The sequence below is a fragment of the Castanea sativa genome, chromosome 1 (assembly GCF_040712315.1).
Source record: "Castanea sativa cultivar Marrone di Chiusa Pesio chromosome 1, ASM4071231v1".
NCBI classification, from domain to species: Eukaryota; Viridiplantae; Streptophyta; class Magnoliopsida; order Fagales; family Fagaceae; genus Castanea; species Castanea sativa.
This window is the reverse complement of record NC_134013.1, coordinates 30346460-30418548: the sequence shown is the minus strand read 5'-3', so window position 1 is coordinate 30418548 and position 72089 is coordinate 30346460. Positions and strand designations below refer to the sequence as shown.

At 35.7% G+C, this 72089-nt stretch overlaps 5 protein-coding genes and 1 long non-coding RNA gene across 6 annotated transcripts; 2 read left to right on the top strand and 4 right to left on the bottom strand.

Moving 5' to 3' along the window:
• Nucleotides 1-3901: 3901 nt before the first annotated feature.
• LOC142641604 (putative GABA transporter 2) lies at nt 3902-9721 on the top strand. The gene is made up of 7 exons (XM_075816064.1): nt 3902-4282; nt 4541-4771; nt 6716-6813; nt 7129-7315; nt 8170-8300; nt 8589-8825; nt 9215-9721. Exons 1-7 carry the CDS (start codon nt 4198-4200, stop codon nt 9602-9604), a joined length of 1359 nt encoding a protein of 452 aa, XP_075672179.1. The 5' UTR covers nt 3902-4197; the 3' UTR covers nt 9605-9721.
• Nucleotides 9722-25716: 15995 nt separating this feature from the next.
• LOC142624692 (uncharacterized) lies at nt 25717-27273 on the bottom strand. Its single transcript, XM_075798404.1, has 2 exons — nt 26380-27273; nt 25717-25944 (listed from the first exon to the last, which is right to left on the bottom strand). The coding sequence occupies exons 1-2, from the start codon at nt 27271-27273 to the stop codon at nt 25717-25719; spliced, it is 1122 nt and encodes a 373-aa protein (XP_075654519.1).
• A 1347-nt stretch (nt 27274-28620) lies between these two features.
• On the bottom strand, nt 28621-29256 carry LOC142624690 (uncharacterized). Its single transcript, XM_075798389.1, has one exon. It carries the CDS (start codon nt 29254-29256, stop codon nt 28621-28623), a length of 636 nt encoding a protein of 211 aa, XP_075654504.1.
• Nucleotides 29257-32886: 3630 nt separating this feature from the next.
• LOC142606761 (uncharacterized) lies at nt 32887-33703 on the top strand. The gene has a single exon (XM_075778097.1). The coding sequence runs from the start codon at nt 33038-33040 to the stop codon at nt 33512-33514; it is 477 nt and encodes a 158-aa protein (XP_075634212.1). The 5' UTR covers nt 32887-33037; the 3' UTR covers nt 33515-33703.
• A 5062-nt stretch (nt 33704-38765) lies between these two features.
• LOC142608911 (uncharacterized) lies at nt 38766-41115 on the bottom strand. The gene is made up of 3 exons (XR_012839558.1): nt 40939-41115; nt 39944-40011; nt 38766-39104 (listed from the first exon to the last, which is right to left on the bottom strand). It is a non-coding gene; the product is annotated as an uncharacterized LOC142608911 (long non-coding RNA).
• A 3510-nt stretch (nt 41116-44625) lies between these two features.
• On the bottom strand, nt 44626-45344 carry LOC142624672 (uncharacterized). Its single transcript, XM_075798351.1, has 2 exons — nt 44792-45344; nt 44626-44690 (listed from the first exon to the last, which is right to left on the bottom strand). The coding sequence occupies exons 1-2, from the start codon at nt 45342-45344 to the stop codon at nt 44626-44628; spliced, it is 618 nt and encodes a 205-aa protein (XP_075654466.1).
• Between the last annotated feature and the right edge of the window lie 26745 nt (nt 45345-72089).

Genomic DNA, 72089 nt, shown 5'->3' with positions numbered 1-72089 from the left:
TTTTTGTAAGAGGTTTTTAAGAGTATTGTTTCTTTGGAGTTTTAGTTTATTTTGAATTAATCATGTTTATTGAGTTATATAAGTTCAGCAAGTTAGTCATGTATCTAAATTCATGTTCCATGGATTTGGGTCGTGACAACATGAGATCTTGACACTGAGGCAAACCTCTTTTCTAATACTTTCCACACTCCCTTAGCAGATTTTTGCCTAACAGTGAGAGCAAGAATAGTAGGTGACAAAGTAGAATTGATAAAAGTGAACATTGCTTGTTCACAATTCTTCTAAGAAATGAAATTAGGGTTAACCTCAGTAGTAAAATTACCAGAAGAGTCCTTCAGATAATGATCTAGAGCTATGATTGAATCATCAAGAATATCAATAATTGAGTAAGTTTCTAGAATTACCTCAATTTAATGCTTCCAAATGATGTAGTTGCCATAGTCAAGCTTGACAGTCATCATTGAAGACATATTGGATAGTAGAAGCAACGAAGCATTTGTAGGTAACGTTGTTTTAGCCACAACATGAATTGAACTTGAAGTAGAAGATGAAGTTATGGAAGCCATTGGTATGGCTCAAATTACAGATAAGCATAGTATTTACAATATATAGTCACTGAGAAGAGAAACTGAAACTGTTACCCTGTGTAATCTACTCTAACAACCTTTCCCACGTGCACACATGCAATAACTAATATAATGACATCATCCTACTTAAGTGGAACGACTGTGTTTCTTATGTACAAGCTTGCACTATTTCTCAAACGGCACTGTATTTGCCTTAGTTACCGTTGGAATAGAATCATCTTCTTTTTCAATTTCCTCAATTCTTGAACTAGTGCTTTTAGGTGAGCAAAATCATTAGAAGCAGATGTATAGGTTGAAATCAATTTTTTCATACTATATGCCAATGGTGAAAACCATGTCAACTCTTGAATTTGTTTTAAAAGTCTCTCTCAAATGCAAACCATGCCATCGGTGAGTTGAGGGATTAAATTTTTATTTATGATGTTCAAGTTTTTCTTAGGGTGGTCAACCACCCATATTAATTTTAAAAAGTTATTTTTTTAAGGTATATGTGTTTTTTTTTTGGTGCCTAGTGTTATCAAAGTTGAGACTTAAAATAATTATGGTTATCCTTAAGATACTTACTATAAGTATATATATGTTTCAAACAAGTAAAATACTCAAATAAAAATAATCAATATATTATCATTATTATATGAAGTTAAAAAAAATTAACCTAAATATAAGATATTCAAACAAGTCGTTTGATTACTTGAAAGTAAGTTGAAAAATAAATTGATTTAAAAGTATCAAAAGTAGTATGATAATACATTTGAAAATATTCTAAATATTCCTTGATTTTTTTAAAAGAGATTGTAAGATGTTTTTATTTTTTAAATTATCTTAGAAGTATCAATGATTATTCTTTTTACCTTAACTTTCATTTCCAACTATTCAAAAGGAGGTTACCAAAAAATTAAAAAATAGAAATTCAAAAGGTGGGTCATTGCAAAAGAAGAAGTATATAGTAATGTAGAGGAATAAAAAATGAAACAACGAGAAGTAAAGTTTATTAGATTGGTAATGGGATATTGTAATAACACACTACCATTTTATAATTCTGAGCTATGCATAGGGGGAATCAGCATCTTAAAACTTTTTAATAAATAATTAATATTTTAAAATTTATTTATTTAAAAATGAACTGTTTTTTACTTTTTAAGACTACTGTAAAGGAGGGAAATTCCCCCTGGCCCTCCTTGGCTTAGCCTTTTATTGTTATACTTGTTATAGTGTGATGTCTGACAAGCATATATACACTGTGCAAGACTAGATTTATATCAAAACTAAAAATTTTAACGTTTCACTAAAATATACAGTAAATTATTTTAGCATTTTTAATATATTTGTAGTGAGTTAAAGTGTTAAAAGACAAATAATTTTAATTGAATAATTTTAGAAACACACCAATCTAGGGACGGAGCCATAATTTAGAATAAGGAGGGGCAGTTTTGTTGTTGGTTGTGTGCAGTGACTTCGGTCTCCGACTCTGTTGTTATTTAGTCGCTTAGTTGCTAGTTGTTTAAAATTTTTTAAAGGGTTAGATTGTTTGTTTTAAGTAAAATTGGTTGATTCGACTCAAACTTTTTTTTTAGTTTTACTATTGATAATTTTTGTTGTTATACTAATTATTTTGTGCTTGTATATTTCTTTTTTAAATTTTAGACTTAAATTTTTTTTTCAATGGTCTTAAAATTAAATGAGGAAATTTTTTTTTGAGAAAATTTCAACCTATGGCGTCCACTCCTGACAATAGCTCTTTATTATCAGATTAAGACACTAGTCAATTTTTGGTGTAGACGGGAATTAAACTCTAGATCTCTTATACAATAATCATAGACTTTATTAGTTGAGCTAACTGGAAGCCACTATCCATATAGATAATAATATTTAAAAAAAAAAAATTTGGGGGGCAATGTCCAACCATGGCATTGTTCATGCACCGATCATATATTCAATTTCACAAATTGCTGACTTGTGTCATATAAACCCATTACTTTTTGTTAATTACTTCCAATTAGAAGTCAACAAATTGTAAAATTAGATGTGGGAATTTTTGTCTGTAGTATTGTTGACTTTTTTTCAGAATGTTATTGATTAATATATTTATATTGACCCGACCTATGAGTATGACATATGATTATGAATTACATATATTGAGCTACCAACATAATCAACATATAAGACTTATTTTTATTAAATACTATATAAGATTTTTTTAGAAAAAAAAACTATATAAGATGATACAGTGTGCTATAATTTTATTTTATTTATTTTTCTTCTTCTCCTGTGTCGTGCGTAGCACTAAAGAAATATACTCCGGAGAGTTACCGTTAAAAAAAAAAAAAAAAAAAAATTGAAGAGACGTTGAGAACTTATTCAACTCCAATGCAGTAGAGCTTAAACAGTTTTGACATGAACAAAAACTTATCTTATCATCAGACGCAAACCACACTTAATTCTCGTGTGTACCTCACTTTTAGCAACCACGCTTAAACAAGTCAAGCATGATTCAGTCATTACTTCCTCATCAAAATAAAAAAAATTAAGCACCACTTTAAACTTATCAACTACTTAAACCATTTTTTTCCTAACGAAAATACTACATCGTCCCTTTTTTTTGGGCATAAAATACTATAATCATCATTTTTTTATATAAAAAGTTTCCCCAAAAAAAAAAAGTACTTTCCTATGTATTTTTTGGAATAATTCACAAATCTCTCCCTTATTTTTGAAATTAATTAATTTTCTCATTATATTTGAAAAAAGAGAAAATATCCCATATTCAATATTTGCGGTCACCCCACAAGTATAAATGCTTATAGAGTGTGGGAGTAAGGGATGAGTTCAAGTCTCTAAGATTAGGTTAGAGTATAAATTTTATCTTGTATAAAAAAAATTCAATTAAATTAAATCAAACAATCATAATGATTACAAATACAATACATAAAAATAATGCAAATCTCAAAAAAAAAATTTTGTAGTGTAGAATTTATACTTTTTTTCAAAAGATCCCGTTAACTTAAATGAAAAAACAATAGACTGAAAGTATTTACTTATTTTCCAAACATAAAGAAGAAATTAGTTTATTTAAAGATAAATGAGAGAATTATGAATTATTATTATTATTTTTTGCCGTTTGGAATCAGGAATTAACCCAAACATAATCGGGAAAGTACCTTTTCCCTAGTTTTTAGAATGTAGTCAACATCAATGGATAATCTCGTAAATTACGGAGAGCGAACTTATTGTCCAGTTGACTAATCTACCTGCCTTTATGTCTCTATGGGATTGGGCAGCTCATTTCTCAAAAGGCAAAAAAGAGAATGTGATGCTCTCTCTCTCTCTCACACGGACAGAAAGCTTCACTTCTGGACTTATTTTATATATATATATATATAGTCGGCAAGGGCGAAGGTACAACAAGGGTATTACTTTCACTCCACCCCGGCGCACTTTACTTCTTAGCTGAGGTTTCGACGCCACCAAGAAACAGCACTTCCCCCCCACCTGTGTTTTCTCCGCATCTCACGCTCCGCCTATAACTAACATGCGCGGCTGAGTCAATCAATCCTTATCCTACGCACACACCCCCATTCTCTCCCCTTAATTTATCTTTCCTCTCATATCAATGGCACAGCCTCCTCGAACGGACCCATTTGCCCAAAACCTTCGAGATCAGGACGCCGGTGCCGCCTTCGTCCTCCAATCAAAAGGTACCACCTCATCCCCAATAATTCTAGTCTTTTTATTTTTAAGAACCAAAACACACCTTACTTTTTTTTTTTCCGCTTTATCAATACGGGATTGAACCCAGATTTCTCATTGCAGTGCAAAAAAAAACTTTATCAGGTTACATAGAAAGCCCCGACACACACCAAACTAGTTATTGTTATGTTTGACTTTTGTGTGTGACTGAATTCAAATTGCATTGAATTGTTCAACACAACATTATTTTTTTTATGATTTTATAGGGGAATGGTGGCATGCGGGGTTTCATTTGACGACAGCGATAGTGGGGCCCACGATACTAACGTTGCCATATGCGTTCAGAGGATTAGGTTGGGGCCTAGGTTGCTTTTGTTTAACGGCGATGGCCATCGTCACCTTCTATTCCTATTGCTTGATGTCTAAGGTGCTGGAACACTGTGAGAAAGCTGGTCGCCGCCACATCAGATTCCGTGAACTCGCCGCTGACGTCTTAGGTATCCACTTGCTTCTGTTTCCGTAAATATCGAAACACACACCATTTCTGTTTTGTTTTTATTTTGTATTTGTTTGTTTCCTCTTTGTTGCGTTCACGACGCAACAACTTTGCGGCCTACTTACGTTGCGTTTGTATATATCTCACGTCATGTAACTTTCATTGGTGTAATTATAGTCCACGTCGAAAGTAAAAAATATTATTGCACCTTTAATAGCGTATATATATTTAGTCTAGAGCTATAATTTTTCAATATAGTTGAGGTGTTCAAGCTGTAAATGGATAATAAAGTGAGGTTTAGATAATAATTAGCAATAATTTACCAATTTAACGGTGGCAAAATTTGTTATAAAAAGTATTGTATAAGTAATATATATGACATTATACATGCTTTTATATTTATACTCCAATATTTAATGAGAATGATTAAGAATGAATTCATTTGAAATAGAAGTAATTTTTTTTTTTTTTTTTGGGGTTGAGTTAGTTTTGATGCGCCGTAAATCTTGAGTTTAAAGTTCAAACACTCGACCGTTTTTGTTCACCTTAAGCTATATATAATCTCTCACTTAGGATGGATTCCTTTTCAAGAAGTTACAAATATGTGCCTCTCTTATTTCCTTTTTTTTTAATTTTAATTTTTTTTAAAAAGTTATATTATAACCAGCGTTACCATATAAGAAAACATTTTTTTTAAAGCATCAAATTAGAGCTATCATTGGGATTGTTTGTGATTTGGGAATTTTGAACAGTTATGTGAATTGATGACTTGTGATGAACGTAGTTTTTTTTATTGATTTGAAAGAATGAGAAGAGATCAAAATCTTAGCGAAGATTCCTAAATGTGGACATGATTCCTTAATACAGATATTAGTCCAATCAAACTACTTCTACCTACAAAATAAGTGCGCCACTAAGTTTGTAATATAAAAGGTTTTCTTTTGTTTGATTGGAATCATTAAAGAATTGAAAGCAGCTATATATAGATGTTTATCTTTTTAGGAGAATAATTTTTTGTTAAAAGGTAAATTACAGTTAATGACTTATTGTTTGGACTAATATTAGTTATGTCTCAGATATTTTATTATGCATACTCTTAATGATATTTTTTTATTATTAGACTAAGATATTTTAAAATTGAACAATTTGGTCCCAAATCAGTAATTACTATGAAAAAGAGTAGAAAAATGGTAAATGTTTAGGGACCAAGTTGGTTAATTTTGAATTGTCTTGGACTTGACTAACATCAGCCTAAATCTCATGAGTGTTAACTATATTTAACCATTTTTATTAAATTTTTTAATGTTCTCTTGGTGCTTCATTTGCTTAGCTTAGTGTGGGCTTTTTTAAAATTAAAAGAATCATATGAGTTATATGAATGGTGATTTTAGTCTTATAAATTTTACCATGTAAACCTTATAAATTGATGTCTAATTTTTAACCAAAAAAAGTTTATGAAATCTATTTATTATGTAGTTGATGTAATATTAATCACATTCATTATCATGTCATTTTTTTTTTGAGAAACACACACACACACACACACATATGTCAATTGATAAGATTTTTGTAATAAAATTTTGATAGTACCATTAATATTTTAGGTGGGTTCTGGTTAACTCAACTAGTAAAGTCTCTGATGGTTAAATAAGAGATTTGAGGTTCAATCTCCGCTTACACTAAAAACTGATTGGTGTCTTGGTCTGATAATAAAGAGTTTTCATCAGGAGCGGACGCTATAGGTCGAAATTCTCTCAATTATTTTTTTATAAATATTTTAGAGATTATAACTTATAGCAATTTAAATGTCGTTAAGAACTTTGTAACTCAAGTGTCATCTGCCTGTGTTTTTAACATGTGTGTGTCTATATATATATATAATCAGAAATCTATATAGAAAATCTTTTAAAAAATCACTTATTTTGTGCCTTTGTTTTTCTTACAGGGTCGGGATGGATGTTTTATTTTGTGATATTAATCCAAACGGCTATCAACACTGGAATTGGAATAGGAGCAATTTTGCTGGCAGGACAATGCCTTGAGGTATGGTTATTAATCATTATAAAGAAGAAGATGAGTTTCATTTGTAATGTGAAAAGTGGTAGTGCTGCTAACTGCAGTTGGTGGGGGATAGACGAATGCAATCTACATATATAATTTTCAAGGATAAAGATATAACACCAAAATAGATTGCTTGTTTCAGTCATTTGTAAATTTTTTCCCTCAAAAAGAATCAAATGGTCTACAAAATGGACACCTTTATAAAAAAAAAATTGGATTAACATGTTTCTCTTTATTTATTTAATTCCTTAATGACCCTTTGCATTTTTTGCCCTATTTTTCTTTTGGTTGTCAAAGATCCTGTATTCGAATCTTTCCCCCAATGGGCCCTTGAAGTTGTACCACTTCATAGCAATGGTGACACTTGTAATGATAATTCTCTCTCAGTTTCCTACCTTTCATTCTCTCAGACACATCAATTTTGGTTCACTTCTTCTCAGCTTGGGCTACACTTTCCTTGTCGTTGGTGCTTGTATACATGCAGGTACAGAAAATTATAGATCCGTATATGAAGCTTCGTTTATATAAACTAACCATGCATTATATATGTTAGTTGCTAGAGTATCAGGTCTAGGCCCACTTGGGTCCAAGCTCGATGCATTGCTGTACTTATCTACTAGCTACTAGTTGAACACTTGTACTGTCCTAGCTGTTGAGAGTTGTTAAAGATGGCTCCTTTATTCTATAGTTAGAGCAATGCCAATTTACCAACTTCTAAGGCTTTCATAGTATTACACATCTATATTTATTTTCATATTTTAAAGAAAAGTACACCTACTTTTGAGGCGTCTATCATTCTTGTAGTACTTGAAATGCAAGAATCATTATCAAAATGAATAGATGAAGTGGATAATAAGGTGGATGACGCATTTAATCCCAAGGGCTGTTTTAGCGGTTCCAGTCTTATGTGATTATGAGATCACACCAACATCACACCCAAGTTAACAAAAAACCTTTTCCGAACATTTTTGTAGATGTTATCCTCGTCTCCTCAGTTTATGCACCTTGTCCTAAATGCAGAATTACTGAAATAAGATTAAAGTCCTGACGGTGTCCTAAATGCAGAATCACTGGTAACAAAATCAAAGCCCTCATGGTTTCATGACTGCTTATTCATCATTTTCCCAAAACTAGGCCAGGCAAACTTAAGAAAGAAAGTTCTAACACTTGTAGATAGCCCAGAGCTCCTTGAAGATTATAATTGTATTTACCTGTAATTTTTATGACATAATTAACTTGTTTTCCTTGGGGATACAATTCTCTTCTAGAATTGGAATGATTTGTATAATTTACTCTTAATATGCTCTGGTGATTAAACAAGTTCCATCTGTCCTGCAGGTACCTCAAAAAATGCCCCTCCAAGGGACTACTCTTTAGAATCTAAAATGACAACAAAGGTTTTCAGTGCCTTTACTTCTATATCTATATTTGCTTCCATTTTTGGAAATGGGATACTACCTGAAATACAAGTAAAGCTTCTGAATAAATAAAGCTCTATACTTTTCTTTTTCCTTTTTTGAGCTTTCCATTAGTCTTTCTTTTTCCATAGGCTATGTGGCACCTCAGATGAATAAGTGGATAGGAACAACTGTCAACTAGGCCTCTTGATCTGTCCAATTTTACTGAACTGCACAATGACACTTGCTGCCTGATTAGTAATATAGGTTGTTCAGATTATATCAAACGTTAAGGAATTACGGTCAAGCAATGGTTTATCATGGTTCTTGATTTTAAATTTTGCCCTGCCATCAATACAGGCAACTCTTGCTCCACCTGCCACTGGGAAGATGGTAAAAGGGCTTCAGATGTGTTATGCAGTAATTTTTGTTACCTTCTACTCGGCTGCAGTGTCTGGATATTGGGTGTTTGGAAACAAAGCTAATTCAAATATTCTCAATAGCTTATTACCGGATAAAGGTCCTTCTTTGGCTCCAACATGGGTTATTGGCCTTGCTGTGATCTTTGTTCTCCTGCAGCTCTTTGCCATTGGCCTGGTAAGCTTCCAAATGGCAATCAATTCTTCTAGATATCGCATCCCAATGTATGCATTGGCACATCAATTCTACAAGAGAGAATAAGAAAAAATAAGTCTAGAGACACTGCTGATTTGACCTATTGTGATTTGTATATTAAAAGTGGTGTTAATGATGAGTCTAGGTGAAAGTTATGTTGCACCAATCACAATAAGTCATATCAATAGTTTTAAACAATGTTGTGTCATTAGCATTACTGAACAAGAAGAGGGAGATTTTGTCTTTTTTATTTTTATGTATGTTTTGGGAGGGGGGGGGGGGTTGTATAAATGAACGGCCATTCACAGTATATTCCTTCGTTTAAGCTAAATTTCAGGATGCATTTGTTAACTTTCTCTGATATATCACAGGTTTATTCTCAAGTTGCTTATGAGATCATGGAAAAAAAATCAGCTGATGTAAAACAAGGGATGTTTTCTAAAAGGAACCTTATTCCTCGGATAATTCTTCGGACGCTGTATGTGATATTCTGCGGATTTGTTGCAGCAATGCTTCCTTTCTTTGGAGATATTAATGCTGTTGTAGGAGCAATTGGCTTCATCCCTCTGGATTTCGTCCTCCCAATGCTACTCTACAACATGACTTTCAAGCCTCCAAAATCATCTTTCACCTATTGGATCAATATGTCTATTATTGTTGTCTTCACAGGTGCAGGACTCATGGGCTCGTTCTCTTCAATAAGGCAATTGATTCTTGATGCCAGCAAATTTAAGCTCTTTAGCAGTAATGTGGTTGGTTAAGTTCAAAATGAATTACACAGCAATCTTGCCCCCAATTTGGGTTATTCACCACTTGGAATGGTGAATCTGTATCGTTGTGCTCTACGAAGTAATTGAAATACGAGTTTCCATACCGCATCTTTTGTGGCTATAACATAAAAATCACAAACTTGCATGGGGGCCGTGGGGCACTAGCTTTTACCATAGTACAGCGTACTTAGCTAATGATATGAGCTTTGTAAATTGAATTGCATTTGATGACGGTGGAAAGTAAATTGAATTAAAAGTGTACTCGTTTGTCAGACTGATCTTAACTCCTATCATGAGTCTCGGCTCAGATTGAAAATTGATTTTGTTGAACTTAATGCATTCATTGCATTAAGTACTGACTGGTACCATCCTGTCACGCAATAAGAGAGACTGGAGGGGCCATATTTTTCAGTTGGAGAAAAAATCCGAAGTAATTGGATGTATTTGTGAAAAAAAAAATTTAGTAATAGATTCAAATTACAACTAAACAACTAATTATTTATAATTTATTGTGAAAGTGTTGTAAAAATCTTGTAAACATTACACTTCTGTTAGATAGTTAACTGAAAACTAATTGCATTCTCTTCTTGAGAAATGCTATATTTTGTCCTAGGCATGAATAAACCCATCTCCACTATTGATATTGAAAATGATGTCGCGTAAAGGGAGAGATAAATTCTTAAATTATAAGTCTAGTGCTAAAAAAAATCACATCTTTTTCATAACTATGACTAATTAAATAATAGTGGTGGCTTTAGGATTTTTTTCCTAAGGGGTCAATAAAAAAAAAAATTATACAAATTCAGACCAAGACGCCAATTGGTTTAAGAGGATCATTATTATTAAGAGGATCTTATTCAACCATCAGAACTAACTGAAACCCACTTTAAGAATGTCAAGATATTATTATTAAGAGGATCATATTCAGGTTTATTTCAACTGGGCTTAAAAAAAATTTAGGCCGAAGTGTTTAAATTTGTATTTTAGAGGGGCTAAACCTGGCGTCAACCTTGACTGTAAAAAAAACAACATTAGTATTTGCCTCATGTAAAAGTGATGTAACATCAATCCTGGTGTTTGTAAAAGTGATGAAGTGCTAATCAAAGTAATCACTGATCACCTTAGTAAATTGAGAAATTTTTATGTGTAGGCTTTGGATAAATGGGAATGAAGGTACATGGATTTTTATGAGGGCCAAAATGTAATTGGGGAAAGTGACTGGAAAATATATATTAAAAATACAAGCATTTATAGCCTATGGCCCATATTGAAGTTGAATTCTCATATGACAATAATAATAATAATAATAATAATAATAAAATAAATAAAAGAAGGGCTCTTCAGGTCAAGTTGAAGGATTACCAATGCAAACAATGTTTCACTTTTACCATGGCAAAAGATATAAAGGGCTGGCCTTTTTATAGGCTAAGGGAAACTTCCGTTTCAATCGGAATAGATTGGCAATATCTCTTATTAGTCGTCTTATGGCAAAGTGGTCCACTGCTCGGAAATCATGAATGATGGTATTCCATTATTGATTAGATATGTCGCACGGAAAATCGTAGGTTGCTGTTAATGGTATATAGGAGAAAGTGATGTTTGGGATATTATAATTACCCATTTGTTATTAAAAAATATATTTAATAAAATAAATACTCATTCGCAAATTCACTACATAAGTGAGAAAATGTACTAAATTATATTATAAAGTATAATATTATAATGTAAAATTTGTAGGTTTTTTTTAATAGGGCATCAGTTGTTTAAGTGTTTTTTATTTTTATAAATTTTATGTAATGGAACACATAATATATTTTGCATTCAACAATAAATAAATAAATAAATAAATATATATATATATATATATATGAAAAACACAATTTAATAAATAGATTTAAATTATATAATTTTAATATTATTTTATATTAATGGAGAAGATATTATTGTAATGATTTTTTTTAAATATACCATAATTGGTTGGCATATTAAAAAAAAATGTACAACCTCCATTCCATCCAATACATGTAACATGTTATATTAAATTTAAATTATTATTTAAGTTTGGAATTATAACATTTTTTTCCTTTTGAAATCTATATAATAATAATAATAATAATAATAATAATAATAATAATAATAATAATAATAATAATAATAATAATAATAATAGTAGGTGAAACTGAGATAAACTCAAGATAAAATTCTAAATTAAAGTTATAATTTTGCGCCATGTGTTCTAAATTATTTATTCTTAAAGAGTTTTATTTCTTAATTTCATAATTAAATGTGGGACCACATCATAAATATTCATCCAAGTGAGTTATTAAGTATAAAAACCAAAGAGTTTAAAATAAATGAATTGTAAAAGAAAAGTGTTTCACAATAATTTTTTTTTATATACAAGATAGAATTCTACTCTAATCTAATCTAAGTGTATATGTGTGTGAAGCTCCCTCCTAGAGATTTGAACCTTGGCCCTTGCCCCCCACACCCCACAATAATTAAAAAAGAAATAACACGGACAATTTACATATTATACATAATAATATCCTTACAAATTTTTTTAAAGAGTTAACAAAATATAAAGATGACCATCAATAGTATTTAAATTATATTATAGGAATTATATTATGCATCTTATTGTATATCTTTAAGTGTATCCATGCATATGCATTGAGTTACAAGTTAGTCTATATATATAATAATAGGTAAAACTGAGAGAAAATCCAATTAGATTTCAAATTGGAATTCAATTAGAGTCTAATTTTACGCCATGTGTCCCATCTAATCTAAATTTTTAAATTTTTGTGTCAATTGAGTAAATTCAATGTAAAAATTGGATTTTAATTAGAATTTAATTTTGCGACATGTGTCCCATCTAATCTAAGTTTTTAATTTTTGTACCTAATGAATTAATTTAGTGTAAAAAACGAGGAGTTCAATATAAGTAAACCATAAAAACATAATTTTTGAATGACAATATATTTATGAGCCTTTTTTTTTTTGTAAAACTAAAAACAATTCAAGTTAATAAGTCATATATATAAATAGGTAAAACTTATAGAAAACCCAATTAGATTCTACAATTGCAGTCCAATTTTGCGCCATGTGTCCTAAATTATTTATTTTAAGAGAGAGTTTTTTTTCTTAATTTTGGAATTAAATGTGGGACCATATCATAAATATCCATTCAAGTGAGTTATTGTGTACAAAAATCAGTCTATAATTAATGAACATAAAAATATTAAAAAAATGAAAAATTTACATTTTCTACCTAATAACATTCTTACAAGACTTTTTAAAGAGTTAAAAAAGAAAAAAAAGAATGACTATCAATAATATTAAAATTATATATGTAAGAATTATACTATGCATCTTAATGCGTATCTTTTAAGTATATCCATGTATATGCATGGAGTTATAAGCTAGTCTATATAATAATAATAATAATAATAATAATAATAGGTGAAGCTGAGAGAAACTTAAATTAGAATTCCAAATTAGAGTTTCAATTTTGCGCTATGTGTCCTAAATTATTTATTCTTAAAGAGTTTTATTTCTTAATTTTAGAATAAAATGTTGGACCACATTATAAATATTCATCCAAATGAGTTATTAAGTACAAAAAACCAAAGAGTCTAGAATAAATGAATCGTAAAAAAAAAAGTTCTTCACAATAATAAATAAGTAAATAAATAAGGACAATTTACATTTTATACATAATAATATCCTTACAATTTTTTTAAAGAGTTAAAAAAATATAAAAATGACTATCAATAGTATTTAAATTATATATATATATATATATATATAGGAATTATATTATGCATCTTGTTGTATTTCTTTAAGTGTATCCATGCATATGTATGATGTTACAAGCTAGTATATATTAAGAGGTAAAGTTTAGAAAAAATTCAATTAGAATTTAAAATTTGAAACCAATTGTGCGCCATGAGTCTAAATTTATGTGGGGACCACACTATAATTATTCACTTAAGCTTATACCATGTGTCCACTTAAGTTTTTTAATCTTTGTGCCAAGTGAGTTAATGAGTATAATATACTAAGAATCTAATAATATTAATGAATTATAAGTTTTATTTATTTATTTTTAAATCACATATTCTCAATAAAAATCACCATACAACAAAGATCACTACACATTCTATCTTATTAAAAATTAGAAAATAAAAGATCATAAGTAGTATTAAATTTGGGTAAGAATTTTAATATATGACTAATTACATATACTTTAAAAAAAATTTGATTAATTATTTATATTTTTATGATAAAAGTTGTGTTTAATTTTAAATGTATTCATACGTATGCATATGTTATATGCTATTTGTTTTTAATAATTTGATTAATTTTTTATATTTTTATAATAAAAATTGTGTTTAATATTAGATGCATTCATGTATTTGCATGGGTTCCATGCTAGTATAAGTATAATGCATGTATTTTTGAAACTTGAATTTTAAGGTAATTTTTTTGAATATTTATCATTTTCATTGTTTTTTTAGGGCTCATATTTCTAATTTCTAATGTCTTTTTTTTTTTTTGTATTTTTTTATCCCAAATTTAAATAGTTTGGCCAAAATAGAATAAAATTTCATACTTTTTCACTGAAAAAATAAGAAAAAAAATGAATATTTAAGTCCAAAATGGAAAAGGCAACTTACAAAAAGAATTAATTTAAAGCCTAATTAGTTCAAAATAGACCGTATGGAGTCTATGGACTGATGGGACCAAATGGACCAAAGTGGACAAAATTGGATTGAGGTGAATTGATGTGGGCTGAATGGACTAAAGGCTACATTGTTGTGGCTCAAGAGGAGTATAGTAATAGAAAATGATACGTTTCAACTTTAAGAAATTATATATATTTGTAAGACTTATATGTAATAAAATTTGTACTAACGACAATATCACTAAAAAATAAATAGGAATGTGCTTATTATATTATTGATGTGAAACTAACCAATCATGTCACTTTGTAAACTTTTTGAAAAAAAATGATATCATTTAGGTGTTCTTTTTTCCATTAAAAATTTAAATGAGAACATTCATAAGATGCATTATTTAAAAAAAATTTATTGTTTGATTAATATTAATTTAAAAAAAAATGCTTAAATGACTTCATATACTAATAGATTTGGAAAAAAAAAATTAAATTAACTAATTTAGATATTTACAAACAGACCTTATAATTGAAATGAACCGAAGTAGATCAAAATGCTATGCTGATGTGGCTCAACAAAAGCGTAGTAATAATAAATATTACGTTTCGACTTTTAGATATTATATAAATGTATGACTAATTACTAAAAAAGAATGATTCAAATATTTATTTAAAATTTTCTTTATATATATATATATATATATTCTTTATGATTCTAATATAAAAAATCAATAATAAATAACACAAATAAATTGAATCTACACCTTGCAGGTGACTTCATAAAATAGATATACTAATTTCACATTTCATTTGAGTTATTATGTTGTTAAACATTAATCATATTTATTATCATGTCAATTTTTAAGTATTTTGTAATTATAAAGGAGATGAGGTAATACCATTGTTAATGCCTCATTTTTTCTTTTCTTCTTGTGCCTCAAAAGGCCAACCTGAAAATGTTAGGCTAATGGTTTTTTAAGTGTCCACGTGTGTGCCAAATGACTGTAGTTAGTCAATTTAACAGTAGGGTAACGGAAGTATCAATTTGGCACACATGTGAACTTTATGAAGTAAATTAACTAAAATAAAAGTTCAAAGGGTATAATGGTCACTACTTCAAAGTTTAAGAAGTATCATGATATTTTCCTTATATGTAATATATGCAGTAATGTTAAGGCTAACTCAATACATTTTGAAGTTTAAGACAATAATTTTAAATGAGACACTTTTTTTAATATTGAATTAGTAATTTTGCATCTCAATACAACACTTAAATGCTTCTCACTTCTTAAGCTACAAAATAATTAATTAAGTTTTTGTATTTAAATTTTGTTAAGATATCATTTTCAATTGATAATATAATTAATTTATTCTATCTAAAGTATATTTTTATCAATTTTAATTAAAAAAAAATTATTTATGCCAAAACAATTATTGGGATGGGCTTTTTTTTTAATAAAAAAAAAATTAAAATCACTTACAAGATGAGACTTATTTTAGTTTTTAATTAGGATGGGACCTATTTTTTATTAGGATGAGACATTTTTTTTTATTGGCGATAAGGCTTTTATTTTGGGGGCCGGGAGGGTGGGGAGGGGGGGGGGGGGGGGGGGTGGGGTGGGATCTTAAGCTTAGGCCTTGAGGAGCCACTCGGTGCTTTATTTTGAGCTTTTAAGATCTTTTTATTATTTTTATTATTATTATTTATTTTTGGAGAACAATTTGGAATTAAACTAATGTGAGTTAATGCCCCTCAATGAAGTCTAATTGTAGAATTAAACTAGCTAGTTGAAATATTTTTATTATTTTGTTTTTTATTTTATTGTGTTCTCCTCCGGAATACATGACATCTATCTTCTTGTTATGAATGTTTTAATATGCGATATATATTGATGTCCATTCGTCGTGTATAGTGTATACAGTGTCAGCTTTTTTACAATTGTCGTCTTTAAGTAAGGGGCCAATCAAGCGCAACTTCATTTGCGTTGTTCATATATTAGTAACAAACACTGTTAGGCACACATAAATGGGACTTCAGAGAAAGGGGCACACATTAATTGGGAAAGCAATGGAATTGTTCTACAAGAAAAGTAACAAACACTCTAAATCTAATGGGAAATACCAAAAAAAGAAAAAAAAAAAAAAAAGGAGAAGAAAACAGTCAAATCTTGTAGTTATAAGCAAAACAGAAAATCCAGGTTTGGGTTTTAAAAAATTTAGGCACAAACTGCATGGATTTTTATCATTTTTTAATGAGAAATGTTATGTTCACAACATTTTTATAATAAATTTTAAATGACAAATTGTTATTAACTGTTATTGGTGAGTAAAAAAGTTATTTTAATGGTTGGTTCAAATTAAAACTGGTAACAACTTATCATCTTGAAATTATTGTAAAAGTATTGTGAAAATATTCTACACTAAACATGTTTTTATAGGCAGGGGCAAAGTATATTCCCAAGTGTTTTTTCTTCTTCCCTTCATTTTTCACCCCATCACATGAGCCATGTGGAAAAGGAAGTTTGATTAAAATAAAGCATAGTGAAGACCACTACCAGCAAAATGTATAAAAAAAAATTGTATCTCAATTCTCAAGAGAATACAAATCTTCTGTCAAGACTCAAGAGCCGTAGCCATGATATTCTCTTATCAGGTTTGTCTAAACAACAAAAAGATAATTTGGTGCCAGCACTGATCTATATCGTTCAGACTAGTCGCCTGCATAATCAACATGTGATTTACCAAAAGATATTAAAAAGAAATACAGTTCCATCCGCGTATGTAGGGTCAGAGAGAGAGAGTCATTAAATAATTTATTAGTTATTTAACAAATATTTTAGAATCCCATAAAAAAACAACAATTTTTTTCCACAACAACCTACAAAATATGAGTGATAAAGAAAAAATTATATGTCCATATAAAATGACAGATAGTTAGTCACAGTTTGCCAAGTATGATTATTACAGCAAAATTATGACTTTTTTTTTTTAACATTATTTAATAAAGACACCAAGTTCCGTCAAAGGTCATTTATTATTTAATTAAAGATACCAAGTTCCCCTCAAAATGCCTTTAATAAGAAGCAATTGTACACCCCAAAACAGGAACCACCTAATTATTTATGCATTTAAAACAACCGGATCACGATCATATCATTATCATCTTTATTAATTAGTTTATTTATAATTTTTTATTAGAATGTTCCCCTATTATCAGATTTCAATAATTGAGTATAAATCTTAAAGACTTTTTAGTTGGACCGATCAAACGTACGTTAATGGTAGAAATTAATATGCTTTTGGTATAACTCATTAAATACTATGATTTAATTAATAATTTTTTTTGACAAAGTTTAGCTATAAAATCGGTTATAACTTTAAGTTACAACCTTATTCAATATCTTTTTATTAGATGTGAATTTTAACAAATCTACCGCTGGATTACATCTTCTTCTTATATACTTTATGCTTGCAAAATTTTTAGAAAACAAAAGATAAATAGCTATGTCATCATTAAATTGTTTAAATTGCAAGTCCTTATAGTTTAAAATTATGTGTAAAAGATAAGCTTATAGATCATATAATAAATAATATCCGATTGATATAAAATTTGACATGTGTATTAAAAACGTAAAGAACATGCAATTCAACAGTTAAATTTTCAAAATTTGTAGTAATATTTATTTTATTTAGTAAGGTTGTAGTTACAACCAGTTTTGTAACTAAATTTTGTTTGGTTTTGTTTTGTTTTGTTTTGTTTTTTTTTAAGGGGGAATACTCCGATTTAATTAAGGACCCAGAGGATACGCTACATGCACTTTGGCTCTGGCCAGAAATTTTGAGTTGTTGGCAGGGTGGTTGATACTGTACCGGTATCGGTCGTACCAGCCAGTACATACCGTACTGGCCAGTGCACCGGTACCGGTACACTTCTATATTGTACCGAAAAAAATACCAGGCGTACCGGCCATCCGGCTAATTTCGGGCAATACTGGCCGGTACAGAAAAAAGCTTTTTATTTTTATTTTTATTTTTTAGTTTTGTAATTTTTGAATTTTTGTAAAGGCATAATGGTAACTTATTTACATTAACTTATTAGTATTATTTGTTTTCTTAGTATGCAATGAACAACTAAGCTTTCTATTTTTTATATTGTGTTTTTTTTTTCTTTTAATTGATACTAAAGTCTAAAACTATGAATACTTTGTTCTGAATTGAGGTAATGTTTTATGATAAACTTTTATATTTACTATAATATAAGTGAAATATTATATGTTTATAAACATGGTTCTAGAGATTTTGGTGTGTGTGTGTGTGTGTGTGTCTATATATATATATATATATATAAAATAGCGGTAAACCCGAAACGGTACCCCGATATTGACCGGTATCCGAAATATATCGTACCGGTGGCCAAACCGGTACAGCCTCCGGTACGGTATTGACTTCCTTGGTTGTTGGGGATCAGATTCTACTTAGAATTTTCACAATTCAACTTACTTCACAAGATTCTCAGATTTGATGCAATACGTGATAGAGGAGCAGAAAGGTTTGGAAGATTTTGGCATGCTCATTTGGGCTTTATGATTCCATAGAAACAGATTAAGGACTGAAGATAAGCCTTTTCCAGATTGGAGATGTTTGTCCATTGGCGAAACAGATTCTAGCAGTCAAGGGCGGCTCCACTTGGAGCCCAGAGGGTTCAATTGAACCCCTGAACTGCACCCCCCCCCCCCCAATATATATATATATATATATATACACATATAAATTAATTTTTTTTACTGTTTTGACACCCTAAAATAAATATTTGAACACCAATATGATCATAACAATATCTTAGACATTTTAATCATACCAAAAAAAAAAAAAAAAACTCAACAACAAACCAATTTGATCTAAAATTTGGAAAAACAAATTAATATACCCAACAACAAAGTAGAAATTTGTTAATTTTAAACTTTAGAAAAGGCTCATGTAGATCTTAACAAATTTAAAATAAATCAATCAAATGGGAGATCAATGGATGAATAATTGTTTGGCCATGTACATTGAAAGAGATAGAGCTTGTAGGATTGATAATGCAAAATATGAAACATCATGGAAAGCAATTGTAAAAATTTATGTATTTCAATTTTTGTTTTTGTTTTTGTTTTTGTTTTTTTGTTGTGATATTGATATATTTAAGTTCTCTTTTATTTTAAATTTTGTATAATTTATGTTTATTATTGACCACCCTAAACAATAATCCTAGAGCCGCCACGGCTAGCAAATCAGGGGCAGCTTGATGCATTTGGGACTTAAGGTGAAAATTGATTATCTTGTTTTAGATGCAAAATTACTAATAATTAACATGAACTAAGTAAAATTTTTTCTTTCTTTAGAAATTTTATAGACATAAAAAATTTGACAAAACTTTTGCCACTTGTTGATATGGAAGATTGATAGTGATAAGTAAAAGAGTGGTGTTAGTGGTAAACCTAAATGAGAACTACTAAAAATTTGCTAACTCAACTCTTATTATTATTATTATTTGAAGTGTAAAATTCACAAAATTTTTCATAACAAATCCTAGGTTTTAAGTTGCTCCTTGTTTTCTATTTGAAAACACCACTACAATTATTTTTTTGCCATCAATAGCATGTTGTAACAACTTGCTACTAAGCATTTGTTGTTAAAATGTTGTGAAAAATATTGTGGAAATAGCTTTTTTCTCTTTTTTTGTCTTTTTTTTTTAATTTTTTTTTTATCATTTGGTAATTTATTTATTTATTTATTGATTAAATAACCCTATTGCTATTGGTTAAAATTTGCGGACCTTTTTTTTTACTTGGGGCCTTATGCGACAGCATCTATTGCTTCTACCATTCAGCCGGCAGTATAGCAAATTTTATCAAAGCCAATCTCGTGGTTTCTCCACCATCCTTTGCTGTCTAGTGAAGCCAAGTCTAATGGTCTAAGCCAGCCTCTCCTTTGGTTAAAATTCAATGATTGCAGGTGCTTACTGAGAAGGTTCACCTAGGTCCAAGTGGTCCATGTGTATAGGGAAGGCAACAGGTGCCCGGATGCGCTTGCAAGATGGGGCAATACCATGAATGAAGATTTTGTTGTGTTTGATTCCCCACCAAGCCCTGAGATTTTGTGAATTGTTAACATGGACAGTGCTGACATGTATATTGGTAGAATATTTGAACCTGGTCTCACCACTTGTGTGGGATAGTTTGCTGTTTTGTATTTCCCCTTAACCAAAAAAAAAAAAAAAAAATTCAATTTCGATGGTGCAATCTTCAAGGAGCTAGGGATTACAGGTATTGGAGTGGTTTTCCGTGAATCACAGGGGCTGGTTCTAGCATCCATGTCTGAGCAAATTTGTCTTCCTCAATCTGTTGTTGAAGTGGAAGCCATTGCCGCTACGAGAGCTGTTCAATTCGCTCAAGAACTTAGCCTTTCTTTGGTAATTTTAATTTGAAGGTTGTTAGGGATGAAAAATCCACCAGTTGTCACATGGCTCTCACTTGACTTGAAACAACACCTGCACAACAAAAGACAAGACCAAACCAAGGGCACCGGTATGGTACCGGCCAAAAACCCTCCGAAGGTCAAGTTAGAGCTTCTTTTCTTCTTCACAACCCTAAAGTGCTAGAGCTGAAGTGAATTATGCGTACCGTGGTTTATGAGGGTTTTGAGGTATATATAGTAGTGTGGAGCCGAAATAAGCGCCTTGGTGAGGAAGTGCTTTCCTTCTAGGAGAGTAATTTGTGGATTTTACGTATCACCTAGAGCCTTTTTCCTTATAGGAATCTTCTCGACTAAGGCCAAACGTGTAGCGCAAGAACTTTCCTTATACACGCATACGTGGAGGGCAAGATAGGTTATGGATGAAGATTGGCTTTTTCTCTTCAGCTTTTCCTCTTTAGCTTTTCCTTCTTAAGGTCGTCAGCTTACGCATGTCTCCGGAAAGGTCGTCAACTTAGAACCTTCAGCTTTGACTCCGTCAGCTTTCTTCCTTTAGCTTTGATCTCATTAGTTTCCTCCCTTCAGCCTAACACCGTCAGATATGAGGCGGAGCCGCAGATGTCAAAAGGAGATGGTTTAGTGACCAGAGTTGACGGGCTTGCTACTCCCGTCAGCCTTTTTAAGATATTAGTAACTTGTAAAATCACCCTCATCAGTTGCCCCCTACTCCATGACCCCGTCAGCTGTAGCTGACGGGTTATGGAGTTGACATTATTGGGAAACCACTCATGCGTGGTAATTCATGCCATCTTCATTAAATGGTGGGACACATGGCTTGGACTGATTGGCTTCGTGCCTGGACGAGCGTGTCACTTCGTCTTCCGTGCCCTCTTTCGCCTATATATATTTCATTTTCCCTCTTATTTCCAACTTTACACACCTTGCTGATTTCGAGAGAAAGAGAACATCACTGCTGATCTTTTTGCTTCGTCAACCAGATTACCGTCAACTTCTTAGGACCGTCCTTTTACTCGTAAGTTCCCTTCATTTTATCTTCTTTTATTTCTCTAGTAATGCCCTTTAGTGAAGTCGTCAACCCAGGTTCTTAGAATAAAACCCGTCGTTTGTAGGTAGTCAGATGTCTAGGGAGACAACGAGTGATCAATCATCGATTCGCGACGGAGCAGGTTACGATGAGGTCTTCCAATCAGGCCGTGAGCCCGAGGAGGGCCTATCCTGGTCGTCAGAAAGGGAAACGTCAACTCCTTCTTCTGACGAGGAAGTAGGGAGTTCTAGAGAAAGTGAGGCAAGCGAGGACGGTGGGGAGGAGAGGATAGGTGACAGAGACCAGAGGATCAATGAAGAAAAAGGAAGTACTAGTGACGGGGGTGGGAGTGATGGTGAGGAGGAAACCTTAGAGAGTACCTTGGGAGCCTCTGGCGATGACCGTCCCTTCATCCTACCCCCGGAATGGTCCGTCAACAAATTCCTTCCGACGATGTCGGAAAATATTTTCAAAAATTTGCGGTCCCGTTATCAAATACCAGATAATATCCCAATCCGCCTCCCCGAGGAGGGTGAGAGATGTTATTCGGGACGAACCGCGGATGTTGGCATGTATGATGCCATGTTCGCTGCTGGATTAAGACTACCACTGATGGCGTTACATTGTCAACTGGCTAATTTTCTGGGGATATTTGTTAGCTAGATTGCCCTTAACGCCTAGCGAACCTTCATTGGTGCCGAGATCCTGTGGGGTCATCTGAGTGGTGGGAACCGTCAGTTAACCCTGGACGAGTTCTTTTGGTGCTACCGCCCTCAGCATATCTCCTCGTCAAAGGGGGTGTATCATTTCGCAGTAAGGGAGAAAGAGTTAAAGTTGGTATCGGACATGCCTGATTCCAATAGAAAGTGGAAGGGCAGATATTTCTTCGTAGAGGGGACGAACTGGGTATGTTGTCAGGAGGAGTGGGAGTCAATGCCTCATGGTATGTCAGGAACTCAGGTTGATCCCGTCTGTTTTTTTTTACTTCGTCCTTCTGTTTGGTCCTTAACCCCGTCTCCTTTTTGTTTCAACTAACAACCGTCCTCACATTACCGTGGAACAAGAGGATTTCATCCATCGGGTGACGGCTATCCCTTTAGACGAGCGGAAGTGTCGGGACCTAATCACACTAGATACTTTACATTTGTATTGTGGTGGTCTCGAGCCGATGGAGGAGGCTTGAAAATTAAACGCTTATTCTTGTCGGCGTGAGTATCTCCCAATTTCTTTCGTCTACATCCTGACGCTGTTTCTTTTCTAACCCTCTCTATCTTTTGCAGAAATGGAGTCAGCCAAGCAAAGAGTATGGGCTACCGCTGCTGCCAAGAAGAAAGAACAGGAGAAGGCCAGGGGTGAGTCGACATCGCCGCCTGCCCTAAAGTCTGCCGGGAAGGCAAGAGCCAAGAGGAAGACTGACGGCAAGGATGACCGTTCCGGGAAGAAGGTTGCCATGACTCCTGGGGATAGATCTTCAAAGAGGTCGTCACCTCCCAAGTCCGTCCATGGGGCAGGCAAAGGGCCGATGACCTCATCAGGCCCTGTCAGCCAGGGGTCCGTCCGCCGCCTTTTAACCCACAAAGATTATGCCGTAGAGGTGATGGAGTCTATTTTAAAGGATGAAGAGATGGACCCTTATGCTGAGCAAGCAACGGACGAGACAGGGGCATTAGGCCTATTTGATCTTACTCGGGTATGCCTTTCTCTTTATTTTGGTGCTCGACTAGTTTTAATGTTCTGACGTTGTTTCTTCTTTGGCCATGTAGGCTATGGTTCATATGAAGGCTTTGTTAGAGAGGTGCTCTGCCAAGGATGGGGTGATTGCCCGTCTTCATGAGCGTATCAAGTACTTAGCTGAAGGTCAAGCGCAATACAAGGATGCGAACCGTGTCCTGGGTATGGAGCTGAAGGATTTAAAGGAGAAGCTGGTGGAGGAAAGTCGTCGACCAAAGCTGGAAGAAGAAGCCAAGCTGACGGCGGAAAAGGAGCTGAAGTCCATCGTAGTTTACGTGGAAACGGCTAGGAGCGATGCTGTGACGGATTTTAAGGACTCGTCATCCTTCATAGATGCTTGTGCCGCCTACTATGGTGACGGGTTTGAGGATTGCTTGAAACAAGTAAAATTTGTTTATCCTGACTTGGATTGATCCAAGATTTCCATGGATGAGTCTATCCCGTCAACTCCTGCAGGCAACACCGTCAATGAGGAAGGTGACGATGCTAACCAGAGGAATGATAGCGTCGTTCTTGCTCAGCCAGCCGCAGACAAGCCCGTCACTTCAACTCCAGCAAATCCTCATGGCAACGATCTAAATGCCGTCAGCCCTTCTATTCCTGGCGCCTAGCCTTTTATTGCCGAAGGTGACTGAAGGTCTCAAGATCCCCTCCACTTCATGAACTTCAGCATTTCTTTCTTTTTTGTAAAGTGTAGATAAATTTTAATGTTTGACGCTCGATTCTCTGGGCTTTTGTAAAGACATTATTTATGTTAATCTTAATATGTTGTTTTATATTCGAGGCATATTTCTCTCTTTTATTTAAGTTAAAACCACTTGCTCGTGATGAGCCCATCAGCCTATGGGCGACGATGTTGTTTTTCTGCTATTTATTAAAGTAATAACGGCGTCAGCCTTCTTTTAGCTGAGACTTCGAGTCGTTTTTATCAATCCGTCAACCTTATGGGCGACGACGTCGAATCAAAACTTAGTTGTATGCTTGTCAGCTTTTAACGGCATCAGCTTTCTTAGCTGATTCAATACAACTTATTTGTTTGCCATATATCCGTCATTTTTACGAGCAACATTGTCAGCTTTCTTCATTTTACGGGCAACGACGTCAGCTTTCTTTTAGCTGATTAATAACTTATTTTAAGTCGCCGCCATATACTCGTTAGCCTCTAGGGGTAACAGTGTCAACTTTCTCGGCTGACACTTATTTAAAATTTGTCTTTATATACCCGTCACTTTATGTGTGACGGCGTCAGCTTTTTCGGCTGACACTTGTGGGTGATAGGTTTAGCTTTCCTCTTTGTTGATTATTCATCAGCTTCATGGATTTTAGTAAGTTTATTTATTTTGTAGGTTTTATAACGAATTTGCTCTCTTTTTGGACGTTATACTGAACCCGTCTGCTTGTTGTCCTCGTCCACTTTGTGGCCTTGGTAGTGGATTCGTCCACTTTGTGTACTTAGTGATGAGGTCGTCCATTTTGTGGACTTAGCGGTAAGGTCGTCCACTTTGTGGACATAGTGGTAGATTCGTCCATTTTGTGGACTCAACAGATAAGGTCGTCCACTTTGTGGACTTTAGTGGTAAGGTCGTCCACTTTGTGGACTTAGTGGTAGATTCGTCCATTTTGTGGACTCAAAAGACAAGGTCATCCACTTTGTGGACTTTAGTTATAAGGTCGTCCACTTTGTGGATTTAGGTAATGCTGTCTCCTTGAAGACATAACAAATTTACTAGTCGTTTCTGAATAAAACTCCTCTTATTATGATGAATGCATAAGTAGAACATTGTTCCAAAAAGAATAAACTTTTAGCCATTTGGGCTTAGAATGTATTGTAGACAAGAATAAACTAGGACAAATAATTAAAAGACATAAACTGGAAATGAGGAGTAGTGTTCTTCGTGCTATCTTTTACTGGTAGTACTTCCTGAGATGCTCGGCATTCCATGGGTGGCGTAGCCTTTGCCCATCAAGTGTCTCTAAGTGATAGGTGCCCTTTCTTAGCCATGATGTTATCTTGTAAGGTCCTTCCTAGTTTGGGCCAAGCTTTCCTTGTGCGGGATCTCTGGCGGCACCCATCACTTTCCTTAAAACGAGGTTTCCGACTTTGAAGTCTCGGTGTTTGACTTGGGAGTTGTAATGCTTGGCCATGAGGTCCTGGTATCGTGTGAGTCTCTGCTCAGCCATCGCCCTGACCTAGTCAACTAGATCAAGCTGTAGACGTAGTTCTTCGTCATTTCTTCCCTCGTTGTGATTGTCCACCCTGTAACTCGTGAGGCCAATCTCGGCTGGGATGACCTCTTCACTCCCGTATGTTAGCTGGAACGGAGTTTCTCCCGTAGGAGTCCTTACCGTCGTTCTGTATGCCCATAGTACGCTGGGCAGCTCCTCAAGCCATATGCCATTTGCCCCCTCAAGCCAGGTCTTGATGATTAGAAGCAAGGATCGGTTCGTGACTTCAACTTGTCCGTTTGCTTGAGGATGGGCTGGGGAGGAATAGTGGTTCTTGATTCCTAGCTCTAAGAAAAAGGCTCGGAAGGAGTTGTTGTCAAATTGCTTACCGCTGTCCGAGATCAAGACCCTTGGAATTTCGTACTCGTAAATAATGTTTTTCCATACGAAGCTCCGTACATTCTTTCCAGTGATCGTGGCTAAGGCTTCAGTTTCGACCCATTTGGTGAAGTAGTCGATGCTGACAACGAGAAACTTCAGCTGCCTTGCTGCTATTGGGAATGGTCCCATGATATCCAACCCCCACTGGGCGAATGGCCATGGGGCGGTTATTGGGATCAATTCTTCCGCCGGCTGTTTAATGATATTGCTGAACTTTTGACATTTGTCGCAAGCTTTTACATAAACCTGGGTGTCATTTTGCATTGTCGGCCAGTAGTATCCGGCCCGAATCAACTTATGTACCAATGACCGCGACCCTGAGTGGTTGCCGTATATCCCCTCGTGTACTTCTCTCATGACATAGTCTGCTTCTTTGGGGCCTAAACATCTCAAGTACGGTCGAGAGAAGCCCCTCTTATACAGGACGTCCTTCATCACGACAAACCGTGCTGACTGGACCTTCAGCTTTCTTGCGGCCTCCTTCCCGTCAGGCAGCGTGCCATCTTTTAAGTAGGAGATCAAGGGGGTGGTCCAATTGTTTTCGGAACCAATCTCCTGTATATTGACAACGTCTATTAGTGGTGAAGGCTGAATAAAAGAGAGTACCTTGTCGAGGGTGATCATAGACTCTGCAGACGCGGTTTTGGCAAGACGGTCGGCCTGCTCGTTTTCTCCTCTTGGGATTTGGACTATCTTGGTCTCCAGCTCATCTACCCTTCTCTTCGCTTGCTCCCAGTACTTCTTCATCTTTTCGCCCTTGCACTCATACTTGCCGTTCACTTGGCTTGTGATGACCTGGGAGTCGCAGTGAATAACCACGTTCATGGCTTCTACAGCCTTGGCGAGGTCTAAACTTGCTATCAAAGCTTCGTACTCAGCTTCATTATTAGTTGTAGGGAAATTGAGACGAATCATACATTCGATCTCATCGCCTTCTAGAGATATAAGTACAATCCCTACTCCACCAGCCTTCTTATTGGACGACCAATCTGTAAAAATGCTCCATTGGGGATTTTCTGCCCCCTCGTCTTCTGCACTGGCGAACTCTGCAATGAAGTCGACGATCGCTTGTCCCTTGATGGCGGTGCGAGGGTGATACTGTATGTCAAACTCGCTCAACTCTATTGACCATAATGCCATTCGCCCGGCAGCTTCAGGACTGTCCCATTGCTTGTCGTAAAGGTTTGTCAGTTAGGACGACTATCGTATGGGCTTGGAAGTATGGCTTGAGTTTACGGGCCGCCGTGACTAAAGCAAAGGCGAGTTTTTCCATGAGGGGATATCTTTCTTCTGCACCATGTAGGGCCTTGCTGGCGTAACACACGGGCCTTTGGGCCCTGTCGTCTTCTCTAACTAAGGCCACACTGATGGCGGCCGAGGAGACGGCCAGATAGAGGAAGAGTTCTTCTCCTAGTTGTGAGGGACTTAGTAACGGCGGTGAAGAGAGGTAGACCTTCAAGTCTTCGAATGCTTGCTGACATTCGGTCGTCCATTCAAAAGACTTCTTCAGTGTGCGGATGAATGGTAGACACCTATCCGTTGCCCTTGATACGAATCTATTAAGTGCGGCGACCTTGCCATTAAGGCTTTGTACTTCCTTTATATTTTTAGGAGGCGTCATCCCCATTATGGCTCGAATCTTGTTCGGGTTAGCCTCGATACCTCTTTGGGATACCATGTACACTAAGAACTTTCCCGCCGTCACTCCGAAGGCACACTTGCTTGGGTTAAGCTTCATGTTGTAGGAGCGAAGAGTATCGAAGGTTTCTTTGAGATCTTCCAAATGATCTTCTTCCCTTCGACTTTTCACTAGCATGTCATCGACATATACTTGGACGTTTCTCCCAATCTGTCGCGCAAACATCTTGTTCATGAGCCTTTGATAGGTTGCGCTAGCGTTTTTCAAGCCAAAGGGCATGACTTTGTAACAAAAAAGGCCTTGGCTTGTTACGAACGAAGTCTTCTCCTAATCAGCTTCGTCCATTCGGATTTGGTTATATCCGGAAAACATCCATGAAGCTCAGCAGCTAATGTTGGGCCGTAGAGTCCACCAGGATGTCGACCCGTGGGAGGGGGTAGCTATCCTTGGGGCATGTTTTGTTTAGGTTCGTGAAGTCGACACACATCCTCTATTTTTCGTTGTTCTTTTCAACCATCACGACGTTTGCCAACCAATCAGGGTAGTAAACTTCCTTGATAAATCCCGCCTCTTGTAGCTTGCGAAATTCTTCTGCTACCGCCCGATCTCTCTCTTGGGCGAAGATTCTTTTCTTTTGTCGGACGGGCAAGAAAGATGGCGATACATTCAACCTGTGTACCATAATTGACGGGTCAATTCCTGGCATGTCTTCATGGCTCTATGCGAACATGTCCTGATTTTCTTTTAAGAAGGTCGCGAGTTCTTGACGCACTGTCGGGTCTGCAAGGGTGCCGATTTTGGTCGTCCGCTCCGATTGGGATTCGTCAAGAAGTACGTCTTCGAGCCTCTCAACGGGCTTCATCGCCACGTTCCTTTATGTTCATGGCCTGAAGGTGGTCGTCCATCTCCATCATGGCTACGAAACATTCGCGTGCGGCTACTTGATCTCCTCTCAACTCTCCTACTCCATAATCAGTAGGGAATTTTATCATTAAATGGTAGGTTGAGGTTACAGCCTTCCACGAGTTGAGGGTTGGTCCTATGATGGCGTTGTAGGCTGATGAGCAATCGACTACAAGGAATGCTACATTCCTGGTGATCCGTTGTGGGTAGTCTCCAATGGTTATTGCCAAAGTGACGACACCAAGTGGAAATACTCTCGTTCCTCCAAAGCCGACGAGCGGGGTGTTAGTCGGAACTAGTCGCTCCCTTTCAATCCCCATTTGCTGGAAAGCGGGGTAGTAGAGGATGTCTGCTGAACTGCCGTTGTCGACGAGGACTCGGTGTATGTTATAGTCTCCTGCCTGTATGGTGACGACCAGCGCGTCATCATGGGGATGGTGAAGACGCCGTGCATCTTCTTCTAAGAATCCAATGGAGGGATTGTCAATCCGCGACATTTTGGGTGCGGAACTCGTCATCTGGATGTTCTGAACCATTCTGAGGTATGTCTTTCGGGCTTTCTTCGATGATCCGGCGGTCATGGTGCCCCCTACAATCATCCTTATATCTCCTATGGGTTGCCTGGGGCGATCGTTATCTCATCGAGGAGCTTGACTTTGTGGCGGGTCTTCCTTCTCCTTGCTGACGAACCTCTGCAGCCTTCCCCGTCTAATAAGAGCTTCTATTTGCTGCTTCAAGTCGTAGCAATTAGCGGTGTCATGGCCATGATCTTGATGAAAACGGCAGTATTTGTCCCATGGCCTCTTGTTGGGATTTCCCTTCAGCTTGCCGGGAAAAGTCAAAGCTCCTTCATCTTTAATCTGCATTAGTACCTGGTCGATAGGAGCGTTTAGGGGGGTGAAGCTTGTGAATCTCCTTGCGAGTGGTCTAGGGCATCGATCATCCCGTCGTTCTTCAGTTCTAGCCTTCTTTTGCCTCTATCTGAGCGTGCGTCTTCTTGTCTTCCCCTTTTTCTAGGCTTTTCTTCTCTGGCCAGTAACGCATCTTCCGCGTTCATGTACTTGGTTGCCTTGTAAAATACTTCGGACATGGTCTTTGGGTTGTTCTTATACAGAGAAAACAGGAACTTACCCTTCCGTAGCCCGTTTGTGAATGCTGTTACAAGTATCTTGTCATCCGCCTCGCCTATTAAGAGGGTTTCTTTGTTAAAGCGAGCTATGTATGATCTTAGAGTCTCGTCTTCTCGTTGTCTAATGTTCATCAGACACGCGGTAGACTTCTTATGCCGGTGACTTCCGATAAAGTGTGATACGAATTGCGCGCCTAATTCCTTGAAAGTGCCGATGGAATTAGGCGTCAGCCTACTGTACCCGTCCCTCGCCGGACCTTTCAATGTGGTGGGAAAAGCCCTACACATGATCTCATCCGGTACACCCTGGAGATGCATTAGGGTCTTAAAGGATTCCAAGTGATCCAATGGGTCCTTGGATCAGTCGTAATTTTTCACCTAAGGCATGTGAAATTTTGGGGGAAGGGGGCATGAACTTACGAGCGCTGTGAAAGGCGAATCTGTTCTTTGGACTAGGTCATCCAAGTCGCTGGAGATTCGGCCTCTAAGGGCATTCATCATCACATCCATCCGTTCCTTCATCTCCTGCATCTTAGCTGCTATGTGAGGTGGTAGGGTGTCCGAGATGGACGGTCGGTTAGTGTCTTGTTGCTTTGGTCTACTCGGAGCGTTGCTACCCTCCGGCCTTTCCGGGTTTCTCCCATCCGCGCTTACACCTTCCTAGTCTTCCTCTGGTGCGCTAGGGTGTGTATTCCTTTGCCGCAATTTCTCCTCCAGATCATGATTCTGTTTGGTCAAGCGCTCAACCGTCGCCGCAAGTGTTTGGACTTGCCTCTCCAAGACTGTGGTGTGCGGTTCGTCGCCTTGATTGTTGATTGTTGCCATCGATCGAGTGAGTACCATGCAACTTTTGTCTTAAGGATAGAGCAAAGGCTAATGTTTATGAGTTCCCACAGATGGCACCAACTGTTAGGGATGAAATATCCACCAGTTGTCATGTGGCTCTCATTTGACTCGAAACAAAATCTGCACAACAAAAGACAAGACCAAACCAAGGGCATCGGTGTGGTACCGGCCAAAAACCCTCCGAAGGTCAAGTTAGAGCTTCTTTTCTTCTTCACAACCCTAAAGTGCTAGAGCTGAAGTGAATTATGCGTACCATGGTTTATAAGGGTTTTGAGGTATATATAGTAGTGTGGAGCCGAAATAAGCGCCTTGGTGAGGAAGTACTTTCCTTCTAGGAGAGTAATTTGTGGATTTTACGTATCACTTAGAGCCCTTTTCCTTATAGGAATCTTCTCGACTAAGGCCAAACGTGTAGCGCAAGAACTTTCCTTATACACGCATACGTGGAGGGCAAAATAGGTTATGGATGAAGATTGACTTTTCCTCTTCAGCTTTTCCTTCCTAAGGTCGTCAGCTTTCACATGTTTCCGGAAAGGTCGTCAACTTAGAACCTTTAGCTTTGACTTCGTCAGCTTTCTTCCTTTAGCTTTGATCTCATTAGTTTCCTCCCTTCAGCCCAACGCCGTCAGATATGAGGCGGAGCCGCGGATGTCGAAAGGAGATGGTTCAGTGACCAGAGTTGACGGGCTTGCTACTCCTGTCAGCCTTCTTAAGATATTAGTAATTTGTAAAATCACCCTCATCAAAGGTGATTCTAAGATAATCATCAACGGTCTTTATAGTCCAGATGAATCTTTCTTCTCTAGTCACCTTATTACTGAGGCTATAGTTTGTTCGGATTCTTTTATTTTTTGTTGTTGTTTTACTCATATTCATAAACAATGTAATTTTGTTACTCATAACCTTGCGAGACATGCTAAACATATTTGCGGTATCTTTGTGTGGATGGAGGATGTTCTACCACCAATCAAACTCTATTATTGTAGCTGATTTTGGCTAGTTTTTTTCTTTTTCTTTTAATACAACTATACAAGTATCTTCTTCTAAAAAAAGAAAAAAAGAAAAAAAAAGAAAAGAAAAGTAAAGAAGTACCCTGTACTGTCCAATTAGTATAGATTTAAGTATTTTCACTAATATTATAGTTCGCCCTAGCTAGCTAGTCGCATCATATGCCCAACTATTTTTTCTTCTTAATTTATTTATAGATGGCTGCCGTTACCTAGTGTTCTTAAAACACATATTAAAGTATATTTAATATTCCATAAAACGATATTTTATACCTTTTTAAAAAATTGTGTACCGTCCAATTAGTATATATCAAAGTATTTTCATTAATATTATAGCTCGCCCTAACTAGTCGCATCATATGCCCAACTATTTTTTCTTCTTAATTAATTTATAGATGGCTGCTGTTACCTAGGGTTCTTAAAACACATATTAAAGTATATTTAATATTCCATAAAATGATATTTTTATACCTTTTAAAAAAATTGTGTCAAATTGTGCACAAATATAAAAGAAGTTCTGAACCCTTGGGGAACAAGTTTAACTAAACCCTTTATAGTTTCATTTTTTTTAAAGCTTTAAATGATTTGGCTTTCTTTAGTGGTAACTTGCATGATCATTTTATGATTTACATGATCATCTATATTACTATTTAAGTGGACTTCTCTTGTTTGGATTACTCATTTTTATAGTTTTAAAATGTGCCTACATCCTTATGTTTAAGTGGAGACAAAATTAAAGGACAATCTGGTAAAAATGAAACTTTAACTCCTACTAAAATATTGCCTAAAAAATAGGGTCACCCTCTTGTCGATTTTTAAATTGTTTTATTCACTTATAAGTTAGATTTTCAAAATAAAAAATATATATTTAACACGTTTCTTTTTTGCTACAAAATAGGATCACTAATAAAAAAAATCTTATCCCACCCACAATACGCGTGTGATGAGGGTATTATTTGTAAAAATTGTGATCAAGTGGTTAGTTTGTGGAGGTCAAAAAGCTAATCTAAATCCTAATTAATATTTATTCAGCGAAAAAAAAAATCCTAATTAATATTTATTAAAGTAATGAGAGGTAACATCATAGAAGAGTCTTTCGCACAACCTTCTTCCAATGAATATAGGCTTAAGGAATGGACAGCTTCCACATGGCATCACACACAATTTAATGGTTCACATGTGGCGTACGTGAGCACTGCAAGTACCCTATTAGGTATTAAGTCTTAACTAACGCGTTTGAAGTTCCACCAACCATTTGAAAAGGAAAGAGACTTCTCCTCTGTCTCTCTCTCTCTCTCTCTCTCTCTCAAATCTTCTATAGCTCTTATAGAACCCAAACCATATCTTCCTCTTTCTTTTTGTGTGTGTAAACAGTAAGTAATGGAGAAAGCTCAAGAACACAAACAAAATCAATATGAAAAACCCAAGTCCCATGTATGGGATTGTGGTAGCACACTCTATGACTCCTTTGAGCTCAACTCTTTCAAACGCCAGCTTGATTCGGCTATGGCTACAAGAACCTTTTCCATGTCACGAATACCTGATCGTCAAGCACCTCCTCCTCCTCCTCCATCACAAGCTTCCAAGTCCAAAAAGACCTCGAAGCTATCCCGGTCACTTCACAAGTTTCTCAGGTCAGTGTTCAAGCCAAAACCATCTCCTAGTTCTGTGGTTCGAGTTCAAGATCAACCCAAGGATGGATTTTACTTCGTTTACGATAAGTCCGGGGCACTTACCACCATTCCTGAAGCTCCTGAGATTGATTTTAGTAAGCTTTCGCCGGAAGTCGGTTCCTTGGTAAGAAAGTCAGCCTCAGAGCGGTTTACAGCTACTCCTATTGGTATTTCATGTGCTTAGCGTGCGTTTGGATTAGCTTTTTTTATTATTAGTTTATGTAAAGTTCATTAAAAACTTATTTTTCTATGTACAATGGTACTTAGAAGAATATGCGTGATAGATAAACTTATGTGTATAGTATGAGATTTCTTTGTTAAATTAATACTTTAATGTTTATGATGTAGCGAATAGGATGTACTTTTTTGCTAAGGTGTCTACTGTCTAGTTTATCTTTATCTCATACGTTGCTTGAGGTTCTAAACTTTGACAATTTTATGGTGTGAGTTTCAAACTGATCTGGTCAATGTTTTGGTATGTGTAAGCTAAGAAAAGATTCAAAGGTTTGGATTCCTATAAACTCGTTGATCAAGAACTAAGCTTTCAAACGGGGCCAAAAATCTCTGAGCTGTTTAACACCTTGACGCGTTTAGCAATTTCTTGAATTGATTATCGAGAAGTTAATCTGATCGATTATATATATGGACTAATCAGTGTGTTTACACAAGCTAATAAGACCTATTCATACGGCGGGCTTCAATATTTTACGACTTATATTTCAAGTTCTTTCATTTTGACTTTCTAATGATCTTGAAGGATTTTAGCCTATAAGCTAGATTGACTTCATAATGGTTCTACTTTGTTCAACAAGTTAAAATGATCTTACTTGACTATTGAGATTCACCCAATTAAGTACTATTTGAAAATAAATCATAATTTGTTCCAAAAAAGATATAATCCTTAAATGGATTTTAAATGAGGTACTGTGAGAGCTATGAATTTCTAAATTTCTACCATTTCAACTTTCTTGCATAGTGGTTCAAATATTTATAGAAATATGTACTATGTATTTCCATTTTCCAACGAGCTTTAACTCCGCCTTGAGCCTTCCACAAAATTTCGAACAGCCATAAATTTCTTCTAATTTAAATTTGCAGTTTGTGCTGATGGAAGGACCACACATAACATAATATGGGAGAATGTTTTTATGGTGCTGCTCCTCCATATTATAGCTTTTTTCTTGAACACAAATTGCAAAACAATAAGCTTGAGAACGCAACAATTTTTACAATCAATGATATAATTTGTTATAATTGATGCACAATAAAAAATTATATTGCTGGTGATCTTAGATAAAATAATGTTATTCCAATCACAATAAATCATGTCAACATGTTATAAATGAAATTGTGCCTCTAGTCTCTAATGTTACTCCATATTAAATTTTTTTTTTTTTTTTTTTTGGATAGGAAAAGCATTAACTTTTTATTACTAAGAAAATATAAAATTTACATCATGGATGAGGGCTTGCTTGGCAAAGCAAGGATCCTCTTCAACCCATACAATGTCATTAACAATGCTATAAGCATTTTTTGTTACTAAGTGAGCTGGCATGTTCCCTTGCCTCTTGACATGGGAAAATTGGACTTGTCTAAACTCCATACATATCTCATGGACACCCTGAATAACAGAAGCCACAGTTGAGGGAGGAGATGAAGAACCTGCTGCATTTACCATTACCTGCGAATCTCCCTCCAACACCACATCTGTAAAACCATGGCTCAGAGCAAAAAAAATTCCTGCTTCAAATACCTTGAATTCAGCTTCAAGTGGACTGAGAAGAGCTTCCAATTTTCTGCATAAAGCCACTACAACTTGCCCCATGTTGTCTCGAATTACAATCCCAATATCAGTTGATCTTATATCATTAAAAGTGGCAGCATCAACATTTACTTTACACAACCCTAGTGGTGGTGGGGACCAATTCTTCTTCTGGACCACAGTACTTGAATGCTCATCACTATCATTAGCTGCAAGGAACTCACCCTAGTAATGCATTGCACCATACACTAGCTCTTTCCTAGATTTCACCACACCATTAAGGCTGCGTTTGTTTTGGCTGAAAAGCATTTCAGGAAACTATTTTACACCAGGCATTCCTGCTTCAAATACCTTGAATTCAGCTTCAAGTGGACTGAGAAGAGCTTCCAATTTTCTGCATAAAGCCACTACAACTTGCCCCACGTTGTCTCGAATTACAATCCCAATATCAGTTGATCTTATATCATTAAAAGTGGCAGCATCAACATTTACTTTACACAACCCCGGTGGTGGTGGGGACCAATTCTTCTTCTGGACCACAGTACTTGAATGCTCATTACTATCGTTAGCTGCAAGGAACTCAGCCTAGTAATGCATTGCACCATACACTAGCTCTTTCCCAAATTTCATCACACCATTAAGGTTGCGTTTGTTTTGGCTGAAAAGCATTTCAGGAAACTATTTTACACCAAGCTATGTGTTTGGTACGCATAGAAAATTGGGTCAACGAAAATTATTTTACACATTGACTGTAAAATAATCATTTCCACCTGTAAAATTATTTCCGTTCTTATTTTACCTTCAAATCTCATTTTCCAGATTGAAAACAGAGAGAGAGAGAGAGAGAGAGAGAGAGAGAGAGAGAGAGAGAGAGAGCAACCCAGATCGCACCACTGCCCCCAACCCCAGATCGCACTGGTCTCGTCGCACCCCAGCACCGTGATCTTGCGCCATCGAGCTTGAACTGGCGAGATCGAGCCATGAGATCGTGCCAGCGAGATTGCGTTGGCAAGATCGTCCCGTTAAGATCGCACCGTGAGATCGCATCGCCGAAGCCTGCCACCGCTAGACCGGTCTCGTCACCCATGACCCACCGACCACCAATCTCTCTCTTTCTCGATCTACCTCTCCCTTGCTGTCGAGCTTGCGATGACTCTCTCTTCCTCCCCCCTCTCTCAATTTGACCGAAAGATTTATTGTTTTGAGAATGGTGTTGTTTGATTTTTGTTTGTTTAAAAGTTTATATATTGCAATTTTCTATTATAAAATTTGTTTGAGAGCTGAGAAAATGGCTGGGAAAATGTGAGAAACTAGTAGAAAATTTGTATTTTCAAAATGTTACCAAACACTGAAAATTATTTTCTAATATAACTTTTAAAATGCAACCAAACACTAGAAAATATTTTCCTTTCCTGAAAATATTTTCACCTGAAATTATTTTACACTCGAAAAATATTTTACACTGAACCAAACGCAGCTTAAGACGCAATTCATTTCAACTGTACCACAACTTCCATGCTATCATAACCAGCCGAGAAAAGGAATCCAAATTCACATTTTCAGCCAACAACAATTGCCACAAGATATCCATGAAAGAAATATCATCCCTTCTATCTAAGCTTAGGACCAACTTAGAACACTCCCACACCTCTTGTGCTCTCGGACAACTCCACAAAGCATGACCAGCAGTATTGGGCTCCTCTTTACACCACTTGCATGAATCATCTGTTAACACCTTCCTTCTCCTTAGATTTACTTTTGTAGGCACTGCTTCCCTACATGCTCTCCATGCAAAATGCCTAACCTTATGGGGAATAGGAAGCCTCCAAAGACTTCTCCAAAACCTTCTCATCAAGCTAAAATCTAAAGCACTCCCTCTATTTTCAGAAAATAATATTGTCACAGCCAAATGGTAAGCACTTTTGATAGTAAACTTAACATTAGCTGTTTCAGCCCACACCAATTTATCCAAAGGGAAATGGACACTTAAAGGGATACTTTTGATTGCTTTAGCCTCATGTGGCAGAAAAATAGAGTCCACAACCGAAGATTTCCAACACATGGCATCAATATCTATCAACTCTCCAACCTGTGTGTCCTCATGCAAGAACAATCGATGAGAAATCACCACATGAGAGGATGAACTAGGCATCCATCTATCTCCCCACACCTTCACATCCCTCCCATTTCCCACTCTCCACATCATTCCTTCCTTCACCAATTCTTGTGCCACCATGATACTCCTCCATGTATAAGACAGATTATGGCGTAGAGAGGCATGAATAAAGTCACATTTAGGAAAATATTTAGCTTTCAAAACCCGGAACACCAATGAATCTTGGGCTAATTGCAATCTCCACCCTTGTTTGGCAAGTAAAGCCAAGTTAAAACATTTCAAATTTTTAAACCCCATACCACCACAAGCTTTGGGCTCACACATCTTTTCCCGAGACACCTATGAGATTTTCTTCTCCTCGAATTTTTGGCCCCACCAAAAGTTTCTAATCATACTTGTTAGATCATCATATAGTGAATCCGGGATTTTGAAGCAACTCATTGTGTATGTTGGGATTGCCAAAGCGATTGCTTTAATATGGATTTCTTTGCCCGCTTTAGATAACAACTTCTCCTTCCATCCTGCCAGTTTTTTACCAAGCTTCTCCTTGATGTCATTAAAAGTATTCCTCTTGTTTTTCCCCACAAGTGATGGTAAACCAAGATACTTATCATGTTGTTTTATGACTTGAGCCCCAAACCTTCTTTGGATTTCCCCTTGAATATCTCCTGGAGTGTTTTTGCTAAAGAAGAGAGAGGTTTTTGCTCAGTTTAACTGTTGACCCGTGGCTCTCTCATAGACTCCCAACACTCTTTGTAGTTCATCACAATCATCCAACGAAGCTCTACAAAAGATTAGGCTATCATCTGCAAAAAATAGATGGGAGAGTTCAGGCTCCTCTCTGCAAACTGAAATTCCCTTCATAACACCATTAGCCACTGAAGCCTTAATAAGAGATGATAAACCCTCTGCACATAGGAGAAATAAATAAGGCGATAATGGGTTCTCTTGGCAAATACCCCTAGTAGGAGTAATGCATCCCATAGGCATCCCATTGACCCTAATTGCATAGGTAACAGAGTTAATACACTTCATAACAAGACATCTCCATCTTTCAGCAAAGCCTAACTTCTCCATAATTTTTTCCAAACAACACCACTCCACCCTATCATATGCTTTACTCATGTCAAGCTTTAGAGTCATCTCCCCAACTTTCCCCCCCTTCTTTTTTACTAATATGATGCATAGTTTCAAACGCTATCAACACATTATCAATAATAAGTCTACCATGCACAAATGCACTTAGAGAATCACTAATAATTGATGGCAATATTCTTTTAAGTCTATTAGCTATAGCCTTTGAAGCAATCTTATAGATTACATTGCATAAACTAGTAGGCCTAAAATCAATAACATATTTTGGCTCTTTAACTTTAGGAACAAACACCACATGAGTTTTGTCACGACCCAAACCTGTACTTCAGAATTTAGAGCATGACCGGCATGTTAATATCAAGTTTACCTCAATACTAACACGAACCAACCTAAACAGAAGGTGCTTATCAAGAACTGTTTCCTGTACACCTGCTTATTTTCTTGCATAAAAGCCATAATATACAAAAATGTAAAAACCTTGAAAATTCATTTCAATTGAACTTTGCAAGATTGCCACTTGGCTGAAACTTCAGGTATTCGTGCAAATATTACATAGCTAAATGTTTAGCAAAAACTTTTATTTACAAACCTAACCCCAAAGACATACAACTGGGGTTCAAACCAAACTAAAGTTCAAAATTACATCTGTGCTCAAAGGATCAAGTACATCTTGATTCCTTTTATACAACAAAAGAGCTAAACTACTATACAAAAAAAAAAAACTATACAATCTAAACAAAAGAGAATCACAGAATCTTGCTACCTCTAATACTCTCGCTGCTTCCAGGAAGAACCTGTGCACTAAAATATAATAGGGTGAGCTGCGAAGCCCAGTAAGGTTTTTAAGCTCCATGGGCCTTTGATAAGAATGCATGTAAATCAAATACTTTATGGATATGCCAGCTTTGATAAAATAGCCTTCATACTATTCATATTGTTCTTAAATTAACTTATGAACTTTCAAATGAAAATACTTCATTTTCCTTTCATATAATAATAAAAGAACATGATAAGGAACTTAAACATAATTCAACATACTTTTCTTATCGTCATACTTTTCTTATAACTTGCAAATAGCTTAATAGCTCTTTTATAATGCATATTAGTTAGTCCAATTGTAAGTCTGTCACAACTTTGGGAGGCTTCCAGCACTTAGTGCCAGGCATCCAGCATTCCCCACAATGCTAGGTAATTCCGGAATCATATCATAATACTTACTTTCAACCATGGGGGTAGGTTGACATCCTCCACAAGTTGGCGGTTACCAACAAGGGCGGGTACAGCAGAGCCAGTCCCACTTTTAAATGGCCAAACAAAATCTCCATGGAAATACCAGTACTATAACCCCTACTGGCTGAGTTCAGATCATGACAATGGAATAACTAAAAACTATACTTTTACATAACTATTTAATAACAGTAGCATATCCAATTCTTTCTTTAAACATTATGTTCGTGATATGAGTAATAGCATCAATATGCTAAAATTATCATATATATAAGATTCAATAAGTCACGAACATAAATCTTTACTTGAATCATGCTTATATGTAATATCTCTAATTAAAAGGTTTTAATGCGTTATAATTTTTTCTAAATAGTCCTTATGCTTATCAAACGCACATGTCACAAGTCCCTTACCTGAAAACAGATGACGCGAGAGATTTGTACAAGAGGAGCTCAAGTGTCCGTGTTCTCGTTCTCGACACCTAAATGAAAGACCAAAACTTATTACTAACAACTCTTCCTAAAAATAAACTTCTACCTCGAACACAACCTAACTCTCAACTTAGTAAAAAAAAACTTAATTCCCAACACATAGAGTTCCCCTAAAACAAGGTACAATCACCAAACTCATAACATACCAAAACATAGAGAAACCAAGCCATAAAAATTCACATATGATCTAAACATACCAAAAGATAAGCACATTAAATTATAGCTCAAAACATTTACCCTAACTTCAAAATTAAATCTACAAAGTCATAGTTATCCTACACTGTTTACTGATCATTTCAGTAGCAAATTCCCCATTTGTAAAATACGAATGGGCTGTCAAAACATATCCAATTGTCATGAAATTTTACAGAGCTACTCCCCTTTATGTCTAATATATACCGTATAAATTTCAAAGTCAAATAATAAAACCATAATTTATTAAAAATCTTACAAGGAAACGTGCTCAAAACTGTCCTGATAGAAATTTATACAACTTAGAAATTAAACCATTATTTTTGTATTAGTCCAAATGCAGTGAGACCAGTTCCAAAACAACCATATGTGTCTTAGGATTCATAAAAACTACTCCTAGCATCATAATTCACAGCAAATGATTTAATACAGAATTTTCTTGTAGTGAACATCAAATCTGTCACAGTGACAGCTTTAGTGCATATTGATACAAAATTCACCAACTAAATGCAAATGGTCTTCAATTCATTTGGGTATTTTTATACCAATACAATAAACATTAAAATAACTTATTAAGCATCCAATAGACCATAACACCATCAAACTTTCAACTTACAAAAACAGAATCACAAGTTCAGCCCCTAAAATCAGATTTGAGAACAAAGAAGGGAAAACAATTAAACTATCAAAATACTCTAAAATCAAATAAGGTTTTAATTACTTACCCACAAATTTGAAGCTGAAACTTTAGTTTTAGGCTCTTAATTCCTTCTTTAGAGTGAGATTTTGTTTTGGTGAGAGAGGGAGAGAGAGAGCTCTTGCCGTGTGAAAGCAAAGAGAGAAAGAAAAGAAAGAGCAAAAGAAAGGAAGCAAGAAGCTTCTGGTACAGCAAAAGAAAAGATGAGGAATTGACTTTGAGGGGTGTACGTGTATAGCAAAGGAGAAAAAGATCAAGACCAACTTTTTTCCACTTTTTGGCATTTGCACTTTTCACCCCATATAAACTTATATTTCAAGAAATGCCCAATGACAATATAACTTTGCATATATGTGTATGTGTGTGTGTGTATATATATATATATATATACATATATATCCTTATCTTCATAAAATTTATTTTCTACAACATCAAAAGAGCATATGTCTTTTATAATATCACAATAGCAAAGTTTTAATGCACTTAAAATAATTAAGGTAATAACAAACATATAAACTCATAAATTTAATTATGCAATTAGGTTGGGGGTGTTACAAGTTTGATTAAAGCTAACCAAGACCATGGTTCAGGAAATCCAAGACCGTTTTGCAAACCACATGCCCACATGTACTCCAAAAATGTTGATAAAATAAAGGTGGCATACCATTCGGACCTGGTGCCTTCAGATGATACATTTGCTTTAGAGCTTTACAGCTCACCCTCATGAAACTCACGAGCCAAATTAGCATTCATCCCCCCTGAAACCTTTAGCTGAACTGCATGGATAAACTCCTCAAGCTCTACGGGTTGGGAAGAAGAGAATAGACCCATGTAGTACTCCATAAAAATGTTAGCTATCTTGGCCTCCTCCTCATGCCACACCCCATTCACATAAAAATATCATCAATATGATTCTTGCTTTGACGATCTGAAGCTTTTGCATGAAAATACTTCGTGTTCCTATCACCACTTTGAAACCAATTTTTCTTAGTCCTTTGCCTCCACATCTTATCCTCTCTATCCAACCAACAATTAAGTTCAATCCTCGTTTTTTTCTCAATGCATGAATTTGGTTTGAAGAAGCAGGTTGATTCCCCAACAATTCCAACCTTGCTTGTAGTTCGGCCACCTTAGCCCCCACATTACCAAACTCCTCTTTGTTCCATCTCAATAATTCAGATTTGAACCTTTCCAAACAATTTGACATAGCCCAATCCGATCCCACCATTTCCCTTTCCTCCCAAGCCTCCTTAACGACCTCCTCACAACAAGCATTGTTGAGCCACATGGATTCAAATCTAAACAACTTTCTTTTTCTTCTCCTACTAGGCCGGTTCTTAAAGTGTAGGGAGAGAGGTGAATGGTCTGATGGCGAGGAAGAGAGATGATGTAAAGTTTCCATTGGGAAAAGATTCAACCAATCTATATTCCCCAAAGCTCTATCCAATCTCTCTCTAATTTGAAGACCATCTCTTTGTTGAAATAGCCAAGTAAACTTTGGCCCCACAAACCCCAAATCTCTAAGTTCACAATAATTAATCACCTCCATAAACAACTCCATTTGTCTTTTTGGCCTCATATGTCCCCCTTCCTTTTCCGATAACCCAATGATTTCATTGAAATCCCCAATAACCAACCATGGAAGTGAAGATGAATTCTTCAAAAACTTCAGTTTAGCCCAAGACTCCAGTCTCCTTTCCGTTTCTGGACTACCATAAAACCCAGTAAGATGCCACCAACCAATACCCGAACCACCATCAATCCATGCATCCATATGATCATAAGCATAAGATTGCACATCAAGAGTCACCCCATATTTCCAAAATAAAGCCAAACCACCACTATTACCATTGCTCGGAACAAACACCCCATGCTTTAAATTACACATTTCTTTTACGTTATCTATCCAATCCTTCTTATCTACCTTAGTCTCCATAAGAAATACTATGTTAGGCTCTTCTTTATTTACCACCTTTTCCAAGGCACAAATTTTTTGGAGGTTCCCAAGCCCCGGACAATTCCAGCTTATAATACTCATTATGCTCGACAGCGTTGCCTAGCAACCTCCGCCGTTGGAATAAGTTCAGTCATCTTAGTTGTCTTACCACTCTTCCTACCAAATTCACTACCACTAGGCCCCTCCATAAATTGTTTTATGTTTCTGCCCAACATTAATGTCCATTCTAGAGCTCATTGTTTCCTCTAAAGGTCTCCCTTCCTTCCTTTTCCAACTACCTTGTTTAACCTTGCCCATTCATGGACTACTATCCCCCTTCACGTTAGAACCCTTAGCAGCTGACTCACCACCATTTTTTCCTTTGCACGAAATTCTATTGGTCCTCTTTAATTTAATGACATCAATTGAGTCAGACCCTATTTTAAAACCCAACCTAAAAGAGTCCACTTCAAGCCCAACCCTTAAAACCTGAGAAATATTCTCCACATTTAAATTAGGAGTAACCCTAGCTATGAAGCACGGACGCGGCAAAACGCCCGCCGCACCCGCATCCGACGTGGCGACGCGGCTGCCTGCGCGTCGGTGCTGCGCCCAGTTTTTTTTCGTTTCACAACACGGCGCAGACTCGGCCCGACTCGCGCTGACGCGGCTCAGACTTGGCCAGACTAACGTCGATTCGGGCCAAATCGGTTCGTATCGACCGAAATCGCCGAAACACACCGTACCGGCAAAATGAAAACTGAACAAAAAATGGATAAAAACTTGTGATTGACTGTCTTTTGAGCCAGCGAAGATGGAGAGGAAAGTGGATAGTATTATTAGGAGAAGAAGAGAGAGAGTTGGGGAAGAAAAGAAAGTGAGACTCGTCGGAGATGAAAACTTAGAAAAGAAAGTCTCTGTGTCTCTCTGTGTGCTAACTGAAGGCAAAAGGTTTATCCAAACAAAGGTAACTGAGGGCAAAAAGGGAAAGAAAAAAAAAACTATTTTCAAACCCACGTGAAGGGCCAGAGGTTCGTGGGTAAGGCTGACAATTTTGGAGATATTTTTTTAGTCTAGAATTTGGTAGAACCCACGTGAGGTGGCTTTATTAAGTGGGTTATTAAGGATTTAATTTAATTTAATTTAATTTAATTTTGTCTTGAAAAAGGTATTAAGTGGATTGTATTTAATTTATTAACATTATGTTTTAGTTATTATCTACCATTATTTTTAAATTTGGCATATTTTTATATAATGTGAAAAAGATGCATAGTAATATATTAAAAATATAAATATAAATATTTTTAATAATTTTTTAATTGCTGCACCCCGCCGTACCTGCACCCTACTTTTTAAAAAATTGCCGAATTTCGCACCCGCACCAGCACCTGAGTCCAAAAACACACCCGAGTTTCATAGAACCCCAGCATCCTGAACAGCCATATCTATCAAACTTGTGTCACATAATGCTTCTTTAGATTTCGCATTACTTGATTCAAGGATAATATCTCCTACCCCAGCAATTGCCGCATCAATCTCCTCCAAAACGTCCTCAAAATCAGCATCACGCCGTGCCACATGACTATCCCTCTGATCTCTTTCCTTATCCAAACATCCCGTATCCCCTCTAATTGGAATATTCTCTGAAAAAACAGGAAACATGCCACGAAACTCGGAGTTGTTCTGCGCAGCCAGCTCACTCCTACCAACTGCTGCTCTTTGCCCCGTCCTGTTCTGGGAATCAATCATCGTCTCTCCCTCTGCTCTTGGTGGTGATCGCTAACGACCACCCACTACCTTTAACCAATCTCCATACTGAAGTTCCATCGTCGCTCCACTCTTTTCTGCAGCAAAGAAACCAGGACAGTGCTTCAAGTCATGCCCAACAAAGCCACAAAAGTGGCAGAACATCACCAATACTTAAATTTTAACCATGTATGGTTACCTTCAGAGTCTGAAACAAAACACCCCCTTCTTAATGGTTTTGAAACAGAGACAGACACTCTCACTCGCATAAAGAGGCTTTGTAAATCATTGGACCTTCTTTTTTCCACTTCCTCCACCGTACCAATTTGACCACCAATATCTACTGCTACTTGTGGAGAAACCATATCAAAGGGTGCAGAAGCATGATCAAGAACTACATTGGCTGTAGACATCCCTCTCTGCCACCTCCTCAGCAACAACAATTGATTATCAAAAGTCCAGGGACCATCTTTAAGAATCTGAACCATCTGAAATTCAGCCTTAAACTTAAACTGAAACAAATTTGAACCAACTTCCACAATCTGCAACTTAGAGCCCAACACCCAAACCCTCCTTAAAGTACTCAAAGCAGCTCTCTCATTATACGACTTACATGTTAAGAACTTCCCTACCAAACTAAGCACACAACTTTCGATCTCACTAATTCTCCTTTCATCAGCGATCTGAATAACTTCCTCCTCGTCGGACGTAAGTTTTAAGTTTTCTAAAATTTCAGAAACACCCTCAGCCATGATGCACAAAGACACGATTAGAGAGAGAGAGAGAGAGAGAGAGGAAAAAGGAAGGATAAAACTCAGCCCCATAGGTTAACCTAAAGGAGATAAGGACTCATTTTGAAAACGAAAGGGAGAACTTCTACCAGGAGGAGAGAATTTTTATCAATTACTTTTAATCGATCTTCTATATTAAAATGTTTGGTTAATAAAGATAGACGAATTACTCAGTATGTTGGCACAAATTAAAATCTTTTTCTATCTAGTCCGGGCCATCTTAGGACTGATCTTTTTTTTTTTTTTTTTTTTTTTGAGGAGAGGACTGATCATTTTGGCACCAAGATGGTTGTTCTCTATAATACCAACTGTCCTGTCGAAAACAATTAAGGCTGCCTCTTGCCCCATATTCTTCGTCTAGAAACCATCATGCCAGACTGGCAAATTTTTTTGTTTGTGGTTCCCGAACATAGTGTATTTGTTACTATTTAAACTTGAGGCCTATCTGAATCCTACCTCAGGTGATGACTTAAACAAGTGAGCTGTTTTATTAATTATATGACCTACGTGACAGTATCATATGAACAATTTTGCATATATCAAAAGTTCAAAACAAATTTTCACCCAAAAAAAAAAAAAAAAGTTCGAAACAATAATAGAGTTTCCAGTCTCACTACAGGTTAAAAAATCTGGTACCAAAATTAGCGTATGTACTAATTTAGAGTTACCCTTTTTGATAACTAATATGGTATTGAGTACCTCGGATCAAACCTAGAAAGCATTAAACCCACCTACTTGATGCGAATAATATATATATATTTTTATGTGACTTGATGCGAATAATTACTCAATACGTCTTGAAGTATAGCAATGCGGAATGCGGCATCTGTTTGGGGAAGAGATTAGAGCCTGAGATATTTATATTTTTTAAACAAAAAAATTCCACAGCCACACACCTGTTTCTCATCACATGACTTTCTCTTTTTTTTTTTTTTTGGCTAAACAACAACGTTATCATCCAATAAGCAAAACAATGGCTGTCAGCCTTACCAATATTTGCAATTTGACGTGAAAGATGTAAGAAAATTATTATTTAATATTATTTATGTTTACAAGTCAATTGTATTTTTATATTTTAGGTCTTAATAGTTTATTAGGCTATTAGTATTTTAATTTGGAAGCAAGGTTATTTTTGTAATAAGGCAATTAGAGTTTCGTAGCCAATTAGAACTAGGGTTTAACAATCCTTTATAAGCAACTTATTGTACTCTTTGAGGAGATAGTTGATATTTTGATAAATGAAAAAAAATGGCCATTTAGTCTTTCTTTGGTCTGGTGTTGACTCCAGGTTCTACCCTAGGTGCTGACTCCTAGTGGTTTTCCACAGCCACACACCTGTTTCTCATCACATGACTTTCTCTTTTTTTTTTTTTTTTGGCTAAACAACAACGTTATCATCCAATAAGCAAAACAATGGCTGTCAGCCTTACCAATATTTGCAATTTGACGTGAAAGATGCAAGAAAATTATTATTTAATATTATTTATGTTTACAAGTCAATTGTATTTTTATATTTTAGGTCTTAATAGTTTATTAGGCTATTAGTATTTTAATTTGGAAGCAAGGTTATTTTTGTAATAAGACAATTAGAGTTTCGTAGCCAATTAGAACTAGGGTTTAACAATCCTTTATAAGCAACTTATTGTACTCTTTGAGGAGATAGTTGATATTTTGATAAATGAAAAAAATGGCCATTTAGTCTTTCTTTGGTCTGGTGTTGACTCCAGGTCTACCCTAGGTGCTGACTCCTAGTGGTTTTCCCGCTTGGTTCTGACTCCAAGCAAGGTCTAGGTGCTAGCCCTTAGGTCATATCCCTTTTATTTTATTGTTATTTCAAAATTGACAAAAAAAGAAAAGAAAGAAAAAGACAAAAGACATAACTCAATTTCTTTGAAATATCTGATTCTCATTATTAATTGTGGAGCTTATTGGAATTTGACTTTTATTTGGGCTATCTCTCAATATTGGAACACTGTCACTACTTGACTGCAATTTATTCATTTGACTCTTTGATCTAGTCTCTACATGTACTCTTGCTTGACCTTGATTTTATATTGAGAATTGGTTATTTGAATTTCTTGGAGAATCCTCAAGAAACACCAAAGCCTAATGTTGACACAAACGTACATGTCTCGACAAATGTTGCTTTAACATGTGTGCAAGGAAATGAATCTATTGAAGAGTAGCAAGGTGAAGAGATGGTTTCTACATAGAGTATTATGGTAGAGGGTGCACATGATGTGATATTGGAAGCTAATGAATCTGCTTTTGACCAGCCTTCCGTGGTGCATGAAGACAAACAGTTTGCTAAAGTGGAGAAAGTGGATAACATAGTGCTCCCACTGGTTCAAGATAAGATTATATTGATTCCACACATTGATTTTGTTATTCCAGAAGAGTTTGACATGGTGAAATTCAAGGTTTTTCTTTTCTCTATTCTCCCTAAGGTGATTTCAAACTAGAAGCAAGTGTTACTTATCAGCATCCTAATTCTTCAATGCTTTAGAACTCGAGGTCGAGTTTTCTCCAACCAGAGGAGAATGATGCGGAAGATGCAAGAAAATTATTATTTAATATTATTTATGTTTGCAAGTCAATTGTATTTTTATGTTTTAGGTTCTAGTAGTTTATTAGGCTATTAGTAGTTTAATTTGGAAGCAAGGTTGTTTTTGTAATAAGGCAATTAGGGTTTCATAGCCAATTAGAACTAGGGTTTAGCAATCCTTTATAAACAACCTATTATACTCCTTGAGGAGATAGTTGATATTTTGATGAATGAAAAAAAAAATGGCCGTTTGGTCTTTCTTTGATCTGGTGTTGACTCCAGGTCTACCCTAGGTGCTGACTCCTAGTGGTTTTCTCGCTTGGTGCTGACTCCTAGGTCATATCTCTTTTATTTTGTTGTTATTTCAATTTTGTTCTTGTTGTCCTGCATCAATATTGGTATCAAAGCAAACACCGATCTGTTTGAAGTATCATTGCAGTCAGTCCAAAACCAAAAAAAAAAAAGAAAGGAAAAAAAAAAGCTTTCACCGTATATTTTCCACCACCAGAAACCCAGCCACCATACCACCTTCAAAATCCCTTCACAACATCTCTGTCAAACCAACAATAGAAAACCATCTTTCAACACCCACATGTATCAAGCCACCAGAAGACTTTGACCCAAAAACCAACAAACCCCATTTGTCAATCTTGGCCATTGTTGAAAAAAAAAAAAAAAAAAAAACCAGATTTTGAAGCCCACCAGAAACCTCAATCCAAAAACCCATAAAATCTACACCCACCGCCGCAGAACCCAATAGCCACCAGCCGCCGCAAAGCCCAACACCGCACCTAACTCACTAGCCGCCAAAACCCAAAACCCAACACCTCACCCTCGACCACCGCCGCTGAGGACGTTGACCATCGCCGATGCCAAAGCTCGAGACGAGCAACCGCCACTCCTCCATGCCTCGTGCCGCCGCTGTCTCCACATCTTCGCGCCGCCACCAAGTGTCGGTCTCCAACGCCGGTCGAGGACCCTCATCGCAGAGACAGCCTCTGTTTCCAGTTTAAATTCTTTTGAGTTTTGTTAGTCAGTTTTGAGTTTCTGTTCTCTTAGTTTATCGTATTTGACTCTTGTATTTTGTTATTTTCATTAAAAAAAAATCAAAAGGAAGGAAAAGAAAGGAATTATTGTTGCTGTGACAACCCATTGGGCCCTTAAATTATTGTTGCATGTATTGGGCCTTGAATTGTTCTCTACAGGTCCAATCTGTCCAAGTTAGAAATCTATTCCAACGATCTGTCTAGAGAACATCACAGCAACCTAGGTTCTTGTTCCAACTTCCAGCTATTTTAGAGAATCATGGTAATATTAGAAGCACCTTATTTTGATGGTTGTAAAACTAATCCACGGGATTTTGTCAACTGGATGAATGGGATGGAGCAATTCTTTGAGCAAGCAAATTGGGCTAATAACAAAAAGTTTAGGTATGCAAAGTTGAAGTTAAAAGGTGGAGCACAAAGGTTTTGGTAGAAGCTTGAATATTTCCGCTATCTAAACTATGAACCTGCCATTAGTGTGTGGGAAGATACGAAAGAAAAGCTTTGTGATGATTATTTGTCACCATACATTCGAGCTAAGTATCTACCCCAATCTCAGTGTGGTACTTTTCAAGTTGAAGCAAATACGATGAATTCTCATTCCATTTCATATCCCTTTATTTTATTGTTATTTCAATTTTGTTTTGGTTGTCCTACGTCACAATTACTACAGGAAGACTATACATTTTAAACACCAAGCTCTACAAAATCTAATTGCATACTTTGTAGCCACATTGGCAGCATTATTGCAACATCTTCTAACCCAACTAAATTTACAGTTCAAAAAGAAGTTACTAAGATCAAGAATATTACTAATAGTAGTGGCAATGGACCAATGAGGTTGTAGATCAGGTATGGTAAGGGGATCAAAACAGGACTTAGCATCTCCTTCGATGATGATATGCTGCCAATTTTCCTTTTGCACTAGTTGGATTGCCCAATATACAGCTGCAGCTTTAGCTTGCGTTGGCGAGCACCCTTCATGCCTTCTAGACCAAACTTTAAGCACCTCTCCATTTTTGTTTCTAAACACCACCGCCAAAGCAGTAGCATTTTCAGTCACAGCAGCATCCACATTGATTTTAATCCATCCATCCTCTGGAGCTTCCCAACCATTTGCGCTCTTGTCCTTGGATGTGGTCTCTTCCTTCGATAAGGTCTTTGCATATTCCAAAGTTCTCTTCTTTATAAGTTGGGAGGCCTCCATAATGTCAATGTGGCCAACATTGTGCAATAACTGATTCCTCATGAACCAAATTGCTTCTATAGTGATCAATATTCTTAATGAGTCTAGCTCCTTATCCTCTTTATTCCTCATTGCTACCACCCCCAAAAAGCTGTTAGGACTAACTATGAATTTGACTATATCCATATTAGTGGATATCGGTATGGAATCTGATCTCAATCCATCACAGCTAGCAAACCACATAGCCCTAGCAACATTGCACTTAAAAAATAGATGACAGCAATTTTCTATACTTTCACCACATAACACACAGTTAGGATCACCTTCACCAATCCTTAGCACAATATTTTCTTTTGTGGGGATAACATTTTGTCCTATCCTCCACAATAGCATCTTTGTTCTTTCTCGAGCTCTCAGCCTCCACAATTTCTGCCAAGGCACATCATATGGAGCATTGTTTGGAGATTGATCATGGGATGCTCTATGGGCTAACTTAACAGAGAAGTTGCCCTTTCGGTCTAGAACCCAAATAAGCTTGTCTAGTCTTGGGCTCAATGGGATTTGGATTTGGATAATTGCTTGGACAGAAGTTGGGTCAAACAACTCTTGGAGAAGGTTGGTTTTCCAACTACGACAACTTGCATCAATTAATTGTGATACCATCAAAGGGTTCTGGATGATGCTATCATCTTTTGGTTTAGGTTTGAATGCTTGAACCCAAGGGATCCATGGATCTAACCAAGCATTTACAGATATACCATCACCTATCAAATAACAAGCCCCTTTTGCAATAAGTTTCTTAGCCCCTTCTATTGCTTTCCACACCGGTTAAGCTCTCTTAGGAGGATTTTTCCGAAGCCAATCATTTCTAACTTTCTACTTTGCCCTAAGTATTCTCATACATAAACTATCTCTCTTCGTGGCTATCATTCAAGCAAGTTTGGTCAATAGGGCTTGATTCACATCTTTGGCTTTTTTGAAACCCAACCCTCCTTGGCACTTTGGTTGGCACAACTTATCCCAAGCCCTCCAAGCTACGAATCTCCCTTCAACCTTTTTTAGGCTTCACCAAAATCTTCTAGTTGCTGCATCCAGCTTATCACAAATCTTATCAGGTACATTGAAAGTAGACATGGAGTAAGTGGGAATGGCCTGAGCCACAAACTTTATGAGAGTGCTTCTTCTTGCCCAAGATAAACATTTACTACGCCATCCCATCAGCCTTGCTTCAAGTCTGTTTTGCAGAAATTTAAAGTCCTTTGAAGGTGCTTTAGATAGAAACAATGGTGCACCTAAATATATAGTCTTTCTTGAGCTCTTTCATCTGAAGTATTTGTTTAATTTCTCTGCACTTTTGTTTCTGACACTGTTTGGAGAAAAACACACCAGATTTACTTCTATTTAAGCTTTGGCCAGACCAACTATAGTATGTTTCAAGGCAATGATTGATGGTAGCAGCTTCTCTCCTACAAGCCTTTGAAAACAAAACTATGTCATCAGTATATATCACATGAGTAATGGCAGGCCCTCCGACTCTAGCTTTTACACCACTAATGTTATGGCATCTAAACTCTTTCTCCAATAGCCTTGAGAGAATCTCTTGCCCCAATATAAAGATATATGGGGATAACAGATCTCCTTGTCTCAACCCTCTTTCCGGCTTAAAACTTTCTGACTTGCCTCCATTTATCAGGACCTCAAAAGACACTAATGTGATGCATTCCATGATCCAATTGATAAAGATCTCATTAAAACCAAACTTGATCAGCACCACTTTAATGAAACTCCAATTAACTATATCATAGGCTTTCTGAAGATCTAGCTTAATTGCCATTAAACCCTCCTTCATTTTCCTTGCTTTAAAACTATGTAACATCTCTTGGACAATAACCTAGGTCTCAGCGATCCATCTTTTATGAATAAAAGCAGACTGACAAGGGGATATAAGCTTATGTAAAACAATCCTTAACTTAGACACTAACAGTTTAGAGATAATTTTGTAAACAACATTACATAAAATGATTGGTCACATGACTTTCTCTTGTTTTTTTAGATGAATGCCTGCCACATTTCAAACTTTAACGTATCTTTGTTTTGTTTTTATGAAATAAGCTTTTTTCTGTTAAACTATCAGGTTGATTGTTCAGTACTACAATTAGAACTGTTTTTTTTTTATAAATGTTGATTTTAAAATAATTGGGTCTTGCTCTATGTCTATGATTACTTTTCTAGTCTTTTTGTTTTTGTCCTTTCAAAATAAAATAACTGAAGATCCATTTGCTTTTTTTTTTTTTTTTTTGTGTTAATCACTATACTGTTAACTATTTAGTACTAATAATAGACTTGTTTGTTTTTTGTTGATTTTAAAATTATTTGTCATGATTTATGATTTCTTTTCAAGTCTATTTGTTTCTGTCATTTTAGAATTACTAATTTTTTGCTTAATAATTTCTCTTTAAATTTTTCTAGATGGAAAAAGATGATGTAGCATATTGAAACTAAAAATGAAGGTGAAGACATTGACTTAAAAGATAAACCTGAACAACTGGCTGAACTTCCTCCGCCAAAGAAGTCTAAGTCTAATACTAAGACAAATAATAAAGACAACAAAAGGAGGAGGACTTCAAGTGTTTGTCATTTCTTTAAGATGCTTCCTATAAAATATGGAAAAAAGCATATTTGCAAATGCAAAAAGTGTGGAAAAGAATATATTGCTGTTGGAGTATATGGAATTGGAAATTTGAAGCGCCATTTTGAATGTATCTTGAATAAGAATAAGCACAAAGAAGACACCTCTTCAATGGAACCCTCAATCTTTTCTAATACGGTCTCTTAATTTGGATGTCTTTTAGTTTTTGATCTGGAACTTGGATGGTTGGACATAAATTTTGCCATCATGTGCATTTTGATATGTCATGTAATCATTTTGGTTCTTTAATCTTAAACTGTGATTTCTTTTAGGTTTTGATATGACACTTGGATGCCATGTAATAATTTTGTTTATATATATATATATATATTTAATGGAACTTTGACATATTATTGAATTTGATAGAATGGATTGGAACCTTTTGGACTAGTAATTTGATTTTGAAGGAAGAAAAGAATTATTTTCTTTTAATATTATTACTAGATGTTTATTACTTGATTTATGGTAATAATATAATTATAGATATATGAGATTTTTTTTTTTTTTGAGAAAGAGATATATGAGAATTAATAATACGTTATTTGGGTTAGGCATGACCTATTAATCAAACGGGTTATTCAGGTTAGTTATGACCCATTAATTAAACATGTTAATAAATAGGTCATTTGTGTCAACCCTAACATGACCTGCTAATTAAACGGGTTAAACGTGTCGTGTTGGGTTACTCGTTTAATAAACAGGTCATGTTAGGGTTGAGGAATCCTGACCCATTTACTAAATGGGTCAAGTTCGTGTTGACCCAAATAACATAATACTCATAACTCAATCCGACACGAACCTGATATGTGAACATGAATTGCCACCCCTAGGTATGCCCTCCTATCATATAATAGTGTGTCACTAATGGAATTTGACAAGATTTTTAGTGTTGACTAATTATGTGTCAATTTTTTCTTGCATATGCGAATTTCTCCACATTGCATTTCATTTGAGTTGTATTTGCATTGGAGACAAGAGATTCAAATGCTGAAGTTGGAAATGTTGTTGGCAAAATTCGCTCAAGTGAAATATCACTGTTAGGCAAATTTTGAGCAAAATAAAACTTTTAAAATCTATCATGGCATAGAGTTTTGTTAGAAACTTGTCTGAATTTCGGTCAAGCAGTATTTACCTGTTGTTCCTTTCCAATTACCCCTTATATTTCTCATAAAACCAACAAATTGATACCCTAATTTCGTGAGAGAGAGAGAGAGAGAGAGAGAACTACCCATTTCACTAGAGAGAAAACCATAGTAGACTAATTACTTTCACCCTTTCAAATTGCCATACCTTGTGAGATGAGATTAACCAAAACACTCCCAATTACCCTTGTTCATCATGGATTGAGTGATTGGTGTTGGAAATCACAAATCATATCCCAAAAAACCTTCAAGTGGCCTTGGAGTATCCATTACCTTGGATTTGCAATTGGCGTCTCAACTTTTAGATTCAGACTAGGAAGAAAAAGGGTTGATGCAGCCGATTGCTAGTAGGAGCAGAGAGCTTGGATATAAGTATATATATACTATGAGGGTTTGTAAGTGTATTGTATTGCAACTATCTTTCTTGTGGATTCATTTGTTAGGCTACACCCCGAAGAGTTTTTCTTTTCCTCGTTGCAGGTTTTTCTCTGTAAACACATCTTGTGTTTAGGTGTGATATTACTACTTTTTGTGTATTTTCATGCAATATGTAATTGGCTATTTAAGAATTGGACCTAACTGTTCACATGCTTAAAATTAGCAAAAAGTCTATTAGGGGTCAAAACCGTTTAATCCATTAATTTGGAATTTTCAAAATCTATGGTAGAATCTATCATTCATGTGAGAGGAGAGAGTACCACATTATTGTACTCCTTCCATCCCAAATTGTTTGGCCTAGTTAGAAAAACCCAATTATTTAGGAAAACATCATTAACTGTCTTATCTCTTTTAAAAAAAGTTAAAAATTTCCTAAATTACCCTTAAACAAATTTATCAAAAAATTATTTTAAAACATTTTTTATAATTTGAATAAAGATTATAGTGGATTCAAAATTTAGGTTTTTAATTTTTTTTAAATTAAAAAATGCTCCCACAAATAAATTAAGGGCATAAAGGGAAAGTCAACAAATTAATAGTGTTTGACTTTTCAAATAGGACATCATTTTGGGACATCCCAAAATGGAATACAGGCCGAACAATTTGAGAGGAGTATTACTCAATAGTCTTCCACTTGATGTTATATTATATATGTATTTCATAATAGAGTGATGTTGGGTAACTACAAATTTTATTACATATCTATACTATTAATAAATGGATTCCCCTGTTTCATTTTCGATGTTTGGTTTACTAAAATATCCTCATACAAACTCTGAAATAACATAACCTTTAGTTTTTTTTTTTCTTAAAAAAAAAACAAAAAAAAAGGTTAAAACAGTAATACTATCTCACACACAAAAGGAAAAAAAAAAAACGGTTATTCTCACCACCCATTTGTATTCAAATGTTTGATTCTTATCTGTATTTATTATCTATTTGAACTCAAATACTTCAATTATCTTTATAAAAAAAAATTACTTCTTCCAAAAAAGAAAAAAAAAAAAAAAACCACTACCTCATGTAAAAACTTCTCATTCTTATTCTGAAATTTCTATGGTCTTTTTTTTTAGTACTTTAAAACATTCCAAAAATTTTGTTATCCAAATTCTATATAGTTATCACAAATCTCCATCCATCTACACTAATGTATATCATTTTTCTTTTGTTCAAATCTCAAATTTTTTTACTTATCACAATTCTTATTCCAATCAATAAATTCAAATGTCCCATTGGTTTTTCTATCTCATTTTTAAACATTATTCCATGTTACCTTACCTTACCTTCTTCCTTAAAAAAAAAAAAAATACACACGGTTATTTATATATCACTTTGTAGATACTCGATTTTGCACCCATGATTTAATCAAGGAGAATGACTAGAGTGACCATCCATGTACAAAAAAAAAAAAATCATTCTTGCATTACATGCATTATTTGTTCTTGCATTACATACATCATTTTGTCTTTGCATTACATGCATCATGTCATTTATTACATATCATGAAAATGATCTTGAGATTCTAACGGTCATAAATGTGTTTTTATTTTTCAAATCGGACCATCGGATTGAAAGATATCCCATAATTAAGTTTGCACGGTCCATATGCATTGTGTTTAGGAAGAGTCGACCACACACGATTAATTTAAATTAATTCTGATTGGTCAAGCAATTAAAATTAATTAAATAAGTTTGTGATTGGTTGATAATTAGTGTTTAAAATAGAGATGCATGCATAGGAATAAAATGGATGATTGGATAACAATAAAATTGTGGATAATCTGAACTTTATCAAGATCTATTTCAAGGGATTTATTCACAAGATAATGGGTCAAGATAATTGATTCAAGAAGATTTTTTTTTAAAGAGCCTGAATTATCCAAAAAAAAGAGATAAAAAATCATAGACGGAGGATGAAAGCGAGTCTAGGTACAAGGATCGGACAAAAAACCCTAGAAAGAGAGTCCAATTGGCACCCGAACACAAAAGCGTGTTCGGACTCCAATAGCCAATTTGGCACTTTTGGAATGTCGAACGGCTCTTTCAAAGTGCCGAATTTTCCTTGGTTGGGCTTTGGCCCAACGGCCCTCGAGTGATGATAAAGCACACCCTCTTCAACCTTTTCGCAAAAAGATGCGTCCAGATTCAAACTCTAGTCGTCCATACTTATTTTTTAGGGATTTTTGACCTCTATAAATAGAGACTGAACTGCATAATTCAACACCTTTCGGCTACGCTCTGAGAGGCATACTTCCTGATCACTCATATTTCCTGATCCATTCTCTGAGTATTGTTGCCTAAATTAGGGTTTTTAGGTTTCAAAGAGAATTGAACAAATTTTTTTGAACCCTAAAACATCCTTTCAAGAACAAAATGTGCTCATGCAAGAGGTTGTTCTTTAAGCCTTTTTGTTCTTATGTTTCTTTAATTGTGATGATGCATGCTCTCTTATTTTTTTAAACATTCATATGCTTACTTGTTAATGTAAATTGTGAAAATATGATCTTTTTTTTATTGTTGCTATAATTTGTTTCTCAGCTTTAAAGATTTGCATGCAATTAACTCTTTTTCTTCAAAACAAAACAGATCTACATCTTTATAGGATGTAGATCTGAATTTTTCTTCAAAACAAAATAGATCTACATCTTTCTTAGATGTAGATCTAAGTTTTTCTTAAAATAAAAATGGATTTGTGAGAAACCGCACCCCTGGCCCATTTTTATGATGTGTGGGCCAAACCCACGTGAATGGGTGGAGTCATGTTATTGCCTCTCAAAATGGAGGTTCGACTAGTTATATTTTCCCATTTAGATTGAAGGTTTTACAATGGAGTCGCCACTTATTTAATTATTGGGATAAATAAGAAAACCAAAATTGAAAAATTTCCCATTTTATTAATTTTCAATTTAATTTACATTGATCATAGGAAAATTACATGGCTTTGGTCCTAGATACAATCTATGATAAAGTACATAGCTTTATTTCCTAGTAACAATCTAGAAATTGAAAATTACAAGGATAAACAATGGTCTATCAAACCTTGATCTAGGTTCGGAGGTTATGTTACAAAGTGGGAAGGTATTAGGCACCCACCTTGCCTGGTGAAACCGGTCTTCTAGACTATGATGGCCAACATTCATATCACATCATCCAATATGTTATCAATCAATTTGCATGTTGAATTTAAAGTGTGTGAATGTGATAAACCCTAATTCAATTTATTAAGCATTTCATTTGGATTGAAAAATAAATTCTAGTGAATGTGTGTGGATGGTGATAATCTAGATTCAAGGATTTGAAGGAATTATGAAACAAACATGTTTTTCATATTTTTGATGTGGATTTAAGATTAAAACTAGTGTTATGTGTGAACATATGATGAACAACTAAGAACATGTGAAGAAAACATAAGAACATTTAAGAACATTCAAACATATTCAAGGGAATTTAAATAGTTATTATCATGCTTTAATTCTAAATTCTCATTATGACAAAAAAAAAAAAAAGTTAGGGAAATGAATTATATCTTCAAGCAAGATCCATGTGGTGGAGGAGGAGACACTTGGTAGAGGTCTTAAGGGTGGAGAAAAAGAAGAGTTAGGAGAGGAAGAGTGAGTCTCATGAAGACCAAGATATGACAAGACCACTCAACTTCACTAGAACTTCAGAGAGGGGAGGAGAGGGGGTTTTTTTTGTCTTGGAATGAAGGAAAGGGGGGGGGGGGGTTTATATAGGAGTGGTGGAGGAAATATGAATGGAAGACCATTTGATGAGAGTTGACAAAGAATCATCAACCTAGACCTCATTTTAGCCTTGTGGGAAATCTAGTGCATTAAATGTAGAGATTGGTGGGAGTGAGGAGCAAGTCAAATTCGGTTTTCCTGTAGCTGCTGTAATAGCCTGTAGAGCCAATGTTGAAAAATCATATATGACTCAATTTTGATCGTAATTGTCTCGTTCTTGTGCTCAAAGTGAAGCCCCGAATGTCTAGTTTCTAGGAAAATTAACCTCATTTACATATTCAAAATATTCTGAGAGATATTGATGAAATGGTGAGCAGATGTCATTTGTTAGAAAATGGTTTCAGCACAATTAACATTAATAGGTCCAAATTAGCTCCCAATTAACATTAAATGGCTCCAATCACTCCCATTTAAGACTTAATTGGTTCCAAAATTACTCTAATTCAAAGATAGTTGCATAAATTACTCATTGAATAATTAATGTTTAACTATCTAATTAATTAGGTGTGTGCAACCTTACCATAAAATGTAGTCCTAACTAATCAAATTATGACACATCATTAATCTCAAATTGATTGTAATTATAACCAATTAGAATCAATTGTTCATAATCACATATAGTCGGACTCAATTTGTAATAGTGGATCTCGGCCATTAAAATTTGATTTGATGATAACTTTCAATTTGATGGTCCGATTAGGGCTTATGACCAGTCGATTTGATCATGCAGGCAAATTTTTTTTTGAATGAGAACAAGACATGCTTACTTGAGGTCAAGAAAATATGGAGATTCTAGTTATGCATTTCATAGGACCAAAGGTTCTAAATTTTGGCTCATGTTTTCAGAGGACCTAGGATTTTTGGGTTTTGGCTCATGTTTTCAAAGAACCAAAGGTTCGAGATCTTGGCTCATGTTATTAGAGGACCAAGGGTTTTTTGGGCATTGGTTCATGTTTTCAGATGACCAAAGGTTCAAGATCCTAGCTCAAGTTTTCAGAGGACCTAGGATTTTTAGGCTTTGACTCATGTTTTCGGAGGACCAAAGGTTCTGGATCATGGCTTATGTTTTTCAGAGGACCAATAGTTTCTAGATCTTGGCTCATGTTTTTAGAGGACCTAGGATTTTTGGGCTTTGACTCATGTTTTCAGAGGACCAAAGGATCTGGTTTTTGGCTTATGTTTTCAGAGAACCAACGGGTTTTTTTTTTTTTTTTTGGACTTTGGCTCATGTTTTCAGAGGACCAAAGGTTCTAGATATTGGCTCATGTTTTCAGAGGACTTAGGATTTTTGGGCTTTGGCTTATGTTTTTAGAGGACCAAAGGTTCTGGATCTTAGCTTATGTTTTCAAAGGACCAAGGTTTTTTTTTTTTGGGCTTTGGCTCATGTTTTTAGAGGATCAAAGGTTCTGGATAATGGCTCATGTTTTCTAAGACCAAGGGTTTCTGGATCCTAGCTCATGTTTCAGAGGACCTAGGATTTTTGGACTTTGCCTCATGTTTTCAAAGTACCAAAGGTTCTGGATTTTTGCTCATGTTTTCTAAGGGCCAAGGGCTTCTGGATCCTAGCTCATGTTTTAAGAGGACCTAGGATTTTTTGGGCTTTGGCTTATGTTTTCAGAGGACCAAAGGTTGTGGATCTTGGCTTATGTTTTTAGAGGACCAAGGGTTTCTGGATCCAGGATCAAGTTTTTAGAGGACCTAGGATTTTTGGGATTTGGCTCATGTTTTCTAAGGACCAAATGTAGAGATTAGTGGGAGTGAGGAGTAAGCCAAATTCGGTTTTCTCGTTGCTGTTGTAACAGCCTGAAGAGCCAACTTTGAAATATCATATATGACTCAATTTTGATCATAATTGCCTCATTCTTGTGCTCAAAGTGAAACCCCAGATGTCTAGTTTCTAGGAAAATTAACCTCATTTACAGATTCAAAATATTCTATGAGATGTCGATGAAATGGTGAGCAGAAGTCATTTGTTAGAAAATGGTTTCAGTACAATTAACATTATTAGGTCCAAATTAGCTCCCAATTAATATTAAATGGCTCCAATCACTCTCATTTCAAACTTAATTGGGTCCAAAATTACTCTAATTCAAAGATAATTGCACAAATTACTCATTGAATAATTAATATTTAACTATCTAATTAATTACGTGTGTGCAACCTTACCATAAAATGTAGTCCTAACCAATCAAATTATAACACATCATTAATCTCAAATTGATTATAATTATAACCAATTGGAATTAATTGTTCATAATCACATATAGTCGGACTCAATTTGTGACAGTAAATCTCGGTCATTAAAACTTGATTTGATGATAACTTTCAATTTGATGGTCCGATTAGGGCTTATGACCAATCGATTTGATCATTACAACATCAAGATCATTTTGGTGAAATGAGATTAATGATCTAATGATCAGAATCAAGATGCGTATTTTCAAGGCGAAATTACCCTTTTATCCTCCATGTGAGGTTAAATCCGGGTTACAAAATGGGGTGTCAAAAGAATGCCCCTCTTTTGCAGAGCTTGAAAAGTGAATGTCAATGTATGAAAGAGACACCTAACTTTGCAATCAGTATTTAACCATGGTGAATGTATGAGGCATGTAGATAAAAATGCAGACGGTCATGTTGTGGATCAAAATGCGTATCAAATCTCGAGGGAGATTGCCTACATACCTCTTGGTGGGAGTTTTAGGTCTAAACGTAGTTCATGCAGGCAATTTTTTTTTTGAATGAGTACAAGACATGCTTACTTGAGGTCAAGAAAATATGGAGATTCTAGTCATACGTTTCAGAGGACCAAAGGTTCTGGATCCTAGCTCATGTTTTCAAAGGACCTAGGATTTTTGGGCTTTGGCTCATGTTTTCAAAGGACCAAAGGTTTGGGATCTTGGCTCATGTTATTAGAGGACCAAGGGATTTTTTGGCCTTGGCTCACGTTTTCAGATGACCAAAGGTTTAGGATCCTAGCTCATGTTTCCAGATGACTTAGGATTTTTGGGCTTTGGCTCATGTTTTTGGAGGACCAAAGGTTCTAGAATCTTGACTCATGTTTTCAAAACACCAAGGGTTTCTAGATCCTGGCTCATGTTTTCAGAGGATCTAGGATTTTTGGGTTTTGGCTCATGTTATTAGAGGACCAAAGGTTCAGGATCTTAGCTCATGTTTTCAGAGGACCAAGGGTTTTCTGGGCTTTGGCTCATGTTTTCAGAGGACCAAAGGTTTCGGATCTTGCCTCATGTTTTCTGAGGATGAAGGGTTTCTGGATCCTGGCTCATGTTTCTAGAGGATTTAGAATTTTTGGGCTTTGGCTCATGTTTTCAGAGGACCAAGGGTTTCTGGATCCTGGCTCATGTTTTCAGAGGACTTAGGATTTTTGGGCTTTGGCTCATGTTTTCAGAGGACCAAAGGTTTGTGATCTTGGCTCATGTTTTTAGAGGACCAAGGTTTTTTGGGTCTTGTCTCATGTTTTCAGACGACCAATGGTTTAGGATCATGGTTCATGTTTTCAGAGGACCAATGGTTTCTGGATCTTGGCTCATGTTTTCAAAAGACCTAGGATCTAGGATTATTGGGCTTTGGCTCATGTTTTTAGAGGATCAAAGGCTCTAGATCTTGGCTCATGTTTTCAGAGGACCAAGGGTTTCTGGATCCTAGCAAATTTTTTCAGAGGACCTAGAATTTTTGGGTTTTGGATCATGTTTTAAAAGGACCAAAGGTTCTGAATCTTGGCTAATGTTTTCAGAGGACCATGGGTTTTTTTTTTTTTTTTGGGATTTGGCTCATGTTTATAGAGGACCAAAGGTTCTGGATCTTGGCTTATGTTTTTAGAGTACCAAGGGTTTTTGGATCCTGGCTCATGTTTTCAGAAGAGATAGGATTTTTGGGCTTTGGCTCATGTTTTTAAAGGATCAAAGGATCTGATTTTTGGCTCATATTTTCAGAGGACCAAGGGTTTTTTTTTTTTTTGGACTTTGGCTCATGTTTTCAAAGGACCAAAGGTTCTAGATCTGGGCTCATGTTTTCAGAGGACCAAGGGTTTCTGAATCCTGGCTCATGTTTTCAGAGGACTTAGGAATTTGGGCTTTGGCTAATGTTTTCAGAGGACCAAAGGTTCTGGATCTTAGCTCATCTTTTCAAAGGACTAAGGGTTTTTTTTTTTTTTTGGGCTTTGGGTCAAGTTTTCAGAGGACCAAAGGTTATGGATCATGGCTTATGTTTTCTAAGACTGAGGGTTTTCGGATCCTAGCTAATGTTTTTAGAGGACTTAGGGTTTTTGGACTTTGGCTCATGATTTCAAAGTACTAAATGTTCTGAATTTTGGCTCATGTTTTCAGAGGACCTAGGGTTTCTGGATCCTGGCTCATGTTTTAAGAGGACCTAGGATTTTTGGGCTTTGACTCATGTTTTTAGAGGATCAAAGCTTCTAGATCTTGTCTCTTGTTTTTAGAGGACCAATGGTTTCTGGATCCTAGATCATGTTTTCAGAGGATCTAGGATTTTTGGGATTTGGCTCATGTTTTCTGAGGACCAAAGGTTCTGGTTTTTAGCTCTTGTTTTTAGAGGACCAAGGTTTTTTTTTTTTTTTTCTTAGGCTTTGGCTCATGTTTTCAGAGGACCAAATGTTTTAGATCTTGGCTTATGTTTTCAAAGGATCATGGGTTTCTAGATCCCGGCTCATGGTTTCAGAGGACTTAGGATTTTTGGTCTTTGACTCATGTTTTCAGAGGACTAAAGGCTCTGGATCTTGGCTCATGTTTTAAGAGTACCAAGAGTTTTTTTTTTTTTTTGGGCTTTGGCTCATATTTCAGAGGATCAAGGATTTTATTTTATTTTATTTTTTTTATGCTTTGGCTCATGTTTTCAAAGGAACATTGGTTCTGGATCTTGGCTCATGTTTTCAGAGGACCAAGGGTTTCTGGATCCTAGCTAATGTTTTCGGAGGACCTAGGATTTCTTTGGCTCATGTTTTCAGAGAACCAAGAGTTTTTTTTGGGGGGGGGGGGCTTTGGTTAATGTTTTCAGAGGAACAAAGGTTCTATATCTTGACACATATTTTCAGAGGACCAAGGGTTACTGGAGTCGACTAGTTATGTTGTCCCCATTAAATTAAGGGTTTTACAATGGTGTCTTCACTTATTTAATTATTCGAATAAGTAAGAAAACCAAAATTGAAAAATTCCTCATTTTAATAATTTTCAATTGAATTGACATTGATCATAAGAAAATTACATGACTTTGGTCCTAGATACAATCTAAGATAAAGTACATAACTTTGTTTCCCGTTTACAATCTAGAAATTGAAAATTACAAGAATAAACATTGGTCTATCAACCCTTGATCTAAGTTTGGAGGCTATGTTACAAGGTGGGAAGGTGTTAGACACCCACCTTGCCTGGTGAAACTGGTCTTCTAGATTATGGTATCCAACATTCATATTACATCATCCAATATGTTATCAATCAATTTGCATGTTGAATTTAAAGTGTGTGCATGTGATAAACCCTAATTCAATTTATTAAGCATTTCATTTGGATTGAAAAATAAATTCTAATGAATGTGTGTGGATGGTGATAACCTAGATTCATGGATTTGAAAGAATTATGAAACAAACATGTTTTTCATATTTTTGATGTGGATTTAAGATTAAAACTAGTGTTATGTGTGAATATGTGATGAACAACCAAGAACATGTGAAAAAAACATAAGAACATTTAAGAACATTCAAATATATTCAAGGGAATTTAAATAGTTATTATCATGCTTTAATCCTAAATTCTCATTATGACAAAAAAAAAAAAAAGTTAAGGAAATAGATTATACCTTCATGCAAGATCCATATGGGGGAGGAGGACATTCTTAGTAGAGGTCCAAAGGGTGGAGTAAAAGAAGAGTTAGGAGAGGAAGAGTGAGTCTCAGGAAGACCAAGATATGACAATACCACTTAATTTCACTAGAACTTCAGAGAGGGGAAGAGAGGGGATTTTTTGTGTCTTGGAATGAAGGTGAGGGGGGTTTATATAGTAGTGGCGGAAGAAATATGAATGGAATTCCATTTGATGAGGGTTGACAAAGAATCATGAACCTAGACCTCATTTTAGCCTTGGGGGAAATCTAGTGCATTAAATGTAGAGATTGGTGAGAGTGAGGAGTAAGCCAAAATTCGGTTTTTTAGTATCTGCTGTAACAGCCTGTAGAGCCCACTTCGAAAAAACATATTTGACTCAATTCTGATCGGGATTGTCTCATTTTTATGCTCAAATTGAGGCCCCAGATATCTAGTTTCTAGGACAAATAATCTCATTCACAGATTCAAAATATTCTGAGAGATATTAATGAAATGGTGAGCAGAGGTCATTTGTTAGAAAATGGTTTCAGCACAATTAACATTAATAGGTTCTAAATTAACTCCAAATTAACATTAAATGGCTCCAATCACTCCCATTTAAGACTTAATTGGTTCCAAATTTACTCTAATTAAAAGATAATTGCACAAATTACTCATTGAATAATTAATGTTTAACTATCTAATTAATTAGGTGTGTGCAACCTTACCATAAAATGTAGTCTTAACCAATCAAATTATGACACATCATTAATCTCAAATTGATTATAATTATAACCAATTGGAATCAATTGTTCGTAATCACATATAGTCGGACTCAATTTGTGATAGTGCATCTCAGTCATTAAAACTTGATTTGATGATAACTTTCAATCTAATGATCTGATTAGGGCTTATGACCAATCAATTTGATCGTTACAACATCAAGATCATTTTGGTGAAATGAGATTAAACATCTAATGACCAGAATCTAGATACATATTCCCAAGATGAAATTACCATTTTATCCTTCATGTGAGGTTAGATGTAGGTTGCAAAATGGGGTGTCAACAGAACTGTGAGAGACCGCGCCCCCGACCCATTTTTATGATGTGTGAGCCAAACCCACGTGAATGGGTGAAGTCGTGTTATTGCCTCTCAAAATAGAGGTTCGACTAGTTGTATTTTCCACTTTAGATTAGGGGTTTTGCAATGGAGTCGCCACTTATTTAATTATTGGGATAACTAAGAAAACTAAAATTGAAAAATTCCTCATTTTGTTAATTTTCAATTGAATTTACGTTGATCATAGGAAAATTACATGGCTTTGGTCCTAAATACAATCTTAGATAAAGTACATAGCCTTATTTCCTAGTTACAATATAGAAATTGAAAATTACAAGGACAAAAATTAGTCTATCAACCCTTGATCTGAGTTTGGAAGCCATGTTACAAGGTGGGAAGGTGTTAGACACCCACCTTGCTCGGTGAATTTGGTCTTCTAGATTATGGTGGCCAACATTCATATCACATCATCCAATATGTTATCAATCAATTTGCATGTTGAATTTAAAGTATGTACATGTGATAACCCTAATTCAATTTATTAAGCATTTCATTTGGATTGAAAAATAAATTAGTGAATGCGTGTGGATGGTGATAACCTAGATTCAAGGATTTGAAAGAATTATGAAACAAACATGTTTTTCATATTTTTGATGTTGATTTAAGATTAAAACAGTGTTATGTGTAAACATGTGATGAACAACCAAGAAAATATGAAGAAAACATATTTACATTTAAGAACATTCAAACATATTCAAGGGAATTTAAATAGTTACAATCATGCTTTAATCCTAAATTCTCATTATGACAACATAAAAAAAAAAAGTTAGGGAAAGGGATTATATTTTCATGCAAGATGCATATGGTAGAGGAGGAGTCTCTTTGTAGAGGTCATAAGGGTGGAGAAAAAGAAGAGTTAGGAAAGGAAGAGGGGGGGTTTATATAGTATCAGTGGAGGAAATATGAATGGAAGGCCATTTGATGAGTGTTAACAAATGATCATGAACCTAGACCTCATTTTAGCCTTGGGGGAAATCTGGTGCATTAAATGTAAAGATTGGTGGGTGTGAGGAGCAAGTAAAAATTCGGTTTTCCTGTAGCTGCTGTAACAGCCTGTAGAGCCAAACTCGAAAAATCATATCTAACTCAATTTTGATAAGAATTGTCTCGTTCTTGTGCTCGAATTGTCTCGTTCTTGTGTTCATTCACAGATTTTAATTATTATGAGAGATCTTGATGAAATGGTGAGTGGAGGTCATTTGTTAGAAAATGGTTTCACCTCAATTAACATTAATCGGTCCTAAATTAGCTCCCAATTAACATTTAATGGCTCCAATCACTTCCATTTTAGACTTAATTGGTTCCAAATTTTCTCTAATTAAAAGATAATTGCACAAATTACTCATTGAATAATTAATATTTAACTATCTAATTAATTAGGTGTGTGCAACCTTACCATAAAATGTAGTCCTAATCAATCAAATTACGACACACTATTAATCTTAAATTGATTATAATTATAACCAATTGGAATCAATTGTTCATAATCACATATAGTTGGACTCAATTTGTGATAGTGCATCTCGGCCATTAAAACTTGATTTGATAATAAATTTCAATCTGATTGTTCGATTAGGGCTTATGACCAGTCGATTTGATCGTTACAACATCTAGTTCATTTTGGTGAAATGCGATTAAGGATCTAATGACTAGAATCAAGATGCATATTTCTAAGGAGAAATTACCCTTTTATCCCCCATGTGAGGTTAAATGCAGGTTGCAAAATGGAGTGTCAACAGAATTCCCCTCATTGGCAGAGCTTGAAAAGTGAATGTCAATGTGTGAAAGAGACACCTAACTATCAGTATTTAACCATGGTGAATGTATGAGGCATGTAGATAAAAATGCAGACGATCATGTTATGGATCAAAATGTAGACCGAATCTCGATGGAGATTGCCTATGTACCTCTTGGTGGTAGGATCAAGTCTAAACGTAGGATGAGGTCAAGAAAATATGGGGATTCTAGTCATGTGTTTCAGAGAACCAAAGGTTCTGGATCTTGGCTCATGTTTTCAGAGGACCAAAGGTTCAGGATCTTATCTCATGTTTTTAGTAGACCAAGAGTTTTTTGGACTTTGGCTCATGTTTCAGAGGACTAAAGGTTCTGGATCCTAACTTATGTTCTCAGAGGACCTAGAATTTTTGGGCTTTGACACATGTTTTCAGAAGACCAAAGGTTCTGGATCTTGGCTCATGTTTTTAGAGGACCAAGGGTTTCTGGATCTTGGCTCATGTTTTCAGTGGACCTAGGATTTTTTGGCTTTGGCTTTGGCTTTGGCTCATGTTTTTAGAGGGCCAAAGGTTCGGGATCTTGACTTATGTTTTCAGAGGATTAAGGGTTTTCTGGGCTTTGGCTCATGTTTTTAGAGGACCAAAGGTTTTGGATCCTAGCTCATGTGTTTTAAAGGACTTAGTGTTTTTGGGCTTTGGCTCATGTTTTTAGTGGACCAAAGGTTCTGGATCTTGGCTCATATTTTCAGAGGACCAAGGGTTTCTGGATCCTGGCTTATGTTTTTAAAGGACCTAGGATTTTTGGGCATTGGCTCATGTTTTCAGAGGACCAAAAGATCTGGATCCTAGCTCATGTTTTTGGAGGACCAAGAGTTTTTTGGGCTTTGGCTCATGTTTTCAGAGGACCAAAGGTTTTGGATTCTGGCTTATGTTTTCAAAGGACCTAGGATTTTTGGGCTTTGACATATGTTTTCAGAAGACCAAAGGTTCTGGATCTTGGCTCATGTGTTTAGATGACCAAGGGCTTCTGGATCTTGGCTCATGTTTTTAGCGGATCTAGGATTTTTTGGCTTTGGCTCATGTTTTCAGAGGGCCAAAGGTTCGGAATCTTGGCTCATGTTTTTAGAGGATCAAGGGTTTTCTAGGCTTTGGCTTATGTTTTCAGAGGACTAAAGGTTTTGGATCCTGGCTCATGTTTTTAGAGGACTTAGTGTTTTTGGGCTTTGGCTCATGTTTTAGTGGACCAAAGGTTCTGGATCTTGGCTCATTTTTTCAGAGGACCAAGGGTTTCTGGATCCTGGCTTATGTTTTCAAAGGACCTAGGATTTTTTAGCTTTGGCTCATGTTTTCAGAGGACCAAAAGTCCTGGATCCTAGCTTATGTTTTTAGTGGACCAAGAGTTTTTTGGGCTTTGGCTCATGTTTTTAGAGGACCAAAAGTTATAGATCCTGGCTTATGTTTTCAGAGGACCTAGGATTTTTGGGCTTTGACATATGTTTTCAGAAGACCAAAGGTTCTGGATCTTGGCTCATATTTGCAGAGGACCAAGGGTTTCTGGATCCTGGCTAATGTTTTCAGTGGACCTAGGATTTTTTGGCTTTGGCTCATGTTTTCAGAGGGCCAAAGGTTTGGGATCTTGGCTCATATTTTCAGAGGATTAAGGGTTTTCTGGGCTTTGGCTCATGTTTTCAGAGGACCAAAGGCTTTGGATCCTAGCTCATGTTTTTAGAGGACTTAGTGTTTTTGGGCTTTGTCTCATGTTTTTAGTGGACCAAAGGTTTTGGATCTTGGCTCATATTTTCAGAGGACCAAGGGTTTCTGGATCCTAGCTTATGTTTTCAAAGGACCTAGGATTTTTGGGCTTTGGCTCATGTTTTCAAAGGACTAAAAGTTCTGGATCCTAGCTCATGTTTTCAAAGGACCTAGGATTTTTGGGCTTTGGCTCATGTGTTCAGAGGAGCAAAGGTTTTGGATCTTAGCTCATGTTTTCAGAGGAGCAAGGGTTTCTGGATCTTGGCTCATGTTTTCAATAAACCTAGGATTTTTGGGCTTTGGCTCATGTTTTTAGAGGACCAAAGGTTCGGGATCTTGGCTTCATGTTTTCAGAGGTCCAAGGATTTTCTGGACTTTAGCTCTTTTTTTTAGAGGACTAAAGGTTCTGGATCTTGGCCCATGTTTTTAAAGGACCAAGGGTTTTCTTGATCCTGGGTCATGTTTTCTGAGGACCTAGGATTTTTGGGCTTTGGGTCATGTTTTCAAAGGATGAAAGGTTATGGATCTTGATTCATGTTTTCATAGAACCAAGGTTTTTTTTTTTTTTTTTTTTGGGCTTTGGCTCATGTTTTCAAAGGACTAAAGGTTCTGGATCTTGGCTCATGTTTTCAGAGGACTAAGGGCTTCTGGATCCTGGCTCATGTTTTTTGAGGACCTAGAATTTTTGGGTTTTGGCTCATGTTTTAAGAGGACTAAGAATTTTTTGGGATTTGGCTCATGTGTGTGTTTCTTTTACCCTAGTACCTACAAAATAAATATTTTCAATTAGTAATAGAGTTATTAATTAAAAAGAATTCGGCATACCTGGCGAATACCCCTAGTTTGGGACATATTCCATGCTTCAATGAATGCTAAAGATGGACAGTTGACTTGATGTTGCACCACTGGAGAATATGGAAGAGGATCATAGTTTTCTGTTCTTGAAGAAGAATTTAATGAAGTTCTCTTCTGGGACTTAAAAGTTTTTTGAAAAATTTGGAAATCTTGAATTTTTTGAAGGAATTGGAAATTTTTTTTTTCGAAAGATTTAAAATCTTGAATTTTTTTTAAAGGAATTAAAAATTTTGATTGATGAATTTTTTTTAAGCAACCTAATTGGAAATCTTGAATTTTTTGAAGTAATTGACAATTTTGATTGATGAAAAATTTTTTTTTTTGGGAAATTTGAAAATCTTGAAAATTCTTTTTTGAAGGAATTGAAAACTTTGATTGATGATTTTTTTTTTTTTGAAAGCAACCTAAGAAGTACGAGCCCAATGCCCCTTGTCCCAAGGCTTTTTTGAAAATTCCCCTATTCTTTTTTTTTTTTTTGAAAGATATGGAAATCATTTTTTTTTTTTTTGAGATTTAAAGATTTGTTCATTATCAAAAAGTGAAGAAGATGAAGATGGAGTAAAAGTGATGAAGATTGATCCGTGATGAAGATTGATCCATGATGATTTTTTTTTTTTTTTTGAAAAACCTATCATTTGAATGGGAATAACTTTGGCTGGAAGTTGATGCGGATTGCTGGATAAGTCCTTGCTTAAATTCTGCATAAAGATAATTTCAATTAGCAATGGATTTATTCATTGAAATAAATTGGAAGTACTTACCCAATGCCCCTAGCTTGGGGCATATTCCATGCTTAAATTGAAGTTGAGTTCATTTGATGTTGCGACCATTGGGGAACACAAAAGAAATCATGATTCACCATCATTGGTTCCTGCAAAATGGCTTTCTTTCTCTAGCTTGTTAGAAACCAGTTATCATGAAAAAAATTTGGCTAATGCCCCTAATGTGGACATGCTTACAAAAAAATGGATTGATGCCTCAAATGAAAACATGCTTTCATGCAAGAAGGGCATATCCGCATACAACCCAAGTTTAAGCATGCTTGATGTAAAACAAATGGGCTTAGCCTAACTTGCACCCAAAGAATTTTGTCACATTGTTTTGACTTTGCTCCCCAAGGTTGTTTGGATGATTGGGACTGAGCCTTTGAAAGGCTGCCTACGTACCTCTCACATAGAGGATCAGGTCAAGATGTAGTTCAAAAGAACTTGATTTTGGAAAAGAATGATTTTTTATTTTTATTTTTTTAAATGAGATTTCTCTCTCTTTTTTAAAAAAAAAAAAACAAATTTCCTTTTTTTTTTAACAAGATGTGATCCTATGAACAACCATTTTGGAAAATCAGTGTTTAAGAACCAAACAAATCTCTTTGATTTGGAAGGATCAAGATCATTAAACTGATGTAATCAAATTTGCTTCATCCTTTTGAACATCGTCAGATTAAGTCTCCAAAGGCAATCAAGAAATGAAGTGTGATAATATTTATGAATCACATTGTTGGGTACAAACAAGGAGAGTGCTCCTGGTTTGGAACTTCTTTTGAGTCATTTTGAGGATTTGAGAATTTTAGAAATTTTGTCCTCGGACATATCATCCTATGGGGTTTTGACAATTTTAAGCATTTTTTATTTTTAATTCAAGAGAAAATTATTATTAGAGTTTAAGATGCGCCTACAACTAGCAAGACTTCAAGAAGGTCTTTACTAATGGGTTGTAATGTAGGCCGGGTTGGGGTTATGAAATGAAAGATATAAAAGGCTCAAAATTCCCTATGATGTTTCCCCCAAATATGCATTACTCAAAAATCAAGTATTGGAGGAGTTTTCTCATTTCTTCACTGCCATCTTCTCATTGGTCTTCATTGGTCACTTGTATCAACATTTCTTTTTATGCTCAATCATCTTGAATCATACCTTTAGACTTTCATCTTGTAAAATTCTTCTCTTTTTAGGTTGCATCCTCAAATTTCCAAGTTGGTAGGATTTTCCAATTTTTCTTTTCTTTTCTTTGGCCCTAACTTTTGCCTAGACTGCCCTTTTAGGTTTTTAGCCTAGCGGGCTTTTTTTTTTTTTTTTTTTTTTTTTTTTTTTGTTTTTTTTTTTTTTTCATCTCTTGATTGAATGAACATTTTTTGGATGAACCTTCTACTCTTCTTAGCATGATGAATTTTAGGTTCTTCAAACTTGACGCACATTTTGTTTTCTTTCACATTGATAGAATTTCATTTATGTTTCCTTGATTGAGTGAAAGTTCATTTTTCTTTGATGATCTCTCATCTTTAGCTTAATGAACTCTATACTTGTCTTCCGTGTCTTCTAGGAGAGCTTTATCAATTAGCTTCAAAGCTACAAGGTCAACTCCTTCTCAACATGAGATTTAAGCATGAATACTTTGAATTTTCCCACCCTAGGTTTCGATTTTAGTGGGTTCATGCAAAAAAGAGGCTAAGTGTTTAAAGGCTCAAATGAGCTAGCAATGGATAATGATCATTTTAGGTATTAATGTATAATCTTGTTTTACCAAAGACAGCCTCCTATCCCTAGCAATACTTGCTTGTAGGCACAGTGACTTGAGCTCTTTTAATAAATTCCTCTTAAAAGAAAAAGTATGAATGCTCTATAGGAG

What these genes read in the sequence shown, in the direction of transcription:
- LOC142624692 (XM_075798404.1), bottom strand. Translation starts at nt 27,273, where the DNA reads ATGGCATTATGGTCAATAGAGTTGAGCGAGTTTGACATACAGTATCAC. An exon ending in CAATGCAAAATGACACCCAG is followed by an intron (nt 25,945 to 26,379) that starts GTTTATGTAAAA and finishes CTAATCATCAAG; the next exon opens with ACCTGGCTTGAGGGGGCAAA.
- LOC142624672 (XM_075798351.1), bottom strand. Translation starts at nt 45,344, where the DNA reads ATGGCTGAGGGTGTTTCTGAAATTTTAGAAAACTTAAAACTTACGTCC. An exon ending in TTTTGTTTCAGACTCTGAAG is followed by an intron (nt 44,691 to 44,791) that starts GTAACCATACAT and finishes TCTTTGCTGCAG; the next exon opens with AAAAGAGTGGAGCGACGATG.
- LOC142641604 (XM_075816064.1), top strand. Translation starts at nt 4,198, where the DNA reads ATGGCACAGCCTCCTCGAACGGACCCATTTGCCCAAAACCTTCGAGAT. An exon ending in TGGTGCTTGTATACATGCAG is followed by an intron (nt 7,316 to 8,169) that starts GTACAGAAAATT and finishes TCTGTCCTGCAG; the next exon opens with GTACCTCAAAAAATGCCCCT. An exon ending in AGCTCTTTGCCATTGGCCTG is followed by an intron (nt 8,826 to 9,214) that starts GTAAGCTTCCAA and finishes GATATATCACAG; the next exon opens with GTTTATTCTCAAGTTGCTTA.
- LOC142624690 (XM_075798389.1), bottom strand. Translation starts at nt 29,256, where the DNA reads ATGACCGCCGGATCATCGAAGAAAGCCCGAAAGACATACCTCAGAATG.
- LOC142606761 (XM_075778097.1), top strand. Translation starts at nt 33,038, where the DNA reads ATGGAGAAAGCTCAAGAACACAAACAAAATCAATATGAAAAACCCAAG.